Below are 60,948 nucleotides of genomic sequence, written 5' to 3'. Positions count from 1 at the left end.
CTGGGGGCACCGCCCAGAAGCAGCGAGGAGTAAGAGGCGGCAGGTGAGGAGCGCGGGGCCTCCGAGCGGAGGGCGAACGTCCCTTGGGAGCCATCTGGGTGCGGGATCCAGGGAGGCAGCACGGAGGCGCCTGCAGGCCCTGCCGCCCGCTGCACCCCGTCCTCACGCGCGTGTGACGGCCTGTGCGTCCGCCTCACGAGGCGACGGCGTCGAAGGCGCGGCTGGCTCTGTAACCGTCCGGGGGCTCGTCCGCTTGGGGGCCCGCGCCCCCGCCAGCGCGGCGCATCTCTGTGAGGCAGTTGTGCTGGCGGCGCAGGGTGGGGTGGGCCCCGGGGCCCAGGGTGTAGGGCTACTCCTGGAGGCAGTGCTCCGCGTGTTCCCGCTGAAGGGGCGGGGCGGGCGCTTCCTGCGCGGTCCGTCGGCGCGCGGAGCACTCGAGGCCGCGGGGAGGTGCGGAGGCTGCGCGGACCTGCGGCCGGCACAGCACGCGGGGCCCAGGCCCGGGCGGGCGCTGGGGCGACGGCGGGAAGCAGGGCAGGCCCTGACCGCCGCGCGGTGACCGCTCCTGAACGCGGGACGCACCGGCCCGAGTGCCTCGTTAGCGGGAAGGAGTTGTAGCGCGCGCCTGGGCGGCTTTGCGACAGGCCTTTGCAAGGCCGGCCGCAATTTCGCGGTGCCTCCGCCGGAAGGTGTTGGAAGGAAAAGGACAGGAGTCCCGTTCGTGGGAACTCGGTTAGAGGCGAAACCGAGGAGCCTCAGGCTTGCGCCTGCGCTCTGACCGCTGTTCCTCCAAGTACTCGCAGTCGTTCCTCTGCGCCCGCGCCGTCCTGAGTTCTCCGCTCTACGTTCTGGCCCATTCACTTCTGGTACCCTTTATTGTAATGCTTCAGAGAAGGTGGATTTTAGGCAAAATTACGAAGTAGGCTGTCGTTGCCCTGGAACTTGCATTTTTCAAAAAACCTTTTCGTAACAGTGAGGGTTAAAAGAGAGCGGAAAAGCAGAAGGAGTATTTTTAATGTCAGGAATCCCGTTGATGAGGTCATGAACACCGTGGGGGAATTTGTGTTAACCTTTCTAAGAGTAGTTCCCACTTTAAAAGAACCAGGTGGTCCTGGAGAGATGAAAACTTCAGACCGTCGAATGTGGCCGCTGCGTGGGCCCGGCCAGAAGGGCCCCGTCCGCCATCGTCTTAGACCACAACACACTCGGGTCCTGAGATCACGCTTAAGGCTGGTCGCACTCCGGGTTACTGGGCTGATAGTGTGATTACTTTTCTTCTTAAGGGGAGAAAATACGTTGATGCTTAAAAGTTTGAAGTACTAGGACCTGTTACCCTGCTGTGTGTGGGCACGTGAGAGAAGTTGATTACCTCAGCTCCTTGAGCATTCCAGTTTTGTCTGATAGGATAGACTTCAGGGGTCTGCTCTGTGAATTGTCAACTATGAAGTATGTCCCCAAAGCGAAGTAATTTTGGAAAAAAACTAGATAACGAAAATTAGAGACCTTAGTAAATACTTCTTTTCATGTAAAAAGATGAAAAATATATTCAACCTTGAAGGGCTTTACAGAGATAACCTGAAACAACAGAAGACTTTGTTATACATTTAGATTTTCAAAAAATTATTATTGTCATAGGAAATACTTTTTTTTCCTGAAAACAAAATGAAACTTAAGAATAGCCAGGAACTGAAACAAATAATGCAATATATGTTAAGAAAAAGAAAAAAAAAGAAGAAGAAGAAGGTAGCGGGAGGGGAAGAATGAAGTGGGGGAAATCGGAGGGGTAGACGAACCATGAGAGACGATGGACTCTGAAAAACAAACTGAGGGTTCTAGAGGGGAGGGGGGTGGGAGGATGGGTTAGCCTGGTGGTGGGTATTGAGGAGGGCACATTCTGCATGGAGCACTGGGTGTTGTGCACAAACAACGAATCATGGAACACTTCATCTAAAATTAATGATGCAATGTATGGGATTAACATAAGAATAAAAAATAATAATAATTTAAAAAGAATAGCCAGGAACTTTAAAACAGTTTATTAAATAAAGACAATGGAATAGAAATATATCTAGTATCTAGATCAGAGTAGGCATTTAATATATAGTAGCTCATTTTTGTATTATTGTACTCAAATTATTTTAATTATGATCTAGAACTTCAGGCTTGTAATTCTACATTATCTTTTTGGAATGATGAAAATTTTCTAATATGTATTGTGATGATTGCATAACTGTGATACTAAAAACCATTGAATTTGATAATATAAAAAAAAGTGAATTGGGGCGCCCGGGTGGCTCAGTCATTAAGCGGCTGCCTTCGGCTCAGGTCATGGTCCCAGGGTCTTGGGATCGAGCCCCACATTGGGCTCCCTGCTCAGCGGGAAGCCTGCTTCTCCCTCTCCCGCTCCCCCACTTGTGTTCCCTCTCTCACTATGTCTCTCTCAAACAAATAAATAAAATCTTAAAAAAAAAAAAAGTGAATTGGAGGTTATTTGTATTACATCTTAATAAAATTTGTAACAAAAAGTTCTAGCAGGTTAAACAATTCTTTTTTAATTTAAGATTTTATTTATTTAGACAGAGTACGTGTAGGGGAGAAAGGGGGTCAGAGGGAGAGAGCGTCTCAAGCAGACTCCCCACTGAGTGCAGAGCCCGGCTTGGGCTAGATCTCACAACCCTAAGATCATGACCTGAGCCAAAATCACGAGTCAGTCGCTCAACCAACTGAGCCACCCAGGCTAAACAAGTCTTAAGGGCAAAATGTTAGTGATATTTAAATGCTAAAGTCTGCTAATTTGTTTTTATTGTCTTATTCTAACACAGTATCAAATATTCTGTGGTGGGTTGGTATTAAAACCCTTTTGATAAGATAGTTTACTACCATTTTATTGCTGTTTGTTTATTTTTAAAGGCCTGATAGCTGAGACATTCAGTCAACAGGAAAATATGAATGATTCTAGGCAGCAATCACTGTTCTTCATCACACCTCCAGATTTACACAAACTCTGTGCTGTCAGGATAATACTGAGTAATGAGGTGGCAGATACTGAGATGAGGAGTATACAAATGAAGATGTGCAGGTAAAAAATCCATTCTATAAATAAGGCTTTCTAAGTTTTTGAGATCTTTAAGAGCTGTTTCAGAAGTAGCTCCTTTAAAACAAAATACTCTTTCATTTAATGTGTGTATATAATTTTAAATACAGGAATTCAGTTTTGTTCTGACCAGGTATATTGGATTATATTTAGGGAAGGACTTAAAATATTTGAGCTTGAATGTCGCGTTATTCAGTTTTTATATTTGTGACTTCTTGTGTGATCTTTTGAATTTAAATTTTTTACGGACATTGATAAATCAGGTTCGCAAAAACTTAGAGGTAGAAATTAATAAATACATATTTACTGAGTATCTACTGTTTATGGACACTTTAGGAGATACTGTAAACATTTTAGATTAACACAGTTTCTTATTTTGTGGGTCAACATAAGATGATTTCTGAAGAGTATTTCTCCAAGAGCTGTTTTGAAATGTCTGACCCAAGATACTCTTTGAAAAACAGCTTGATTGAAGCCTAAAGTATAACTCCATGATTGCTAAGAACCCACCATGTATTAGTCCCTTAAATTGTTTGAGTCACTCAAAGAAGGACTCTTAGAATACAGGTTATATCTGTAACTGAATTTCTTGGAGAGGAACAAACACAAGATTGCTAGGAGCCAGAAATAAGGAAAACACTCTCAGGGTGTCTTCCCATTTTGCTCTTATTTACAAAAGTTTTCTTCTCCCCAATGTATATTTTCCCAATAAAGTACATCCGGGAGCCTGTACCCTTTGTGTTAAGGTATCATTTGATACCTATTGGACATTTACCTGTGACTCCTTTTGGAAACAAGTGGGTGGAAAACCTGAGATTTTCTGCTGTTTACCCTCGATTTGAGGGTGGCCATAGCCACAGAGTGAGGTGTCTTGATTCACTGTCCCAGTAACTGACAGAGGCTGGAATAGATTGAGGAGAGGCTTAGCTATGTTAGACAAAAGCAGGCCTTGCAAAACCAAGTACCTGCTGCACCTGGTTCTGGACCAGTGTTCTGACCAGAAACAGACTGGCCCATCTTACTTTTTGAGGTAACCCCTCCCCGCCACACACACTCTTATTTTTTAAAGTTTGTTTTCTTGATATTAATTTTGAAATTTTTCATGTGTTTTATCCACCTTTTCCTTGATCTTTGAAACAAAATTCTTGATGATAATTTGAATTGTAAATTTTGTTGTGAGTTCATTTGGCTGTTGAATGCTAAAATGAAACCACTACTCACTTCATTTAGGTTTGGAAAAAATTTCCTTTTTGAAGGAAAAGCATCTAGTCAGTAGTTCTAACGTTGAAGTAGTTGATAACTTCACTGATAGATGAATCCTTAGAGTCTTGCCTCCAGTACCTCCGGACTACCACTTAAAAAAAGGAAAACAGAAGTTAGAAGAGCTGGATTCTTAACAATATTTAGACATCTTCAAATCTCTATTTGGACAGAAATGCAGTTTTAAATGAAGAATTTAGGTTCACGGCTGAAAGAGATTGGGAAACTAAGATGCAGGGACAATATTCATATCAATATCTGAAAGCTTGAAACAGTCTTAAATCTTGGCTGAGTGGCTAAATGTTCAAGTTACCGTGTTAAGCGTGGGGAGGGATACAGAAGTCTATATAACACAATCCTTCCCTAGAAAAAATGTAAACTTTTGAATAGAACTAAGTAATTTTCACATTGTTCTGATAAAGTAAAATCAGACAGAGGGCAAGTCCACTTTAAAATTATACATTTCATCTCCACAGGCAATTGCTGTATTTACACCAAGATATTCTTACATCACCTGTGCCTGGAATATTAAGCCAAATTTGGGTAGTGATGGCGGTTAGTATTTTAAAATTTTATGAAGTATTATTACTTATTATTGGGAGCAATATTGATAAACAATAATTCAAGTATTAATTTTAGCTCAAATTGAAGGTGGTTTCTGAAGCCAAATTACCTTGTGTTGTAGTTTGAACCATTTATAGACTTTAACTTTGATATACCTGAGGTTTAAAATTCGTTTTTGTGGTTCTTATTTAATATTTAGCTTTTTGTCACAAAGGCTAAGATAAAGACTATTAATGAATAGTAAAACTATAGCATAATTTTAAGATAGCATGGGCTTAATCTTTTTTTAATATTTTATTCTTTAAAATTCCACTTAATATAAAGGAAGAAGTTTCCTATCCCAATGTATCTCCAATTGTTTTTAAAGAATTTAGATCAATGGTTTATTTATTTTAAACTTGATATTTCTCTTCTTCTTTTTTTCCCCCAAATATTTATTTATCTATTTGAGAGAGGAAGCGTGCATGTACTTGCACACACACACACACACACACACAGAGGGAGAAGGAGAAGCAGACTCCCCACTGAAGAGGGAGCCCAACATGGGGCTTGATCTCAGGACCCTGGGATCATGACCTGAGCCAAAGGCAGATCCTTAACTGACTGAGCCACCCAGGCCCCCTGACAGTTCTTTTTTTTTAATTTGGAAATTATATTTAAAAAAAATTTTAAGGGCATCTGCATGGCTCAGTCAGTTAAGCGTCTACCTCCGGCCCAGGTCATGATCCTGGAGTTGAGTCCCACATCGGGCTCCTTGCTCAGCAGGGAGCCGGCTTCTCCCTCTGCCTGCTGCTCCCACTGCTTGTGCATGTGTTCTCTCTCTCTCTCTCTCTAACAAAAAAAAAAGTCTTTAAAAAAAATTAAAAATTAAAAAATAAAAATAAAAAACTTTACACATAATAAAATTACAACGAGAAACAAATTTCCCAGTGCTGTATGTCACTGGGAATAATAATGAAATGCCAAAAATCTTTATAAAAATTATATTATCCTGAGATTTTTGTCAAAAATCTTTCTGAAAATCCTCATATTCTGAGAATTTAGATCTTCAGAATTCAGTGAAATGAACATTTATTAATACTAACAAGCCATCAAAAAATCTTTAGTTCCTTTATTTTTTTTCTATGTTATATGGTGATATATTCATCTTTTATTTTCTCATTCTTGATATCATTTTTAAGAAAGATAAGCTGTTGACGGACAAGTAAATACTACTACCTCTTATTTGTATTCTTCTCTACCTGCAAATCTTTATGGAACAAGGAGGACATTGTTTCAGAGTTCTAGTAAATTCAAGCATCCTAATCTTAGCAAGAATATTAAAAGAAAAGTAGCCATCTAAAAATGTGTTTTGCTTTCTTACAAAGATATTACATACTATAAATTTTTTGAAAATATTTAAAGTAGAAAATTGGATTTTTATACATAGTATTTTGAAACTTGCCTTTCATTTCTCCTTGAACAGCCTCTCCTGGATGTTCTGTTTCAATACGTATATCTTATTCATTGTTAAGGCTGTCAAATATTTCATTGTATGGGTGTATAATAATTAATATTTTCTAATGCACATCTGAGTTTCTAGTTGTACTACTACAAGACTTCAGAAAGCATCATTGAAATTATATCATTTTTATTTGGTCGTTTCTATGATTTAAATTCCTAGAAGTGCGATTGCAGTACATTTTGAACTAAAATCTAGGTAATGCTAAATTATTCTCTGAAAAGCTTGTACTAGATAGCATTTTAATAGTGTACTGAGAGAATCTGTATTTCCACATTCTCATAAACACTGGGTATTAACAACCTTTACATATCTGCCAATCTGTTAGGTTAAAAAATAATATCTTCTTTGATTTCTGTTTCTTTAATTGATTAGTTGAAGCACCTTGGTCTTTTGAACTTTCTCTTGAGGTTACATTTGTGTCCGTTTTCCTTATTCGTGCCTAGAAACTTATTATTAAGAAAGGTGTTAAATATTATATGAAATTTATTAGCCTTTTCCTTTTCTACATTCATGTCACTCTCAGAAAGGCTTTTCCTCATTTTGAGAATGTACCCACAGATTCTATTTTAGGGAGAGAATGATTATCACTTGCTTCTCCAAGGAATAGAAGCTGTTAGGATGATAGCCTGATGATGCGTTGGCTGCTGTATGTTTAAATGTTTAAATTCTTTATGTATTGCATTATTTAATAATATATTTGTGTTAAGTAATTTTTATAAATGTGGATTTTTGTTGATTTGTTGTTATAGATACCATTTTATAAAGCTGGAAAACTTAATGCCTATATTGAAAAATATGGAGCTAAGGTAAGTTTTTAAAAGGATAATAATTGCAAATACTATTTATAATGATTTTGTATTCAACTTCTTTTGTCAGCAAACAAAAATTAAAATATCTTTCTCATATGATATTGCTTTGCATGTAAAAGAACCACCTTTTTAGTTTTTAGAGTTTGTATAGAATTTTTATTTCTTCCATAAATACTTAGTAAAATTCACCAATCAAATTATCTGGGCCTGGCATTTTCCTTGTGGGAAGGTTTTTGACTACAATTTCAATGTCTTTAATAGATGATAGAACTATTCAAATTATCTATTTCAAGGAATTTGTCCATTTCACCTAACTTGTTATATTTATTGACATAAAGTTGCTTGTAATACTCCCTTAATTTCCTTTGCTGTAGAATCTGTAGTTATGTCACCTGTCTCATTCCTGATATTGGTAATGTGTCTTGTCTTTTTTTTCCCTCCCTAATCAGTCTTGCTAGAGGCTTAGCAAGCTTATTGATTGCAAAAAAACAAGCTTTTGGTTTGGTAGATTTTCTCTGTTGTTTTACTATTTTGTATCTCATTGCTTTTCATTTTCGTCTTTATTATTTACTTTCTTATGCTTACTTTGGGTTTACTTTGCTCTTCTTTTTTTAGTTTCTTAAGGTAGAAATTGAGGTCATTGATTCAAGAACATTCCTTTCTAATATAGATACATTTAGTGCTATAAATTTCCTCCTGTGTATGTGTTTTGTTCTCATTTTCCTCAGTTCAAAATGCTTTCTAATTCCCCTTTGATTTCCTTTCTAACTGTGGGTTAGTTAGAAGTGTGTTATGTAGTTTCCACATATCCAGGGATTTTCCAAGGATCCTTCTATTGTTTTCTAATTTAATTGTGGTTAGAGAACATGTTTTATATAACTTGAACGTTTTTTAATTTATTGAGACTTGTTTTATGGCCCAGAATATTGTCTTCCTTAGTCAATATTCCTTGTCTAATTAAAAACAATGTGTATTCTGCTGTTGTGTCAAGTAGTCTATATATGTTAATTGGGTCACAGCAGTTGATAGTGTTGTTAAGCTACTATATTCTTATTTTCTATCTACCTTTTGTATCAATTATTGAGAAAACATGGTACAAAAGTTGCCCCTGTCTTTAGCTGCAGTGGTCAATGACCCCATCTTTGCCCTGAAAGACATCCAGGTCGTGAATCAGGATGGTTATGGATTACAGAATTGCCCTACATTTCCTCCTTGTATGCCAAGGCTGAATGTATGCTGATACATTCTACTGTATCTGGGTTAATGCCTCAGTCCAAGCCGAAAGTCAATACAGAATCAAGGAGAAAACAATTTGGCTTTCTAAGGAAGATCCTGATAGTTTATGGGATTTGTTCAGCTGTTTAGGCCTGGGGAGACCCTGGGTTCATGTTTGAGGTTAGTGTTACAGGTTGGCTTCATCCTGCTGCTTGAAGTCCTAGTGATAGCATCCTTAATTAAAATAGCTATGAAACAAATTGAACAGATTTGATCTTCTTCACTGCCAACAAATTAGTTACTTGTATCCTGGGAAAATTCACCAGAAACCAAAATAGTACAAAAATGAAGGGTGAATAATATTGGAAAACAATTCTCCTTGGCTCTCTCATTTCTCTGCATATCTTGCTAAAAGCAGCAATGGCAGCATTTTCTTTTGGACTATATTTGTAAGGATATTTGTATAGAAGAAAACCTTGTTCTTTCCCTAGCCCTGGGTATTTTCCGTACATGCATGTGGCTAATCCATACTCAGCTGATGACTCAAGACGGACTCTGCTGATCTCAGAGTTCACTCTCTGTGCAGCTCTACCCCGTCTAATATTTTGCCCCCAAAACTAGCTCCCTTGGCCTCCTGGACTCTCAGCTATCCCCTCAACTAAGGCAGCCCACTGACTCTTCCAGGGTTCTGCCTCCCTGCACCACAGCCTAGAAACCCTCTTTAATCGAGATGCTAGGGTGGGAGGTAATTGTAGGATTTCCATCTCTTAAGGATTGCTCTTCTTTCTTGCTAGATGGCCAGAGTCTTGTGAAATACCGTTTCATGTAACTTGCTCAGTTTTTTAGTTACCTCAAGTGGGAGGATAAATCTGGATCCTATTGCTTTTTATTAGTCAGAAGTAAAAGTCTTGATTTAAAAAAATTCTCTACCGGTAGAGATAGTGTGCTGGTTTCATGTGTGCACATGTAAGTAATTGTTTTCTGATGTTGAACTAGAGTGAACAACAATGAAAATTATAATACAGTTCTGGGCTGGTTTCCTCTGTGCAGAGCAGAATACAAAGTATAGTGTAGGGTCCTAGCACAGGAGCTCTAAAACTTTAGGCTTATTGGGACGGGATAAGGAGGAAGAATTTGGCCATTGTAGCATGATAGTCTTCATGGTTTCAAAGCGAGTATGTTTTAACAATAATTTAACTTTAGAACCAGATAGGATTAGCTGTAGTGATGACTATAACTGATATCCAAAATAACCCAGGTTTTTGGGTGGTGATCTAAACACACATTTTCTTTGAGTTTATAGGACATGCCAATTGCTGTAAATTTGTCTGTGTTTTGTTCTTTAATATGTTTAGGTAGAGGCTCCACAAAGAGTAATTCCTGTAATTCTTCAAGACTGCCTTTCATATTCACTCACAGCTAGACTTGCTCCAGCCTGGAATAAAACTGGCCATCTCTTGGTGCAAGGTGACTTTATATCTTTCAGTCATTGGGGGTTTCTGAACTAGATTACTTCTATTCTGTGCATCTGTTTTAAATTTCAAGATACATTATTTTTAGGGAATAGTTTTTAAAGCATAGCCCCAGCTAAGCCTTCTCAGGCAAGTCCACAACAACATAAATGTCATCTTCTTACTTAGGATGATATCCAGAGGCCTGCTGATGTTTTTCAAAGAATTTTTTAAAATTATGTAATACTTGATGTTTACAAAGGAATAAATATAAGTAATAGAGCATTATAATAAAAATGAATACAAATTACCAAAAATGGTTGGAACCAAAAGGCTATTCTGGATTTTGTGTTGAGGTCTGACGATTTTCTAAGTACTTGATGCCAGGAAATAAATGTTAGAAGGAAGAATTGGATATTTCTGTCCTTTTAATTGAAAAGATACTTTTTGAGTGGTTATATTTTTTTCCCTGAACTGTCTTTAGATATTCCTTTGTGTAAAACTGCATTTTAAGGTATTTTCCTTAGCTTTGATAATTAAACATAAAAAGGTTGTATTTATTAAGCATGATTTATAAGTTATAATAATGTGGCATACCCTATGAATTTTTTAAGGGAGAGAATTTCTTTCTCAGATGGGAAAGCAAAGTGCTGTTGGTAAGTAAAAATGCATAAGTCAATAGATAAAACATTAATATGGTTAACAGTCATTAAAGAAAACAATGTTACAAATTGTTGGGTTGTTACAATCTTGATGATTATCAGAATATAATCAGGTATTATTATAATCACAATTTTACCCAGGACATCATCTCTGGGTCACAATATATGTTCTTATTTATGAGAAAAAAAATTTACTTCTCGTAATTGGAATAAAATCTATATTTTTCATTTCTCTACTTAATTGAAATTATTACTCTGAAGAAGTTAAATTCTGCAGGCATTTGTAATGTATAGCTTCCAGAGTCATTGAAAATTCTTTAGTACTGTTGTAAGTAAAAGATGTATTTCTTATGAGAACATAATTCTTCTTTTCCTTAAAAGAGAAAAAAAAAGATTGTCTAAAGAGACAAAGATGACCTAAAATACACAGTTTATAATATGGTCTAATTCTTTCATTGATAAGCATGGCTATTCAAGTAGACCTGTTCCTAAACAGTAGTCCACAGATAGCAGACAAGTGGAAATCCTAAGACCAAGTAGACATTAATCAGTCATGGTAGCTTTCACCACAATTTGGGCATAGCCTTAAATCCTGAGCTAGCACTTATAATCCACAACTGTTTAATTTGAGTTGACTTTCAGGCTGAAGCCTATTTGCCCTCCTTGCACTAGTTTTAAGTTGGACACGGCAGTCACTGTGTTCTAGCTCTGAACAAATGGGTTGATTACAGAAATTCAGTTTCATCCCCAGACACTGTCAAGAGACTATAGCTGTCAGAGGTTAAAGATAAAAGTTTAGAAGAGAAAAATTCCTCACTCTTGTGTTAGAATTTTTCTTTTAGTTTTACCAAATGTAATATTCTATAGCAGAACTGATAAATTTTAAGTGTATAGCTCATTGGATTTTCACAGACTAAACATATCCTCATAACCAGTTCTCAAATCAAGAAACAGAACATTACCAGGACCCCAGGAATCCCCTCATGCTTTCTTTCAGGTACTACCCATTCCCAAGATAACCACTCTCTGACTTGTATAAGTAATTCTAATTATGAGAAAGCAAGGTAGAAGCCTTGGGGCTCTATGAGATCTGTATTGTATCTGCTGGTATACTGATGAGCATTTGTTAGGAAAAGACTATGAAGTTAGGAGCTTGGCATGGCACCTCTCCTGATTTAAGAAGACAGTGTCCATTTTTCACATGTAAATAGAAATCAGGCTTGTAAAAGGTACTTGTTGAATTGTTCTAACTGTGGGATGTCTCATTGTTCTTATTGTAACCTTGCCCTGTGGCCCCCCAATACATACATGCCCATATATCCATGTTGTTTCAGGCCTCTGTCTCATCTGCAGACTCTCAAACATTATATGGTGATTTTTTTTTTAATTTTACCTTGTGAGAAAAAAATACATATTCTTAATTGAGTTTCTAATGTGAATAAATAAAGTTAAGGTTATTTTTTGTTACTTAAAATATTAACTTAATAAAATGGAGTAATAATTCCAGAAAATTCACAGATAAATATTTTATTTTCAGTATTAGACATCAATGTAACTGAAAGTCAAGTTTGTCTAAGTATAGAAGCTTACACAATCAGACTGCCATTACCTGAGGTACCACATATTTTGATTTCTATAATTAACTTTGCTATATTTACTATATACTTTATTACCAACATGCTAGTAGGCTTTAATTTTTAACAAGAGTGGTAAGAAGGGTTTTTATTATCAAAATCCATATTATTAAATGCTTGATATGTTGATACTGTTCCAAATCTGTTTACTCAAAGAAAACGTCAGTTTAACACAGTTTTTTAAAAATTTTTTAAAAGATTTTATTTATTTGAGAGAGAGCATGAGCAGAGGGGAGGGGCAGAAGGAGAGGGAGAAGCAGACTCCCCACTGAGCAGGGAACCTGACTCAGGGCTCCACCCTAGGACCCCAAGATCATGACCTGACCTGAAGGCAGATGCTTAGCCAACTGAGCCACCCAGGTGCCCCTGACACAGATTTAATCATATTATTCTCTTGCTCAAAAATCTTTTTAAATGGCAGTGGAGAGTCTCCACAACCCTGCCCTGCCTCAGCACTTACTTCTGGCCTCTTTTCTTACCTCCAAATATTAAAAACACTATTTCAGCTCATACTAAATGTAATATCCCCTTGTTAACATTCTGGTAGCATTTCTTATATTTGTAAAAAAAATACGTAACACCGTTTGCCTTCTTAGAAGGGTATGTCTTTTATTTTACTAATTCCCATAGCACCCAGCGTAGAAACTTACACATTAATAGTAACTCAATAAATATTGTTTTCCTTCTTCTGTGACAGTGGTTCTCAGTAGAGGGGGGTGGAGAAGGAAATGAATGACTTTGTTCCCCATGAGTCATTTGGTAAAGTCTGAGGAAAAATTTGGTTATGACAAAGGGGGAGGGGTATTTAGTGGTTTGAGGCTAGGTATGCTGCCTAAAAAAATCCTATAGCGCTCAGGACAGCAACCCCACCTCCACCCCAACAAAGAGTTATCCAGCCTGAAGTGTCAGTGGTGTCCGTGTTGAGACAGATGACTCCTCCTTTGCTTAGAGTGACCCTCTCATTAGCTATACATCCTGCCCATCCTTTAAGGGCCAGCTCCAATGCTATTCCATTCATATTTCTCTTTAATTTTTTTGATTACCTGCTATGTTGAGGCAATAGACAAGTCAAAAATAAATAGGCTCTACTATCTGGCCCTCAGGAATTGTATAAGCCAGTAGGGAAAATGACCTGCATAAAAATAAGTGGAATGGACAGCATGACATGAATATCTTGTACTGCTGAGGAACCTTTCTAAGGCTTGGACCCACTGTGACCTCCCAGCCTCTTTTAAACCTTCATTCTATTCTGCACCATGCTCATATACTTAGGTGTATGTTTAGAATTATACTCATTTTTATATCCCCAGTTTACTTTAGAATAAGCTTCTTAAGGACTAATACCATGTCTTACTGTCCTTTGAATTTTCTGCAGTTGAGACTTGTGCTTTATATATCTGAGTTTTGAATCAATTAGAGATTGACAAAGAAGAATAAGACATATAGAGATCAGAATACCGTCTTTATTACTAGGATGAGAATATAATTTATGGTCCCAAATGGATACTTTTGAGAGTGAAAGGGACAGTAACCTAAGGGGATACTGGCCCAACATATATGAACTGGGGTATGATAAAAATAAAATCAATCAATTAAAATTGTATTTATTGAATTTATTGTACATAAAAGAATAGTTTGTGAACCAAGAGTCTTCAAACTAACAGTGTAATGAAAGTTGGAAGGGTGTTGTTGCAGGGCAGTTTATATAATGAATATGTAGAAGCTATTTTATCTTTATAATGATTCATTATAGTAATGGGGTTTTCCAGATGACAGTGGATTAGTTAAAACTGATTGTCTTACTCTGTTTTGGAAAACAATTTAAGCTTTATTTATGATTTTAAGAGGCATTTACAAGAAATAATCGAAGTTAAGTTTCAGTTGTGTTATAGAATGAGCTGGATTAGGTTTTACTTATGTGCTTAACTGGTTTTGTCTGCTTACGGGATTTTCAAGTTTGGTCTTCATTTTATTTATTTTAATAGATATATGGTCACACTGTTTATTATGGAAAAAAAAAAAACAAACAGTTGTTAGAGAATGTGTCCTATCTGAACCATAGAATTAGGTAGATTCCCCGCTACTTGTGGGAGTAATGGAAACCCACAGGCTCCCTTGAGAGATCAGGCACCGTTCCCCATATGACAGGATGCAGTACACTACTTTGTGCCAGCAGGCCAGTTCCCAAGAGGAAGAAGGAATTGTCCCAGTTTTATCAGCCAGATAAGTCACCTGATCTACCCTAGGGAGGAATGAGTGGAAGGGCAGAGAGACATCAGGAGTATGTGTTAGAGCTTTCTCAACATGGAAGCAAACACCAGAAATGGAGAAGATGTACTCCTCTCTTCTACTCAACATTATATACTCAGTACACACTTATTCTATTCATTTAAATTGATTTCCTAAATTATAATCGATAATCAGCTCCTCCAAATCTCACTTTACCTAAATTTTTGATATGGCATTTTTCATGTTCTGACTGTTATAAAAATTAATTTCATACATGTCTATGTTCCTATTAAGTTGTGATCTCTTTGAGAGTCTAGTTTTTGCCTTATTCATCTTTGTTCCCCAAATAGACTAAAAGATAATTGCATTGAATTTTCCTTTTACCAAAATCTAGTATTGGTTATAGGTCTGCTGGGGGGAATAAAAGTGAGGAGGAGGATGTTTACCCTTTCTCTCCTTTCCAGTTTATCTTCTACACTTTCATTCCCCTTAAGTAAGCTGGGACAGAGGTTAAGTAACTTGCTCTAGGTCATAAAGGTAGTAAGAAAGTGATTTAGGATTTAAAAGTTTTTCTTTTGACTCCGTTCTTTCTGCTACACTGCATTATACTTCCTTCACCTAGCCTTAGGTTTCTTGACTCAAATTTGTACATCCCATAGAGCCTGACAGGAGTAGAGATTTATTATGTACTGAAAAAAGTAACAACAGTGTTCGATAATATAGTACCAAACTAAGTATCATAAGAACCACATGACTTTAGGAGTTCAGAAAAAAAGGAGATGTTTGAGAGAATTCATATCTGAAACCTTGGAACTGTGACATTATTTTCTGCCCTTTCCTTCTTGAAATCATATCCTTTTTTGATTTCTCTGAAACTGCTTTATCCAGAATTTCCTACCACTCATTCATGGTTTTTCCTCTCTTACTGCACCTTAAATGTTGCTGTTCCCTAGGGTTCCAACTCTTCCAGTGGTAAGCCTATACACTTACTTCCCAAATATTCTTGTATAATAGCAATTTGTCCTTTCTCAGGTATTTTCACATGAATGTACTGATGATGCTCTGTCTCGGTTATGCCTGAAACTGAATTATTTGTCACCCTCGCTAGCCCCAACTCTGTTCTTCCTTGTATTTGCTCTTGGTTACTGGCATCAATAGCCAATAATTAACCAGCTACCAATTGCAGAGTTATCCTTGGATCTCACTCCCTACATCTAATCAGCCATTAATAGCCTACCTTGGTCTCTGAAATCTCTTCCTCTCTCTCCATTTCTGCTGCTCTAATTAAACTCTCTTCTTTTGCCTGAACTATTAAAATGGATTCCATATTGGCCTTCTTTTTATTTTTTTTATTTTTTTTTTAAAGATTTTTTATTTATTTATCTGAGAGAGAGAATGGGAGACAGAGAGCATGAGACAGGGAGGATCAGAGGGAGAAGAAGACTCCCTGCTGAGCAGGGAGTCCGATGCAGGACTCGATCCCGGGACTCCAGGATCATGACCTGAGCCGAAGGCAGTTGCTTAACCAACTGAGCCACCCAGGCGCCCCTTGGCCTTCTTTTTTCCAGCCTTTCCCCTTACTTATTCTCTAATTCTTCTTCACAGTATCAACAGAGTTCTCGTTCTAAAACAGATGGCCCCAACCTAAATATCTCTAGTATCTCAACATTGCCTAGAGCAAATAAAATCCAAATTCTTTAGCTTGGCATTATAAAGAAGAAGGTATATTTACTGAGTACCTTGTTAGTGCAGGTCTGTTCAGGAAAGGACACATTATAAATATTTGTTAAGTAAATACATGTAGGAGGTTAACTTTCTCTTGGGGCATATGGTGAACACTTGGGTAGTTAGCCAGTCTTCAAAAAAATCTATGTTGAGAAAAACCAATATAGACATTAAGTGCTGGTACCATGGAGATCTCTGCAGCAATTTGCTTGAATCTCTGAATAGTGTTGAAAATAGCCAGAACGATATAAACTCAAGCTATGTAAGTGACTGTATATGAGAACCCATAAACTGAATATTTGGACATACCTACCCTCTCTGAATTCAATTTTAGGTTCTGTTTTCCCTCAAATATTCTATTTATTCACCTGCAGTCAGTCTTTCCTGACATTCACAGCCATCCCAGCACTGACCATCCTTTTCTTTTTTTTAGATTTTATTTATTTATTTGACAGAGAGAGAGAGAGCACGCACACACAAGCAGAAGGAGCAGCAGAGGGAGAGGGAGAAGCATGCTCCCCACTGAGCAAACAGCCCAACATGGGGCTGGATCCCAAGACCCTGGGATCATGACCAGAGTCAAAGGCAGACACTTAACTGGCTGAACCACCCAGGCGCCCCATGACCATCCTTTTTCTTAGGTCACAAATTAGACAACATAGCTCTTAAGTACAGTATACCACCAGGCAAATTTTCTCCAGTGCACAGGACAATATGAATCCTTATTCATTCTGTCTTTGCTTTCTTACCTCACAACATAACCAGCAGTTCTTATCTTCCTATTCCTGCATTCATGTTTTTCTGCTCTGCCCTGCTCCCTCATTTCCATTAGTCTTAATAAATGCTATTAGAATTCAGGGAAGGATCAGTCACTGAAAGTAGAGGAGATGGGTCTAGCTCTAGGCCTGCAAGGCTCTTATTGGTAGAACTCATAAATCAGGGTAAGGGCAGTGCTTTAAGCAAGTGTTTTGTTATTTATGACTTGTCTAGGCAATAAAAAAAATGGCCAGTTTAGTTGGAGTTTGTTGAAAAACAGTAGTAGAGAATGAAGTTAGAACATTATTTCCCAAAAGCTGTATGATGATAGGTTAAAAAGGGGATGAGGGATTATGAACCATTCTCTCTGATCCTAACACAGTATCCTCTTAGGAGGACATTAATACTTCAAGTCTCTCCTTTTCTTTGATTCACTGTATTAAAATGCCCCACAGGGTAAGAAAATCATAAGTGGAAAAGGATTGGTAAACCATCAGCTTAAATACCCTGCAGATAGGGCACCTGAGGACCAGAGGAAAAGCATTCCAGGAGATGGAAAAGGGATACAGAAGGAGAGTATTGGTTCTGTGCTCTCCTTTCCAAAGACCAAGTAGAGGAACAACTCCCTAACTCATCCTCCATTAAAAAAAAAAAAAATTAAGATACTGTTCTTACAAAATGTAAATACCTTCCTTTAGAAGGAATTCAACTTCCTATAAGCATAATCAAAAAGTTGAAAACCAGTTGAAATAAGTATGAGAGAGGTTCAGGGTTGGAAAATGAGAGAAAGCATGAAATACTAGATATATTGTACAGAGAGAAATAAGGAGAGCTGAAACATTGATTACATTATGTAAAGTGTTATGTATCTCCAACTTAAACTAAGCCTTTAAAACTACTTTGTGATCGACTATGTGTTTCTTTTTGTTTGAAATATTCTTTTGAGGACTTACACATTAAATCTTATTTCTATTAAAAGCTAAGAGAATTTGGTATTTCTCAGAGTATTATAAAGGATTTTGATACTGACAAGAATGCTGTCATTGAAGGACATTCAATTTTAAGTAACTGGTGCTACGTTTTGCCAAGGTGAGATTTCAACTTGTATCATCTGGGATGGGTCCAAGTTATAGTTAGTCTCTCTCATTTTGCTTCAGCAACGATGTATACAGAAGTATAAAGGAATTTTTGAAACTGAATTTTTTGAAAGTGATTTGTAACTTAAAAAATGTCATACAGAAGCCATCAATTTCCTGTATCAAATTACTAAAACAATTTTATTATACACTTACACTTTTGTTAAATATAGTCTTTACAAAAGTAAAATTTCCAGATACCTCATTATGAACCATTATATAATAATAATATATAATATAATAATGTAATAATATCATTAAAACCTTTTAAATTGTGCATATAATTAATGTTTCATTATCATTTGATAGGAACAGTTTTAAGTTTGAACTGTCTTTAGGGAAAAAAATGGCTTGTTATTAATATAAATAGGACTATTGGAATGAAATTTTGAAAGAACTTTAAGTAACAGAATGTGCATAATAATTCAGAGCAGAGAAGAGGTAGGTAGGGAACATAGATTTGACTCTGATTCATTTAACTCTTAACAGAATTTTCCTTAAAGTTTAACAATTACTAGGCATACTTCTTTATGGTAACATTTACTAAACGTTATTTTGTGTTTATAACTGGCACATTGCATTAATTCAATTTAGTTTTTCCTAACAATTCTGGTTGCTAAGATTTAATAAAATGGTGTACTTGGAACTAGGAGCAAATGATTAGTTTATTACTTATGTATTGATAGTGGCTAAATCTTTTTGAGTATTCTCTAAATTAAATTATATAGTTAAATTATATCCAAGTACTGGCTCATAATATTTTATCAACTCATTTTTCATAGTATGAAAAGGGGACAAATAATAAGAATTCTTCACACCATACCCCCTGACTGTCCTTTTCACTCATATGAAGATTTCCAGATGCACTGGAATGACCTGGTAAGGAATAGAAATGTATATTATGTTAGAAGCTATTTGATTTTTGCTTCTTATAATTTAACCTAAGTTTAGCTTTCTCTTAAGAGAATTTCAGCTTTGTTCTTAATTTTTAGTATGGCTATAAACTTCCAGAAGATTGTGGAAATACTAAAATATACTGCAGCATCTACTTCAAAATGATAGGAGGAAAGATCTTCACATATCCTTTTACACACAACTTATAACAGAAGCCCCTTCCAACCTCATGATCCAGTCTTACTCCTGGCTCTGATGTTGTCCTCATTTTCAAACTTCTCTATGTCTAAATGAAACTGCGTTCCCCTCTACTTTTTTCCCCAGCTTGAATGTTTTTTGTTTTCCTTAGAACTTTTTTATTTTTATTTGAGAATGAGCTTAATAATGATTATTTTTTTCTCTTAAGCACTATTGCAACAATTTAGGCAACAAAAGGAAATTTAGAGTAGATAGAAAAATGTTCACATGATTGCTACTAGACAGTAAGAAAATCTTAGGATTCTCCTTAGCCAAGTGCTCCCTCCAGTGGTATTTTGGATATTATTGAAAGGGTAAAATTAAAAGAATTAGTCTTTTTACAAAGATTTTTGTCTTTGGAAGATTATTTAATTTTACAGGCAAAATTTAGAGGATCTGACTTGCACTTAATGCACCCCAATGATTTAAGAAAATATCTGTCTTACCATTATTTTAAATAAGTTAATAATATGAGTGTTCAGGTGAAACTTTTCAATTACAATTGGTACTGATTTCACATTCCTGTGTCTGTGTTCTGACCTGCTGGAGTTTCAGATTGCAAGAAGGAAGAGTCATAGTGTTCTCTTTCTCCATGCTACACTTCCTAACCCAAATCTTAATATAAAATTGAGGTTGACAGGGATCAGCTACTCCCTTTCATTAGATGCAAAGACGTTATTCCAAGTCCTCAGAATATTTTTCTTCAGAAAAAGTAACTGCTTTTCTAAAAGAATTGCTTTTGGAGCTTGAATGCATTCTATATGTGTTGTTTCTTTGTATTGAATTTTTACAGCTTTTGGAGATGCAACCTCTCTATTGTTTACTATCAACACTTATTTTTGTGATCTCTAAAGGTCATAGTGTCTTTCTTATAAATTAGTTTTGAAATATCTTAGTCTGCCAGTCTATATAGAAAGCTCTGTAAGAAGGACACAATGAGCAGTCTTGATTTTGAGTGTTAAAAGAGAATGAAGCAAGATCCCTGTGATAAAACACATTTTGCTTTGGAAAATATGAGATAAGCAATATATGAAATAGGATTTATTTATGTGTGCCTTTTTAACAGTTAATATTGTAATACTTTTTTAATTCCATAGAAATTGCTATCTTGGGGCACCTGGATGGTGCAGTCAGTTAAGCATCCAACTCTTGGCTTCAGCTCAGCTCATGATCTGTGTTGTGAAATCAAGCCCAGAGTCAGGCTCTGCACTCAGCATGGAGTCTGCTTGAGATTCTCTCTCCCTCTGCTCCTCCCCCGTGTGTGTGTGTGTGTGTGTGTATGCATATGCATGCATTCTCTCTCTCTCAAATAAATCTTAAAAAGAAATTGCTATCTCGTAAGTACAAAAACTGTTCTACTATTCTTTAACATTGTTCAGATACCCTCTCAGCTGCATCAGAAATCAGCCCATACAGTTCTTTCCAAGGGTAGATTTGGAAGGTGTGTTGAGAAGTTTCATTTCAGACTTAAAATCTAAACTGCCTCACATCTGTGGCTTTCCCATTAAGATGACAACTAAACCATGCTACTACACACAAGAACTAATGAAACCTCATGTACAGGTAAGAGATTTCATGCCCTACTGAGCTCTCTAAGACATAGCATGCACCTATCTTGGATCTCTTGCTTTCTGTGAGGGACTGTCTAACCCATTGTACTAGAATTCTTTTTCTCTCAGTTCAGTGTTTCCTTTAATGTTACTTGTTATTGTACTTGACCATTTATCACTGCCGTTTGTTGTCTTTTTTGTATTTATTGCGGCATTGTAGTAATAGTTGCTTACTGGTCTCTTCTAATTTGGCATGAGCTCCTGGAGGGCAGAGATCATATTCATTTTCTTATGCCAACTGCCTGGTACAAAATAGGTGTTCATTAAAAGTTTTTTTCAATGAATATATGATCTTATAGGGCAGTTTGGGAACATTTGTTCATACAAATCCAAGTTTACTTTGAACTGCCACTTCATTTGAGTCTGCTTGATCCAAAAAGCCTTTGTATAGTTCCATTTACATAAATTGAATTAATTCAATAACATTTTCCTTGTAAGATGATATGCTAAGTAAAATCTTACCAAAAAAAAGCAGCAATTAAGCAATACTGATGAAGAAAATATGCTGGCCTATCTTCACACTCACTAGAATAAGATTTCTTTGTCAACAGATAATAAAATTGGAAGGGAGGTTTTGGAGAAACAAATATAAGGAATTTAATTTAAAATTTTCAACAATGACCTTTCTTGTAAATGACAATTGTGTGTTTTCATAAAAGGGAAAGATAAAAGTTTGAACAATTTGAGCAGTTTGAATTGTAATATGAATTATATGAATATTTCTGTGTCTGCTTAATCTTTTTTCTTGACTAGGTCCTCTGTTTATTTTAGTTTCCACTGCTCCAATGATTTCAGCTTTCACATGGTGTTGACTTGCTATGGATTATGGCATTTTTTTTCAGCTTTTGCTTCTGTGCTAATTGTTTCATTCTCTTTTTGATCCTCAACTAAAATTAACCAGAGCCAGGATCTGATAGGCCCCATTCATCTTTTCAGGCCAGGCTATATCATCTGTCACCCAGCTAGTATTTGGATTTGCTATCCTTGCGTCAAGAACACCTCATGTAAATGATATAAAAACATGGCAGCCTAGACAGACATCAGGGCCAATAGGCAAGGCCATTTCCTAAGAACAGAATGCGAGGGGTGCCTGGGTGACTCAGTCTGGTAAGCATCCAACTCTTGATTTCGGCTTAGGTCATGATCTCAGAGTTGTGAGATCGAGCCCCACATCAGGCTCGGCGTTCATCAAGGAGTCTGCTTGAGATTCTCTCTCCCTCTGCCCCTGCCCCTTGCTCTCTCTCTCTCTCTTTCTCTCTTTGGAATAAATGAATCTTTAAAAAAAAAAAAAGAAAAAGAATGTGAGTGGACAAATTCCAACTGGCATCCTTGTGATAATGAATCTTAAAGTTTTGCCCAGACATAACATTTTTAGTAGTTACTGGCCAAGTCCAAATCTGAGAATTTAGAAGTAAATACATCATTATAGAATGCACTTTTATTGGATATATTTATCGAATAGTTAGTATTTCCAGCCCATGTCTGTTTTAGAAATAGTGAATCTGGACAATATACTTGTGCAAATTTGCTTCTTAAAGGTAAAATAACACTTAATTGGAAATTCTGGTCTTTGTATTGCTCCTGACAATAAGAACTTATCCTACTCAGTTTTATTGAGTGCCTCTGTGTGCCAGCTTCTTTTACGTGTATTATTTCATCTTAATCATCTTGGAATAAAGAATTGTTTTCCCACTTTTTGCAGAAGAAACTGAAGTTCAGAGCATCCAAGTAATTTAACCAAAGCCACACAGTTAAATACATTGCACAATTAGAACTGAAACCCAGAGGAAGATTCTTAGTCATGAAATTGGGAAAAGTTTAGATTTTTGTTTAAGAGCTCTGGTTATAGGAACCTTTACTGTGTACATAATCTTAGGCAAGTTATTTGATCTCCTTGTGCTTGTTTTCTTGTAAAACAGGGCATGTAGTGGTGGTAATAATAACATTTGTCACAAATTGGGCTCTCTAGGAAGCTGACTCTGGAGTCTAGTGCACATGATGTTTATTGGGGACTGAATTTGGAACACCTGTGGAAGGTGAAGATGGAAGAAGATGGGGTAAAGGGAGAAGTCATTAGCAAAGCAGGTACCAGGTAGCTTTGGCCAATCTTCCCAGGAGCTCTAAGGCTAAAACAGCCCATCATGGTGGTTTTGCATTGTCCAAATAGCCAGGCCTTTATAATCCCTCCTTCATCTGTCATTGGATTTGGGCCACCCAGGGATAGGCATGTCCATAGGTGAGGTAGGTTTCTGGAACTAGGGCATCCCTGCAAGGGCCAGCACCCAGCAGTGGGGGCAGCAGCCCTTTTGTGAAGGGGATCTGAGCAGCATGTCACTGCGTCCTTCACAGTACTTCACAGGGTGTTTTGTTTTTTGTTTTAGGATTAGATAATACCCAGAACAGTTCCTAGTACTTAGCTCATAGTAAATGTTAGTTCCTATTATTGCTACACCACATGTTAGCTTTAAGATTCATGCAGCCTAAAAAGCGTAAGTTTAAAAAGCGAAAAGCAAATTGATCAGACTATTTAATAAAACTCAACCGACTTTTTAAAAAATTAAATTAGCAAGAGTGCTTAACCAAACTAGTTTTCTTTTTTAATTGATGGAAGTTCTCAAAGATAAATAAATTAGTATAATAAACTCTCATATGTCTGTCATCTAGCTCTTCTTTGATGTAGTTTTTGGGTGGGGAGTAAACTGGAGTATTTTAAAAGAAACCCAAGATACGATGTTGTTTCATCTGTAAAGACTTCAGTATGCATCTCTATCTGACAGGAACTTTTAAAAATTATTTACAATAATTCCTTAATATCATCTAATACCAGTCCATATTCCAATTCCCTGTTTATCTCAAAGATTTAGGGGGCTTTGTTTAAATCGTAATCCAAGCAAGGTCCACACATTTTCATTTGGTTGTTATATCTTTTAGGTCTCTTTTATCCTATAACATTCCAAACCCCCTTCCTTTTTTATTTATGTCAGTTATTTGCTGGAAAAACTGGACCATTTTCCCTGGAGAACATCCCATATTCTGGATCTGACTGTTGCTTTCTTGTGTCATGTCATTTGCAGTTAACATATTCTAAACCTCCTCTTTCCTACAAGCCTGTGGTTAGATCTGGTTCAACTTTAATCAAGAAACACTCAGGTGGTGCAATACACAGAACCAGATTTTAATAGATAAAACACATTTAATCAGTCATTTTGGTCAATCCTCAAGTTTCATTTAATCATTACCTTAATTCTAGGACTCCATTAAATGACATCCATTCATCTAAATACATGATAAGGCTTTTGGTTTTCTTCTACAGTTCATGTTAATGTGCCAAGTTATGTTAAGATGTTTGTAAAGTTCTAGAAATTAAAAGTCAACTTAGCCACATTTGCCAGTGACACCTGGAACAATAATGGTAATAATGTAGTAAAATATAAGATTTTTGTTGAGTTATGACTTCATAAAGCTTTGGTTTGTTGACCATTTAAGTATTTTAGTTCCATGAATTATTTATCATCTCATCTGCTGTTTACATTGTCCTTTTTGTAGTCTTTTTATAAATTTTGAATATAAACCTAGAGGTTTCACCCTTTGGCTATTTACTATATTTTAGAAGTTGAAAGAATGAGTAAATAATACATCGACAGGCTACAGGGCAAAACAAGCCCTTGGAAGTTATTCTCATCAGATGTATGTTTCTGAGATAGATGAAGATGAAACAGGGTGTGAATATAAACATATTTCAGACACATATTCTACATAAGTTTTGTGTCAGAATGCAAGTAATTCTATTCTCATCTAAATCTACCTAGAATGAGTTTTTCTTTTGGAATCTGAAGTAGTGGATATGTTGTTTAAAAGTTACTACAGTTTATAAAATGCAGGAGTCAAAAAAATGGCTTAGTTCTTGAATCCTTTTTTCATCAAATGGAAAAAAATCTATCTAAATATTTTAAGATGACCTAGTCACTTCTGATAAAACATCTCTTTGAGGTAGAATTTCATTTAAATTTAAGAATTGTTCTTCTCCCCATAATAAGCATCTATGTGCAGGAAAAGGCTGTGTGGGGTGAGGGCATTTGGTGTATTTACCTAAAATGATCCAGGAGAATGAATGCCTTAAGCTGTTTCTGGACACCTACAAAGATGGTGAGCTGGATACGTGGCTTCTGTTAACTCTGCAACCGAAAAACCAAAGACCTTAATAATTGAACTTTTCAGCGGAAACTGCAGAAGTGTGGCTTTACCTTATTTCTTCCTTCCAAATAATGTATGAGTATGTCCGATTAGTTGATCCTAAATTGCATCCTGAACCCTAACTGCAAAGGAAAAAATGTCCATTTTAGATTTCCAGGCACCAGTTTAGGAAGGAACACTAGATGGAGGGAAGAATGGATGTTGAACTTCAGTCCACCAATATCCATCACACAGTCACACCTGGGTAATGCAGGGGAGAGAGGGGCATTCGTTTCTTGACCTGGATTGGTCTGATGTTGGTGGTATCTTGACGAAGATGACGTATAAGGTTTTCTTCTAAGCTCCCTTGTTCAGAAAGTCTTCACAAGAACAGCTGCATCCCCTCTTCATTGTCTTCAGAAGTATATGTCAAACCCTGTTTTGGGTTGAATTGTGTCCTCCTTGTCCCATATTCATGTGTTGAAGCCCTAACTCCAAATGTCAGGATTTGACCTTGTTTGAAAAAGGATCATTGCATATGTAATTAGTTAAGATCAGGTCATACTGAAATACAGTGGGCCTCTAATCCAAGATGACTGGTATTGTTTATATAAAGGGGAAATTTGGGGAGAGACACACGTGCAGGGATACCATCATGTAAATTTGAAGATGACCATCTATCTACAAGCCAAGAGGAGAGGCTTAAAACAGATACTTTCTTCATGGCTGCAATCCTACCAACACCTTGATTTTGGACTTTCGGCCTCCAGAACTTTGAGGCAATACATTTCTGTTGCTTAAGCCCCTCAATTATGATACTTGTTACAATAGCCCTATCAAACTAATACAAACCCATTTTTGATGAATGCTTTTTCATTCAGGTTAGCAAATCTCCAGGGGTTATAAACCAGCTCTTATTCATTAGTCAACCTCTGTATCCCTTCATTCAGGGTCATGAAACCTGGCTGGGTCTTCTGTGCCCTCTGAAAATTATGGGGAAGTAAAGTAAGGTGACTTCTTGCTTTACTGTCATGGATAAGCCTCCAACGTGAGAAATCTACAGACGAGAAGTGAGCCCTCCTCATCTGTTTTCAGCATCAACTCAAACCTCACCCAAGATTTTTCTTGGAGTCTTCCCATTTCTCCCAAGAATAGCCAGGGTGGGAGAAAGAATATTGTTCTCTATGATGACTTTGTATTATGTCAACTTAAGTACGCCAGAAGTATATTTTTCTGAATTCCTTTCTCTACACAGTTCAGGCTTAGGGTGGCACGTGACTGGAGAGGTGGAAGTGAAGCAAGAACCATGTTTACACTTGGAAAGTGTATGTGAAGCCTGAAAGACAACTCAGACCCCTGGGGATGTGCTATGGCACCTTGTTAGTTGGTGTGGCGTAGGAATTAGGCCACAGTTCCTTCATCTCCCACTGTATCTCCTCTTTAAGTCTCTCTAAAGCCCACATCAGGTTTTTGTGCACCTTCATTGCGTAGTGCACCAGCCCTTCAGTAGGCCACCTGTATTGTGACATTGGAGGCTTGAGGGTGGTAAGAGATGACGTGGGTTCTGGCTAGAGGCAGCATGCTTTCTGACATGTACTCCCATTTTTCAAGATGGTCACAGGATTGTCCATCCACATGCCCTCATGACCAGTGACAACACTCATGCTATAGCGAGGTGTAGGGGTCTTTGTTCTCTCCTCCTGTGTTTGGGCAGGACTGTGACAGGGGTGATGCTGCATGACTTCCAAGACTAGGTTAGGTGGAAGTTGTCTCTCTCGGGACTCTTGCTCTGGGATCCAAGACCACATGAGGGGGCTGCCTGAAGTTAGTCCAGTTTACAGCCAGCATCCAGCATCACACGTGAGTGAGGAAGTGACACCAGCCCCAGGGTCATCTCACTGCAGTCCCATGAGAGACTCTGAACTAAACCAGATCAGCTCCCAGAATTGTGAGAGAAAAGACCTAATTATTGTTTTGAACCACTAAGTTTTAGTGTGACTTATTCTGCTTAATAACTGGATCACTCACTTTTTCTTTGCCTATTTATAACTCTTATCTCTGAAAACTCTCTCCAGCTCTCCTCTCAACTCCACTCAACAACTGAACCTCCAGCAGTGGAGAGAGGCAAACCAGTTCTGGTTTGCACATTATTCCTAGCAATTTTAAAATTTTATTTCAAGTTGTGACTCTGTTTTTGATGCCAGAGGATGAGAAAAGAACTCCCTATCCCATGTTTCAGATTATTGTCACATGTCACTTTTATGGACCCTTGGACTCAATAGATACGTATTTTAAAAGACTATAAACACCTCCCATCAACAGGTGAATTGATCAACAAAATGTGGGAATGTGAAATAGAGGGGCACCTGGGTGGCTCAGTAGGTTGAGCATCTGACTCTTGGTTTCAGCTCAGGTCATGGGATAGAGCCCTACCTTGGGCAGCAGAGAGTATGCTTGGAAGCCTCTCCTGTTCCCTCTGCCCCTGCCCCTTCTTGTGCACTCGTGAGCTCTCTCTAAAATAAATCTTTTTTAAAATGTTAAGTATATAAGAATAAATACATCATGGTTCCTACCCTCAAAGAATCTAGTATCTACATAAGGTGATGGAACATGCATGCTGAAAGATAAGAACACCACCTTTTACTACTATTTTTTTGGTGACAAATACTGATAGCATATTCTTAGGAAGTTGAGGGGGGAAGAATGTAAAGAAGAGGGAAAGACATTCTGAACGAGAGCAGCATGGACCTCTTTGGAGGACAATGGGTAGCTAATTGTAGTTTTCACAGTTGATTTATATAGAATGTAGAACATATCTTCATCTAAAATATCTTGAAAGGCTGGTATCTTAAAAAGGATGCAAACCATAGAAGCGTACATGTTTCCTCAAGAAAGCTCATTGGTTTTTTTGTTGTTGTTTTTTTCTGTTTTATAGTAGTGTTACTTTATATTTTTATTTTGATATTTTATATGTTATTTCTTTTCCATTAAGAACATTTTTACATTTTAAAAATTTCCTAATCTCTATCCTTTCAGGAAAACAAAGTCAAGGCACCTAATCTGACAACTAAACAAATGTTCAAGTTCTCTCTGACTCAGGGCCCTTCCACACGACCTGCTCTGGCTGAGCGTCTTTTACCATGTTCAGTAGTCATGGACCACAAGGTGGAGCATTCCGGCAGCCATCTGAAGAAGCCCTGGGTGTCCTCAACTCTGCACCTCCAGCAAGAAGCTCTCCAGAACAGAAAGAAATCCCTGTCTGACAAGGCACCCGAAGTACATTTGGAAGTACCAAAGCCCAGCAGAGAAAAGATTCGAGTTCAAAGCACAAATTTTAGTTCCCAGAATAATATTGCCCCTCAATTCATACCAGTTTTCAAAAATCAGTCATTACAAAGGAACAAAAATATCTTAGAACCTGGCAGCCTGAAAAGAAAACAGCATGTTATTACAGAATCTAAATTGTTTTCACTTAAAACTAGCATGATGCAAAATGACAAACTGAATTTAGATCCAGCTATTAGAAAAAGACTTAATCATAACATTCAGATGAATGCTAGAAATTTAAATCAGAAGACTTCTAGACTACAAGAAAAAAACACTGGGTCCTGTGAAAATATGATAAAATATCCCCCTTTTAATGGAGAATCATCAACTGTGAGTTTAAATGAAAGTAAACACCTGTCTAATAGTTTAGCATTTCAGATGTCAAATAACAGTTTAGGTGTAATAAACAGTGCTGTTGACTTCCAAGTGAATGGAAAAGAACATTTAACAAACAAATATATAACACAAATTTTAGGAAAAGGCCACAAGTCACTAAAAATAAAAAAACAACCGCACATTTTTGAATCAGACACAGAAACGGAAGATCCCCACCTACTACAGCAACAATCAATAAATCAAACTATGAAAGTTGATGTAAATGACCACAAATTGATAAGCAAAACAGGCCACAGGTCTAAAAGAAAATTGTGTCAGGAATCTTCAAAAACTTCAAAGAGACCTCATTCCAATACTATCCATTATGGACAGTCCAGTTTCTCTAGGAACAAGGTAAAAAAATCTGGGGTATATATCATATGGTAGGCCTTTCAAACCCCTAAAGATTTAAATGATTTTCCCCAGATCATCTAGAAACAATGAGAAACAGAGTATCTACCCTAACACAAGTGCAAGTATATACAGTTAATTTTAACCAAGTGTGATTCTTTAATCTGATTACAGATACATGATGTGGACAAATCAAAAGCTCAGAAACCTCTCATCCCTAAAGCTTAGAACATGGATGTGAAGGAAGGAAATGTCCACCAGGTAACTTAGGTGATACATTTTGATTTATTTTTTGTTACATTATCTGAATTGGTATTGCCATGTTTAGAGATCCCCAACCTCTTGGTAAGAAGGAGCTACTTTTAAATTACCTGAAGCCTTATAATCAGCAAAGAAATAGGAAATACTGGGAACAGTGCAGCCCTTGAATAAGGACTGTACACAGAATCTGTTGCGTATAGTAAAGGCCCCCACAGAGGGATGAAGTGGAGAAAGGTCCCGCAGCTGGCTGTCTCCCACACTGCTCTGTGGTCTTTGCAGACTAAAAAGAAGGCATAGCAGTAACAGACCGCCTAAAGATACAAGATTCCGCATCCACTAGAACATGTACCTTTGGGACTTTTACCCAAGATAATTAACCTTATATGATGTTTCAAAGGTTAATCATGAAGTTAAAATTTACTCCACAAAATTGCAGTGCTGGCTAAAGTGAAACTTGAGATTTAGCTGATAATGCTGAGTCCAAGGCACTGAATTCACAAACCATGCGTTTGGAAATTGCATTGTATTCCATTCTGCCATCTGTTTTATTCTAAGAACAAACATATTACTAAAATATCCACAAATACTTTTTTTGCATAGAATTACTGGAATATTTTCAAATTCCTGTGAACAGACTAGAAAACATTTTCTTCTTTTCTCCTATAAATGCTGTTTCTTTCTGTAATAGAATTTCAGCCTGATTTCAATTAACCAAAAGGTACTTAATTCTGTTCCTATTTTTTTTTTAACTATCTTGTATTTCATTTTGACTACATTTTAATGCACTCAGTAGGTGGTTAAGGAAAAAGTGTGTGTGCTAGAATGCCTTAAAATTTTTCATTTTCATTTTAAAAAATCTATTCCAGATTTCATAATTTTTTAGAAGTATAACACTTTCCCACTTTGAACTACTTAAGATCTAAGATAATTTTTAAATTAAAAAAAATTATTCCATCACCTAGAAAGAATAGCATAATGAGAAAAATTATGGATATCTTTATTGGAAATAATTTCTGCCAAATGTAAAGTTAGTATATACCCCTGTAAAAAAAATTTGAGTAATTACAAAACAGTTTCAAGAAAAAGTAAAAAACAAAAACAAAAACAAAATGCCTGTAATTCCTCTTTGCAGAGATAACCACTCTGAATATGGATGGACATTCACACACTCCTGTGAGCATGGAATCAGGCTCCATACACTGCTGGGGAACCTCCTTTATCACTTGACAGTTGTTATTTTCATGGGTGCATAGTATTTATTCCATGGCTTGTGGGTATATTAACTGTCACTACTGATTGACACTTAAGTTGTTCCCAACTTTTCACTGTGGCAACAGTATTGTACAAATGGTTTTGAACAGATATTTTTAAAATATCCAAGTGTATAGTAGTTTTGTTAGTTGAAAATACCTTTATTTTGCCCTTACTATTTTTATGGAGATTTCTTTGAATATATTATTTTTATTATTGAAGATTTCAAGCTTTACAACATATAGACAATAGTGTAAAGATCTTCTAAGTAGCCATCACCTAGCTTTAACAATTATTAATATTTTACCACTCTGTCTCACCTATTTCTCACAGATCCATTTTTTTACTATACTATTTAAGACAACTTCAGTACATCAGACAGTTCACCCATAAACATTTTAATATAGCTCTCTACCAGGCAAGGGATAACATATTTTTAAAGAAAAAAAGAATATGTGTATGAATATATTACAATTTTTGGCCTATCTACAGTATCTTTACTAACTCATTAAATTTTACTTTAACATGTAAACTGACAGAAAGCTCTGTTTCATAGAACAGCTAGAGCCTTCGGTCATACAACCAAAATAATGGCGTGAAGATTTATTTGTTCAGCATACGTATGTGCTCTGTGCCAGGCAGTGGACCAAGCACTGTGCCAGTGAAATAACAAAACTGCCATTGGCTGTGTAGTCTAGCCTCCAGCCAACCCATTCTGGGTTCCCAGCAAAAATGTAGAAGTGTATGTGCAGTGAAGCAAATGCAACAATGACGTTTTGGTCTATATTACAAATAAATTATTGAGCTTATAAAAAGGGAGAAACAGAAATAGAGTTTCTCACCTAATTAGTATTATTCTGGCTTTCAAACATTTTAGATGTTTAATTTGCAAAATGTGATATAATTGTTGTGTAAGATATTTAAAAGAAATACAAAATCCTCATTAATATTCTACTGAAATAATTCTTCATTAAATTTTTAAAAACCCAGCAGAGAGCTGAGTGTAAGTTGAACCTTGATTTTTTTTAATGTGATTCACTGTTTTTCCTACTTCACTAAATCATTGCAATTAAAGGCAAAAGTGAATACAAACTCTACTTCAAAACTGTAAATACAGTTCTTGCTCTTAAAGTTGCACCTGGTTGATTAATATACTGTAAGCGTTTCTTTTTCCCAGAGTATTTCTATTTTGAAATATTTTGTCATTTTCAGAGGGAAACACAGCTGGTTTAAAGCCCATTTTGAGTGGGCCTTGTTCATTCTAAAACTGGTATGATAGATAACTAGTAGACTGCAATAAAAAAAAAAATGGTATGTCATGTTTGTGAGGCTGTGGTGACAATATTTGTTAATGAAAATACTGTGAATATCTTCATTAACATATTCTGTGAATATAGTATATATATATTTGGTCACTCAGTCGTCACAACATGTACTTCCTTGAAACCAGTCTTTCCCTCCGCTCCATGCATTCCTAGCTGCCTTCCTGCTACTATCCTCATACTTCAGGTAATAAAAGACTTTATTATAAGACTAAGCAAAATAATTAAAAAGATAAATCCACTGCTTAGTGTGTAATATCTTCCAACTCTTTATATAAATAACCTTGCTAGCTCCTCCTCCACTCCATTAGTGTCTAAAACTAATTTATAGGATAGTATTTCATTTAGATAAATGTTCATCTACATGGCAAGCCTGCTTATGTTAGGATCAGTCTATTTTCTGGTGTAAAGTAGGTTTCTTTTTCATCTTACAGTATTTACCTTAATGAAAACTTAACACACAAAATATATGTAATGTGTATATTTGATATATATGTATATATGATATGTATGTACATATAATATGCACATATTATATATATGTTTATATATATGATTTACTATAGAGATACATGAACAGATTGATTGATTGATGATTTACTATTCCATGTTCAGAGAAGAGGTTCCAGGCCAAATTGCTGTGCTCAGACTCACTGAAAAAATTAGTGAAAATTTTGGTTCATTTTAAAGATTATAATTTTGAAAGCCAGGATAATTCCAAATCTAATTAGGGAAAACTAAATTGCACTTCCTTGTTTAAGTTTTTGTTGATTTATATGCATTGTGGACACCACCCCACCCTGCCCTCAAATCATTCTTCATATTCCAATTGTATCTTAGTTTTAGAACCATTACAGTTTTAAACCATAAATAATTTTATGTTTGCCTATATGCAGAACCTTAAAAGATTAGCCATTTCATTTAAAAACCTATGGCAATATGCCAGAATTTATGCTAAGAATCATCTTCATAGAAATGTAAAAATGTTTTTCATGTACTATTTGTATTTTCAATTTCACAGTATTTTTTGCTTACTATATTTGAACTTTTTCTATTTATATTTTTATATGTTACTAAAATTATACATTATTACATATTTTCTTTGTATTTTTTGCTTACCATATAAAATACGTAAAATATATGGGTTTGTCAATGATTACTAACCAGTTCACTAACCAGTTTTTGCTCTCTTTTTCAAATTGCACTCATCTGGTGTTAATGCTGGAATTGACAATATATTGTATTTACTGATACTTAAGAATGGTCAGTATTTATAGCTGTTTAAAGATGTCATGATCATTATTTATTGATGCTCAAAATGTTCATGTTGTATCCTACATAGTGTCTTATTTTAAATAAGAAAATAAAGGTATTCAGATAGATGTATTTTCATGTTTTGTAGAGACTACATATAGGAATAGAAAGGCTTGGATAAATTCCAAACTGTTTTACATTTATGGTTCCATTTCTTCACATGCATTTGCTACTGGAGCCATGTAAACTAGTTAGGTCATCACCACTTCCCAGAACTTCTATTCTCAAAAGTTTCTTTTTCGTTTCATTCAACAGATACTTATTTAGTATCTACTACATGCCAAGCACTATTGTAGGTACTTGAGATACATCAGTGAACACTAACCTTGAGATATATCAGTGAACACTGAGAAGGACAGATGATGAACATGACAAATAAATAATATGTATTAGAAAGTGACAAGTAAAGAAAAATAGGGAAAAGTAAGGGAGATGGTTAAGGTAGGCTTCCTTGAGCAAAGACCTGAAGGAGGTGAGCTCTCCAGGCATAAAGAGCAGGCTATGTATGTTCAAGAGACATCAGGGAGCCCAGAGTGGCTAGAGTAAAAAGAGCCAGAGGGGGGAGACCAGAAGGTCAGATCTGATGATATTGGGCCTGTCAGCCATGGCGAAGACAGTCACTTTTACACTGAGTGAGATGGGTTTGGGATCAGAGGGGTGACATGGTCTGACTTGGGTTTCAACAGGCTCATTCTGACTGCTGCATTGAGAACAGACTGAGGCTAGAGGAGAGCATGAGAGAAGAAATAGGGGGATCAGCCCAGAGGCTGTGCAGTCATCCAGGGAAAGATGGAAGTGGTGTGCCACCATGGCAGCTGCGGAAGAGATGAGTGGTCGATTCTGCGCATCTTGTGAAGGATACCATACACTGGAGGATTAGGGATTGAGAGAGAGAGGTGCTGAGGATGACTCCAAGGTGTTTGGCTTGATCACATCTCACTTGAGATGAAAAGGAGCGGGACTGGCATTTCACAATGTGGAGGCCATTGATGACGAGCAACTCTATGGAGTGATGGAAGCAAAAGCCTGACTGGGTGAAGGGAGAAGGGAGAATTAGAAATCATGAGTGTAGACAGCTCTTTCGAGAAGTGTCATCAGTGGACTTCTCTGAATCCTTGTTAATTACCCTTAACAATATTATCCTTTGATTATCCCCTTCTTGAAACCATATTTTCCCACAGCCTCCATAATCTTACATCTCTGGACACAAAGTTTCTATTTCTCTTACTGACTGGCATTGAGTACCCAAGGACTTTGAAGGATGAACAATAGTTATGCCAGACACATTGGGACACAGGAGGAATGGGAGGAAGGGCATTCCAAAGAGAAATCAAATGAGAAAAGGCATGAAGAGGTACACATGTTTAGGAGCAGTGCATGCTGGTTCTTGTGTGGTTAGCTTGTGTTTCATATGGGGACCAGAATGACTGCAGACCAGGCCACAGTAGTAAAGAAGAGTTTTAGGCTGGGTAATTAAATCATGTGGAAGCTGTTCCAGAAACCTAGTCCAGGCAGCAGAGAAAAGAAAAGACAGTACTGACCTACAAGTGGCCATCAGGGAAACTGGCTCTAGAGGTAGGGTCAGAGGTGAAGCTGGATTTTCAGTCTTGAACCACTGTAAGAAGAATGCCACTTTTTAAAAATACAGAAAACAGAGGCGTGGTGGGGAAAATATATCAGAAGATGGCTGATTCAGTCCATCGTGAACCGAGTTAGTGGCATTAGCGGAAGATAAAGATAGACCATAGAGACAGACAATAGACCAACAATATTAAAGCTCAGGGAAATGGAGTTTGGGGTATCATTCACATAGAACTACTGAAGATGCGTGTGAGCGTAGGGAGTGAAGAGAAGAACATGAATGACAATTCTGAGGACACAGTGTCGGTGTGTAAGGAATGGGGAAAGGGAGAATGTGCAGAGAAGAGCAGTCAGGATAAGGTCAGAAAGAGAGGTGAGGAGTCCCAGAGCCAAGGAAAGGAGAGTGTGGAGATGGCAAGGGCAGCATCAGTGCACTGGCCAGGAGGAGACCTGAGAGACAGCTTTGGTCTACAGTTCAAAGGGGAGATGGTCAGGTGCACAGGAAGCAAGTGCTGGGGTCCCTGCAGGAAGTCTGGCTGTGGAGGGAGGACCCACACACCCTGGTTTGAAGGGATGGCAAGATCAAAGGGACATTTGTGAACTGAAACAAAAGGATAAAACACTTCAACCAAGAACAAATACCTGGTGAGAATGAATCAAATGGATAAGATTTTTCCATCTTAAGCTTTTCCTCTATAATTTTTTAAAATTCTGGAACCTACTTGCCAATATTAACAGAAAAATTCATAAACAGTTCATCATCTTAGCTTATTAGCTTTGTGTTTAAAAGGAATGTTCATGATTGATTTTCTTAATATTGCATGTATCTTTCATTCTGTTTTCTGCCAGAGAAAATTTTCCTAGTTGACACACACACACAAAAGGCATCAGTATTTTATTGTCTTCTACAAAGATCATCCTGGCTGTTACTATATGTTCATTATATTATTAAATTTCTGAATTTATTCAAAGAATGTTTTGCTATTGATATTTATCCATGAAAGAAATTACATATATGCATAATATTTTTAAATTTTGTTCCACTAGCTTTTTTCCAGAGCATCGATGGGAATTATTTCTAGTTGGTAGCCTGTATTACTATATAAAAGTAGTAGAAATCCGCAGTTATAATTAAGGAGAAACTTGGCAAAACGTAATTGGTTCTGTGGTTTATTATATATCTACTTATCTTACCACTAAAATAATTTAGGAATAAAATATTTAAATCTCTGAAAAGCATGAGTTAAGCTGCCTTAAAATCCTGGGTGTACACTTAGAGGGAACATACATTAACATAATCATTTAGCTAAAATGAGTAATACAATGGAATTTTATAAACATACTGTTTTAAACCATTAAAAGTTTTATTTAAAAACATTTTTTCCCAAATCCATTCCTAGTTTTGCTCCATACCAATGTTGCCGTACTGAAATAAATAGACATGGGACTACTTGTGTGAAGCAGAGAGCCTCCCCTACCCTCTTCTTTCAGCTCTGCACTTGGTGAACTTGTTTTGGTCTGAGTCAGAATTTGAAAACTAACTTCCTCGATGAGTTCCTGTTTTCAATAATGGCAGGCTAGGTTATTTAAACTAAACCTGTCACAGAAAACCAATAATGATGGATGCATTTTTTAAAGTTCATAGCAACATTCAAGAACCAAAATGACAGAAGGAATACCAGTATAAATGCTAAGAGAAAACCAGAAAAGTAAACAGAGAATTCAAAATTACTTTTGCTCTTAAGATATTTGATAACCCAGACTGGAAATGGAGCTGTGTTTTGATGATGTTGAAGAGTGAGGGGAACAGAAAGGTAAACCCTCATTGCCTGTCAAAGGCGGGGAGCCTACTGGAGATGCCCACCTCACTCTGCAGTAGACATGTTTTGCTGGGAACCTGAAGACTGTGCCCAAGGTGAAGGTACCATCAGCCACCACCCCCAAGTGCCTGGGGGGGGGTGGGGGGGGTACACCGCCTTAGTGTGAGAAAAATAGGGGGAAAACATGAGCCCCAGTGAATCTCTGCCCATATTCACCAAGGTGATCCAAGAAAATTCAAACCAAGAATATAAAATAATATCAGAACTATAAAGGTGCCAGAAATATCAGAAACTTTAGGGAGGAAACAATGTTTTTGAATGGTATTAAAGAATATCAAAGTAAATGGAGGGCTGTACCATATTCATAGACTGGAAACTGGATAATGGAAAGATTCAGTTATGATTTTGAGCCACATTTCAACATGTTTGTTTTTAGAACTTGGTAAGTTTATTCTAAAATTGATACGGGTTTGCAGAAGTCACAAAGACTCTTAACAGAAAAGAAGAGAGATAACTTGCTCTCCAGATAACAAGATTTATACAAAGCTATGATAATTAAAACAATGTAGTACTGGTGTTCAGATTGACAAACTGCTGAAACAGAAGAGCCCAGTAGACTGTATATAAATAAGATTTCACACTATTACTGTTCATAATGGCTCAAAGGCAATCTAAATGGCCATTATGAATCTTACTACCATGATAGAAATGAGATGTGAATGAGCTTCCATCCATGTGAAGTTTAAAAACAGGAAAAATTCAACCATGTTGTTTAAGGATTTTTCGCTATAATTTTTTACTCTTCCTTTCAATGTTGTTTAAAGGCTGCAATATATTAGACAAAGAAATCTTTGTTAATATAAGTGTTAATTCTCTGCAGACAACCATATACTCCTTAAAAATCACATAAGCAATATAAAGGTTTCTGCAACCTACATATGCCTCTTTTGGGAAAGAAGAGAAAGCAATGTATTGACAATTATTTGGAGATTTTAAAAATGGTTTTCTTACCAAACTTTATAGTAAATGAACCTATCAGAGCAGTGAACTCAAGTCAGATCAAGCAAAAGAACCATGTAAAAATTATAAAGAAAATCAAGGGAATTATTATTTAAAAATTCAGCATATTGGTGTGTCATGAGGGAGAGAAGGGAATATGGCTGGGGCAGGTAAATGGTAGGGCAGTCCTTCTGGGATACTAGCAATATCTGTTCTGTTTCTTGTCCCTGGGTGGTAGTTATACAGGCATTGACTTATTACTCATTAAACTGTACCTATATGTTTATATACTTTTCAGTATGTGTGTTATATTACACAGGGTTTTGTTTTTTAAAGAGAAAAATAAAATGGGAAAAAATAACCTTCACATAGTGTAGAATACTGAAGGGGTTTTCCTTTAGGGCCATAAGAAAGTAAACTGGGGCTGTAGGTCATAAGGATTGCGTTCTGACTATTCTCTGAAGGATGGCAGGTGCCCAGGACTCTCAGAATGAGCTGCTTTACAGAAATATATGTATGCGAGGTTGCAAGATAGCATAGTAGGAGGACTCAAAAAAAAAAAAATCCCAACAGAGGCATCTGGGTTGAGTGGTAAGGGCAGAGGGCAACATAAATCTGCAGCACTATAGCATGGAAATAAGTGGTCAAATCAGGTCAGATGCTTTGAAAAGTTTTAACTAGAAATGGTTAGTGTGAAAAGAGTGAATTGACCTTAGGTCTACAGTCATATTGCATGGTTTTTACTTTGTGGACCTCAGTTTTAAGATCAAGTCATGTGAATTCTGAAAACAAAACAAAACAAACGAAAAAAAAAAAAAAAAAACAGCCTATAATCTCTGCTTCCAACTTAGTTTTATTCTGGCAGAAAGAATGCTGCATGAGTGTTCCATTTGTCACTGGCCAGTTGATCAGTTGATATATATATAATATTGATATTGATATATATAATATAATATATATTTATTATATATATATGTAATGAGGATGCTGAGGGATCGTCCTGAGGAAAAAAGCAGGGAGGGAGGTCCCATGGCAGCTATGTGTGAGCAATATGAGTCAAAGGTATTATTTTTTTTATTTCATGGATTTGCTTCAGGGTTCAATATAAAGAACAACAGTGCATTAGAAAACCATTCCTTTATTAACTTGAAAAGCAAATATAAGTAACCATACTGTGGAATATAGGAAGTGTTACTAAGAAATAGCCAAGTCCCAGCGCATCTCGTAAACTTTAAAGAGAGGAGGGAAATGCCCCCCCCCGGCCAAGAAAACCCACAAAACCTAAATTGTTAGGGAATGGGGTTTGGGGGGACAGAATTCACAACTACTGTCACGATTGGAAGTTGGAGGGGGAGAGTCGATGGGAAATGGACTTCAAAATTTCAGGAGCCTTATTAGAAACTTGCCGGATGCCTCCCTGTGATGCTCCCTTTCTGCTACTTCTGGCGCCCGTGGTCTCTTCCCACTGCCGAGCCACTCTCGAATCCCAGACACACAGAAACCATGAGAGAGAGATTCACGGTGGTTTTAAACCACTGAGTTTCGGGGCTAATGTGCTACACAGCAGTAGACGAGCAGTACAACGGCACAGTGTAGAAACGAGGACGAACAGCAGGGCTCACAGGCAACAGTGCTAGGCAAGCCCCTGAGAACATGAGTATGGGAGACATGAGCGGATACCTGTGCTGTGATGTTGGGCTCACTGGCGTGCTCTCCATTTGTGTAGGAGGACAACCGTTCAAAGTGGAGCTGGGAGGCCTCGCCACCGGAGTCCGCCACCTGGGACGTCGGGACGTCTGTGTTTCCCAGTCTACTGCACGGTGGGAAATACTGATCTTTCTGTGCTGGGAGGTGACAGAGCACCAGGTCTTGGTCCCTGGTTAGCGAGTGTTTCCCATAGATGCTAGTTCCTCCGGGAAGCCTGCTAACCCCCTACACCAGGGTTGGTGCCCCTCCCTGGCACCCCGCGTTTCCCTCTCAGGGCACTTGTCAGCATCGTAATGGCCCTTCTCCTCTCCCTGCCTTCTGTGAGGGCCGCGTGGCATTTCTGCCTTGGTAGCACGTGGGGGACGGGCAACACAGAGGGACCTGATCAACTGGCCAGTGACAAATGGAACACGCATGCAGCATTCTTTCTGCCAAACTGCATTGCTTCACGATTTTCAAGATTTTTTAAATGTGTGATATAAGAGAAGGATTTAGAAGACATGTTCACATGATCATTTTCATGGGTATTGGTGACCTCTGAACACATACGACCCTTCAAAACCTTTCCTCAAGTGAGCAGTTCTTCATCTTCTCTCTGCTTCACTGCCCCCTTGTAAACTCGCTCCCTTTAGACACTTCTCACCCCACTCAGTGAATCTCTAGATGGAGGGAGGGTTTGGCAGTGGTGCATGGAGCTTAGACATTGGCAAAAGCCCTTCAAGAACTGAGGAGTGTAGGAGGGGAATCTTTCCCCTTTCTCCTCTGTTTCCCTTGAGACTCACTCTTGGGTTAGGCCAAAATGCCCAAAAGTCCTCCCAGCTTAGAGCACTGAGACCTATTTGAGAAACCAGTGTAAGCTTCTCTCAGTTATCAGCAGAAAGACCTGTTCCCTCAGAGATCATGCCTGAGGCTTCCAGAGTCCATTCGGTGTTACCTCACCCAGGCCACAAGATTGCTTTGTAGCTGCTGAGGGTGCCACAGGCCTGCCAGAGCCATCGATGGCAGTGCCGCCCACACAGTGCACAGCTCAGAAGTGCCCGTGAACTTCAGCGAGCATGCTCTGGCACTCGGTATAAATGGCAGTTAATGATTATGACCCAGACTTTCATGGCATAGCTATAAAACAAAGAGCTTCTATGTTATAAAATTGAGCAAGCTCTGTGTTTCCCACAGCAATAAATTCAGCTTGCCTTTTTCCTCCTAAGAACTAGTTTGGGGACTTTGTAAACTAAAGTAAGCCACACTATATATGGGGCTGCTAGGATGAAACAAAGTATTTTTAGTCCTATTTCTCTTTAACCATATTTACCACATTTCATTACTTCTCTGCCTACTATTGCTCTGTGGTCCCTAAGGAAATAACTAGATGAAATTGAGAATAAAAACAACATAAAGTAGGATATTCAATACACCAGGTTGCATATACCAGTCGGGTCACACAACGATTACATTTAGCTCTGCTTAACCTGATTTCCAGTGCAGTTCAATCTTGGGGGCTAGGAGAAACAGAACGCTGCTTCCGCAGTGTCAGAAAATAGTTATGTTGAAACATAATTTTGCGTGTCCCTGCATCAGGCAGGTTCTCCTTTGAGAGATTACTGAACATTGTATCTGTGCCATCAACTTGACAGAGATTTTATTTGGCCCAAGAGCACATTAGCCCCGCGTTCCTCTCCACACACGCGTACTACCTGTTGCATCTCCATGCTGTTGTGCTCGAGGAGCAGGTATAGAGCTCCATCTGGGTGTGGGGAGCCATGACATTTCTGACGGACAGCCCCGTTTAGTCTAAGTCTCCCCAAACTTTCCGACTTTGAATGTATTGTCCCATTGTTTGAAAGGAGGCCCCAAAGTGTAAACCAACTATGTAAGTCAGAAGGAAGAATTTTCAGACGTTTAAAGTTAATTATGTAACAAGACTGTGTAATTTCTTCCTGGGGAGATGGAGAATGGGATTTCCAAATCAAACTGGTTCACTTTTGTCTGGACTGGTTTTAATTAACTGGCCATTCTTCTGGAACGTGTGGAGATAGACCAGATGTCCTCGCAAGGTCCCTTCAAACCAGCCTGCTCTGTGCTGAATGACAGAATGTAAGAACAGAAAGAGATCTTGGCTGAGGAGTCCAGTTCCTTCAACTCAACAGTGAGGGAACCAAGATACACAGAGTGAGCATAGTTCACATTATTATTTTAATCTAAGGAAAAAAATAATTCTGTTGCTCTACAGTCCCATTTTTTTAAAAAAAACTTTTTATTGTAAAAAATACCATTAATTCAAAAGCACATATAAAGTATACATGTGCAACTTAAAGATTAAAAATGAAACAAATATCCTACTGTCCAAGTTAAGGGACAACCTTACCAAACTTCAGAGGCTCCCTATGCACCCCTTGCTGCACAGAAGGGAGGTCATCATCTCCCTGAATACTTTGTTAATCATTCTCTTGCTTTTCTTTATAGTTTTACCACGTATGTGGCTATATCCCCACACAATATATTTGAAGGTTGTGTAGGTTAACACAATGCTGTGTGCATTCTTATGCGACTTCTTTCTCTCATTCATCATCATGACCTGAGGTCCAGCCATGCTGATGCCCTTGCCCTTGTTCATTTCTTTTCCTTTGCTGTACTATCCCATTGTATGAATATACCGTATTTTATCCATTCCACTGCTGACGGACTTTGGATTATTTCCAGTTGGCATTTTTCTTTGTTTTCCACTTGTTTTGTGTGTGATTTGCATATGTGCAAGTTCCTCAGACTCTGGAGTTAATATGTGAAGGGAGAGCCAACTTTAAATTGTAAAGTGACATTTGAGGTGAGTCCTGGATGGTAGGAAGGAGGCAGTCATGTGAAGATTGGGAGCAGAATGTTCCAAGGAGAAAGAATAACAAACACAAAGGCTCTAGGGTGGAAAATGGTGGCATGGGAGAGGAAGAGCAAGACGGCCCAGGTGGCTAGGGTGTTAGAGCCCATGGGAGAGTGGTAAGAGGTGAGATCAAAGAGACAGCAGAGGCCAGGTGGTGAAGCAGTGGGAGGCTGGTAAAGAGGCCACTCTGGGGGATGTGTGGAGAATAGGTCACACTCGGACAAGACCTAAAGCCTGGAGAGCACTGAAGGGGCTGCCAGGTCATCCAGGCAAGACATGGTGAAGGCTTTAGAAAAGAAGAGAACCAGTGGAGATGGAGAGACAGGCTGAACTCAAAAATATTATGGAGATAGACAAATGAACTTCATAGTGGGTTGGATGTGAAAGTGAGAAAAAGAAATCAACTTGAGTCCTATATTTTTGTCTTGAAATACCAGTGAATCATCATGGGAGTTACTGAGTTTCAGAAGAGAGGGGAAGGACGGAGCCATTTTGAAGAGATGGGGGAACTAAATGTTTTTGTTTTAGCAATGTTAGGCTTGAGTTACCTAACGGACACCCAAGGGGAAGTATATCAGGTAGGCAGTTAATCTGTGAATCTAGAGAAAGGTCTGACCTGGAGAGACATGTTTGCAGTCATTAGCATATCACTGGTAGTTAAAGTCCAGGGAGAAAATAAGATTACCCAGACAAAGTATAGAAGGGAAGAGGTCCGAGATCTGACCCTAAGGTACCCCCAACAGTTTTTGGACAAGCCGAAGAAGAGCCAGCAAAGAATGTGGAAGTCAGAGAACCATAAAGGATGGTGTCGTGGTAGCCAGGAGCTGGGACTGTCTCTGGAAGGAAGGTAGGCTCTACTGAATGGTGCCAACAAGTCAGGGACAGTGAGGACAGAGAAATGCATGAACAAGCAGAGATGGAAAAAGCAGTTTTCCTGGAGGGGCAGGGCCATACCCGACCAGAGCAGATGGAAGTGAATATGAGGTGAGGCAGTGGAGCTGAAGTCAGGATCGGATAAAGGGAAAGCAGTCAGCAACTGGAGCAGGGAGGGTCTGGCAGCTGGAAAGGGCATGGGGTGATGGGGGCTTTGCTTTGTGCAAGATGGAAGATATTAGAGAAAGTGTGCACACTGATGCAAGGATTCTCAAGCAGGGAACACTGAGGTAGGAGGAGTGTCCTTGAGAAAGGAAGAGAGGATCCAAACACAAGAGGAGAAGCTGACCTGTGATTTAAGCAGAGGTGTCCATGAAGATTAATATTCAATGTGCTCAACACCAAGTAATTTATAACAGCAAAAACTAAAAGCCCACATGTTCGACAATAGGAGAAGAGTTTCTTGTGAGTTATAGCGTATCTGCAAAATGGCAGGTTACACAGATTGCTTCTTAGAGTCACATACGTAGACACAAGTGATACCCAAAAACGTACATTTGAATTTTGAGAAGGAAAATGTACATCTGTATTACATGTATAAAAACTTATGAAAGGAAATGCATCAGAACATCACCAGTGGTTACTTTGCATCCTGATTTGAGTGATCTTTCTTTTTTCTGTACCTTTTAAAAAATGTCCCAAGTGTTTATAATGAGCATGAATTACTTATATTATCAGGAAGAAGACAATTCATTTATCTTGAAAAATAGATGGAACAAGACATAGCATTTTCTCTTTTGGCCAGACATCCATTTCCTTTTGCCTGATATATACAAAAATATTGAAGGAGTGATACTGTTTAAATTTAGATTAATTCCACATTGGTTTTCCTTTTTTATTCTTATCTGTTGCATCTCCTCATGGTGTTAGGCATGTTTCACTCCAACATGTGCCAAGTTGTTGCTTATACTCTTTCTAGAGTGCTGGGCAATCGCCCAGATACTTCTAAATAGTCCTGCCAGGAGAGATGACAGGAATACTGCCAGGGAAGTCACCCGGCACCTTCGTGAGGGGAAGATGACGAAGCGGGAGGGCCCTGGAGCCTTTTAGGGAATCCCAATGACTCATTAATTGAGAAATGTGACTTCACGCAGTTGAAGCCACAAGCAGACCAGCTGTCTGAACGCTGAATATTTAAGTAATTGCTGGAGCCAGAGTAAGTATATATGTCCCAGGAACCATGCAGATTCCCAAATCTGACTGCAAGCTGTGATTCAAAAGTCCTGACCTCATTGACCTGTAACCACAGATGTAGTGGTCATATTTCCACTTGAGTAGGCTTTCATTCATTTTCAAATATTTACATAGCACCTACAAGGCACAGAAGTTATACTAGAAGCCAGATACGCAATATCAAATATAAAAGGCCTGGTTGCTGTCCCCCCATCCAGTGGGGAAGAGACGCAATGCAACATGCTTTGAGGATGTGTTAAATGCTACCACAAAGGAAGCATTATGAGCTATCACGGAAGCGATAGCAGGAGCATGGCTTCCGGAAAGAAGGGAAGTTTAAGCTAGGATATTTCTGAGGGTGGGAATTAGTGGTGTGAACTGGAGGAAAGGGTGATGGGGGGGGCGGGGAATGTGTGTGTGAGAAGACCCAGAGGAAGGCACGAGAACTCCAAGGAGCCAGGGAAGATAAACAGGGCTATTATGCAAGGTAGGAAGAGCAGTGAGAGCAGCTGTAGAGGAGGGTCTGGAGATTTGGGTTGGAGGAAGGCAAGACTGGAGACGGGAGATCACTTAGGGGTCTGCAGTCGCATGATGTGGAGAAATAAACTGGTTAAGAAATATCCAGGAAGTAGAGCTGCCAGGACTTAGTGGTTAACTGATACAATGGAAGCTTAGATCACAGGTGTCAGATCTTTCTCTTTTCTAATATAAGCATTCAGTGCTATCCATGTCCCTCTAAGCACTGCTTTAGCTGCATCCCACAATTTTGACATGTTGTGTTTTCATCCTCATTCAGCTTAAAATACTTAAAAATTCTATTTAGAAGCTTGTTTAATTTCCAAATATTTGTGACTTTTGCAGATCTCTTTCTGTCATTGTTTTCTAGTTTAATGCTACTGTGGTCATTCGTTTTAAATTTATTTACTGAGACTTGTTTCTTTATAGCCCAGGATATAGTCTCTGTTACTGTGCCTCCCAAGACCAGTTGATTCCCTTCCCTTTTTAAGCTGACCTCACCTTGCCTTACTTGACTTCTTTGTCTTCTTCTTCTTCAACGATCTCTCTCCAGTACATAGGAGTGAAGAGAAGGTCAGGCCTGCATGCATTTCCTTTAGTCTGTGGATTTTTTCTCAACACTGCCTGTGAACTATGCACCAATTCCACAAAAATAAGCAATAAAATATTGGCACATCATAGTCTAAATCCATATTTGGAAAAGAAAATTACTCTAAAGAATCACAGTCTGCAGAAATGAGACACTGACCACAATAATTACAACCTTTACATTATAATGCAGAGTTTAGCCTCCATGGGGCAGAGCCACACGGTGCCAAACATCTCCTTCCCAGAAGGTCTCTCCCCATTAGGAGTGGCTTCCCAGAAGAAAAAGACATTCGGCTTCAAAAGCCAATTCAGCCTCCTATCTCTTAAGATATTGCAGGAACTTTAGAATTCTAATTACCATTCTCTCTTCAATGAGGATATATACATATAACGTGATACCTGGTCTCCCCCAGCGGCACTGCCTTTTATTACTATTGTTCAGTGAGGAAGAGAATCATGTGTTGGGCTGGGAACATGAGCTGGGAATTGTGGATTCTTCTTTACCCGCCGTGAGTAGCTAGAACGTAAGCTTCTGAATGCACGTGGGTGCCTACTGATGTCTAATACCAGCTCCCGACCCCTCTACCTTCTGCTCTCCTCTAACCGCAGTGGGCCCTGGAAAGTGCTTGTTCAACTTGGTTCTCACAGCACTGCAATTCTGCTAAGGTCCGAGACACTGGTCTCTGCAGAGAACTTGTTGCCGAGATGGGATCCTCTTTGATCGCATCAAAGTTGTCCTCAGGGAACACGGTACAGGTCCCTGCCTGCTGACCTATCAAAGGAGCAACTGATAGAACTAAGTGAGGAAATTCTGGAGTTGGTAGTTTAATTTCTCTAAGTTCTTAAAGTCACCAATTCCAGGGAATTTGGTAGTATTTAAAGGGAAGAAAACAAGGAGTTGTTTGGGTTTTGTTTTTTTTTCCCTGTCATTCAGAACGTTGTCCTTGGAAGGAGGAAGTGGGATAGAACCGGGGCTATAAATGGGGTTAAGAAGTCATGTGGTAGCCTGCAGTAACTTTAATCGAGACCAGCTTGAAGGCACTTTTTATTCTCTGTTGAAGGTTATTTCTTCTTGGGGGTCTTAAAAACCATGAAGTCTACCCACACTCCTCAACTGGAAATTTCTAGCCACATCTGAGGAGATCACATGTGTTTCTGTGGACATCTTGAGAAGCTCTGTTCGAACCCTCACATTTTATTTGATTTCTCCATCAGGCTCTAGTTTTGAATTCCACAAGTCTTGACTCAACCACAGCCCTAATGAGAGAAGATGTCCTGCATTCTCGAGCGTCCTTAGTATCGGGAACCTCCATGTCCCATGAGGCTGCCAAGCCAGGGCAGCAGCTCAGCTTCTCCGAGAGTGACTGTCTGTCCCTGTCCTTAGGCCACCGCCCTGCCCCTGTCACATCAGGACCCAGCAGTCGGCAGCTGTCCGAGGTCATCAGGGCCCCAGCTGTCACCACAGGGGACTTCTACAGTAGGGTCGTGCTCTGAATGTCACTGTCCACCACATCACAGTGCAGGCTTCTTCACTGTAGTCTGCGCTTGTACCCCAGAAGCTTCTACTGGCCTGTTGAGCAGCCCACATCTGTTCCCCAGGTGGATCTGGTAGTTTGCATTTGAGGTAAGATGTGGGAGCCTGCACGGTTTCTTCTAAGATGATTACGCAGAAGAAATCCAGAAAAGAATGTTTTTAAGAAAGCAGTGGTGGAAATTACTGGAGAGGCGTGCTGTGGAGGCTGTTCCCCTCAGCCTCTGAGAGCAGAGGCATCCACCCCAAATGGTGGCAGTGTTGAGGCTGAGCAACCCCGAGCCAGTGCGAGGCTCCCAGCGGTGACAGCACTGCCAGAGTTAGGTTTTCCGTAACCCAGTCACAAGAAAACGGGGTCTCTTCTGCAGAGTGTGTTTATGTGGGGAAAATAGGTTTGACTCACGGTACACGTAGTAGAGCCTTGTGAGTGGGTGTAGACAGCGGCGATCGAGGAGGGTTGGGGACAGACGTTCCTCCTGGGCTAGTTGGGGGAGACCTGAGGGACAGGCCAAGGAAGGATGCTGGTAGCTTACAGGTCTCTTTGGGCACAGACAGTTCCAGGCTGACCCGAGTGGATACGCTGTGGGAGAGAAGGTGTGAAGGTGGGTTGGGGTCCAATTAGGGGGCCCTAAAGGGCTCCAGACTTCACTCGAGGCCAGATGCTGATTGGTGGGCACTCGGTAACCTTGTGAAGTAAGTGGCAAGGGTAGAAGGAAGACACGCACCTCAGGTCCCCCTCCCCCACAGTCGTGAGGCCTCTCAGTCTGCGGCTTTCCCTCTGGCCACTGAGAAGTAGACTTGACCCCTTTGCCATAAGAGATGGCAGTGAGGAAAATAAAGATGTTTTCAACAGTGGGAGCCACCAGAACCATGGTCCCTGCTCTCCCATACTCGTTCATTCAGCAGATAACTGATCGAGGGCCTTCTGTGTACAAGGTGCTCTCAACACTGGTTCCTTAAGGAATCAGATCTCAGGTGAGAATGAACCTGAGGTGCAATCCAGGACCTCAAAAAAGGCCCTCAATAAACCCATGACTCGAGTGAGCTCCCAAAGCCACAAGAGGAACAGATGGAGTCTGGTGCCGCCTGCCCGTGGATGGAGAACACAGACAAGCCCGTGTCAGAGGCCAGTGAGGACACGCTTCGAAGCCGTGTCACGCTGGTGGTTCCTGGGACGGGAAGATGGTCGCTGTGCTACATGACTGCCTTCCTTTGTGTTTTCAAACCCCAGAAACAGCACTGAATGGAACTGTTGGTGTTTGTTCCGACACGGGATCCAAGTAATTCCAAAACCTAAATCTCAGCCCCAGCCTGTCTGCAATCCCGTCAGTCTGTCATGATGGCTGTTTGACTGCAGAGCATCAACCCCTGAAAAGTCACCACGGATCACCCTCCTGACGGAGAATCAGACCACACGGGCAGTGCATGGTGAGTGTGAGTTCCTGCCTCGGAACCGTGTTCACACAAGGGCTAGCTGTTCACACGAGGTCACAATGTAAGTCGAGGAGTGCCGCCTTCCTTATTTCGGGGAACTAACCCAGGGAAGAAGGAAGAAGGAAGAAACGCTGCCCAAAGGGTCCTGAAAGCTGCAGGTTCGGCTCCTGGGAATAAAGTACTAGGAGGTGCCAGCGCCCGATGGCCCGTGAGCCAGGGCTCTGGCTGGCTTGGGGAGGGAGCTTGCAGGTGGGCGGAGGCCAGCCTCCCGCAGGTGTGGTTAGGAGCCGCTGATGATCAAAAACACTAGCTTATCCTTTCACTTCTGGAACCAGGCTGGTGGCAGATTGCTTTAGACACAAATGTGCCTCAAAACTGCTACCCACTGTGCTGTCCAGCCCCCTCCCCACGGCTTAGCAGACTCCCTACTGACAGCTCTTAGGTCACCGCAAGGTTTTGGAAAGTTTCATTTGAGCTCTTTAAGATGCAGTCATATCCATTTGAAGATATAAATCTCCTGTTTGATTGGCAGCCCCATCCTCCCACAGTGCAGGCTAGCATCACAGCCCCAGGGGGGTGCAGGGGGTGTGCGTGCGTGTGCGTGTGCGCATGTGTATTGCGGAGGGGTAGTGAGGGAAGTCGGGGGCAGGTTCTGCTCTTCCCCCACCTTTCCCCCTCCTGGCTTACCCTCTGAGAGGGGGTCAGGGACAAAGAGAGAAAGAGACAAAGAGACAAAGCCTGTGCCCCATGCCTGTCCTGCAGAGTGGCACCCCCGCCCACCTTGGCTGGTCATAACAGCGCTGCAGCCCCTCCGGGGGTGGGGGGCTAATGAGCAGGCGACTGGCCAGTAACCCTGTGTGCCTAGCAGAGCCTGCTGAGACCCTGCCTCCATATAAAGGCACCCTTCTGATGCCTGGTACGGTGGGTCCAGGCAAATGTACAGCTTTCTCCAGCCCCACCGTCTCTGCCTTTAGGAACTGGGACCTCAGGCCAGGGTATGATATTGCATATGTTTTTATATACAATGTATATTGTATATAATCTAATACACAAGCATATAGCTTTGTCTAGTTCTGTAACTATATTATATATACCTGCCTCTTCACTCCTGTACCTTGGAGAATCTTTCCTCTTCACCAGAAATGTGTTTCTCCACATGGCACCACTAAAAGCCAGCCCCGACACCTCCCCCTTTTCCTCCTGCATGTCCTCTCACTTCCGTGGAACGTAATACACTGTCCCTCCCAGGCCGTCAGCTCCTCAAGGGCTGATGCTGCTCATACTTGATCGTTTTTGCCCCCAGCACCTGAGGAAATATTGAAAGAACTTCAGAAATCCTATAACGAATTGCCTTTAGATGTGTCGTTTCCTATTTGTGTTCATTCCACTGGCTGCACCAACTACCCCTTCCCTTCCATTGTTAGCTCTGCAGCCAGCACAGGCCCACTCACGGAGCGAAGGAACATGGGAAGGGACCATAAATGTGGCCTAGGTGACGGGAGCTGGAGGTGTGTCGGATGAAGGAGCTGCAGAGCCATCCCAGTCATCCAGTCACTTCTCTGTGTTGCCGGTGCTCTGTTTGTATCTTTCTTATTAATCGAGATTGCAAATAAGACCTTAGATAAATATGTCAGCCTGCACAAGGCAATGCCCATAAACTGTTTATCAATGGGCAGATACAAATTGCTTAGGGAGGCATTCAAATTCCTGGATACGAGAGCCTTAGATGTCATCCGCCCTTGGGCCTGCCTGGGACCAGTTTGGACGGAGGGGACGTGCTGCTTGAGGTGGCAGGCGTGCCCATGGGAACAGCTCAGGTTTTGATAAACGGGAGTCGGATGCAAAAGCAGATTCAGAGCCTGGGAAATCCAAGCATGGTTGAGGGAAATGGTGTTTACACGTAGCTTTGTGGGACACACCATGTCTACATGAGCCGAGGGGCATTTCCGCTGTACCGCTCTATTCCAGGTGGCCAAGAGGCTGGATGCACAAAACTCAGATGTGTAGACTTATTGTGTGTCCAGGCAGAAGAGGCCAGAAAACACCTTTCAGTTGCTGCTGATGAATGAACGGTATCTGCCTAGGGAATGCTCATCGGAGCATTGGTGCACCCAACACGAAGGCCGTTCCCCAAACCGGGGTGTTTGCTCTTCTTCAGTCAGATACAGTTTGAGAATCCCCAACAGAATATAACGACGGACTCTGACCTTCAGTCTGAAGATGCCGATGTGCAGGTGGAGCTCTGTGCACAGAGTTTGGGGAGCACAGACCCCTGTCTGCCAGAAAAGCAGTTGAGGGAACACAGCTGGGCTCTCTATTCAGGAACATCATTTATGATTTTCAAATGGATGGCAAATGGCTCCTAATAAAGTGTTTACAGAGTAGCTGATTTACTCAAGTAGCCGTGTGGTTTTAAAATCTGGAAGGCCTCTGGACAGGTGACAGATGACTTTGCCTGCCTGGATGGAGTGGGGTGACGTGAGGCAATAAAATAGAGACGTTTGTCTACAAGCAAACCCATATCTTTCCCTGTTCTGCCATCCAGATGTGCTGACCCCCGGCACCCCGGTGAGCCTGAGGTTCTCTGCAGGGTGTGAACAGGCTGTCCTGCGAGGCATGCACACCTGAGAGCCAGGTACACACCAGGGTGTGGATGAAAGGCCAAGACCATAGACTAGCTGCTCAATAAATATTTATTGAATTAATTATTATTGATTGATGAATTAATTATAACTTAGATAAGAAGACTGATGATTCCTCTTAGGTGTCAGCTTGGCTAGGCTGTAGTCTCCAGTTACTTAATGAAACACTAAGTGTTGCTGTGAAGGTATTTTGTAGATGTGGTTAACACTGACAATCAGTTGACTTTCAGCACAGCAGATTACCTTTGATAATGTCGATGGGCCTCACCCAATCAGTTGGAGGCCTTAAGAGCAAGACCAAGTTTCCCAGAAAAAAAGAAATCCTGCCTGAAGATGGTAACATCAACCCTGCTTGCATTTGCAGCCTTCCAGCCTGCCTGCTGGATTTCAGACCCACCAGCCCCACAATCACATAGGCCAGTTCCTTAGAATAAATCTCTGAATCCATACGTATGTTCTGCTTCTCTGGAGAACCCCACAGGTACAGAGATCCTCAGCCTTCCTCCTCCATGTCGCTCCTAGAACTAAGTCCCTCAGGCAAGAGATTGAAAAACACTTTTCCAGAGAAGCTGAGCAGCTCAAGGAAATTCCTAAACACAAATACTAGCATCACAGGTTCCCTGGTTCCAGAGCTCAGCAGGTCTCCCCACAATGAACCCTACATCCACAGAACCCACCCAGATCCTCAGAGCTTACTATTAGCTTCTCAGTCCCCAATCCTTAAATCTGAGGATCACCAGACATCTTCCCTCTGACATGAAAGAGAGACCAACACAGGAGACAACCAGGTGGAGTGAACAGAGACTCTGAGGAAGAAGAAAACTTCAGAAGTACTATCACTGGTATTCTCAATGAGATGATTGAACAAGATACTATTTTTCAAAAAAGGAAAACTCAGAGAATAACAACAAAAAAAGAACTTTTGGATATTAAGATATGACAGCAAGATGGAAAACTCAGTAGAAGTATTAGGAGGTAAAAGGAAATCTCCAGGATATAGAGCAAAAGGAAAAATATGGGGAAAAGGGGAGAAAAGGTAAGAAAAGAGAATTCTAAGTTCAGGAGACCTAACAACTGAAAAGAAAATGCAAAGAATATGTATAAGAGAGGAAATCATCAGAGAAATAATTCAAGAAAACTTCTGGAAGTACAATACATGAGTTACCTGACTAGAAGGACCCACCGAGCACCCGATATAATAATTGATTCTTTTGCAATATTGGAAGCAAAAAAAAAAAAAAGAAAACCTGAAAATGTCCAGAGAAAAAAAATAGGTGGCATACACACAAGCAAGAATCAGAAAAGTATCACAGCTCAGCAGTGGAAGTTAGAAGGCAATGAAATAAATTCTCCAATATTCTGAAGGAAAATTAAATTTCCAATTTAGATGTCTGTGTTCAGCCAAACTGTCAACCATGCATCAGAGAGATCAAGATATTTTAGATACCCAAGGTGTAAAATAAATTAATTCCCGTGCTCCATTTCTTGGAAAGCTACTAGAAAATGTGCTTCCCCAAAACAAGAAAGTGGAAGATGGGGGACACAGGAAGTAAGAGACCCAGGACGGAAAGGCGCTGAGGAGAGTCTGCAGCGTACCAGCGAAGGGCAGGGGTGTTCACCTGGCCCAGAGGCACAGGCTTCCATCAGTCCTGGGCAGAGTAGAGGGGTGTCAGACACGCTCCGAAAGTGAAATCAGTGCTTCCACATGTCTTGAGAGGAGATTTGGACAGATGCAGAACAGTTTGAGGCTGAATTCATGATAAAAACATGAAAACCAAATAAGTAAAAAAAAAAAAATGATTATAAAGTTCAAGGAAAACAGAACTTTGGACAGCAAATTGCTCATGGCTCATGGATTAATAAATATTCTTTAGTCATAGTAACGTAAATATTACACACTGACCTGAACAATATCACGATAGGCCAGTATTGGGGAGGGACATGCCTGCTCAGGTGCACTGTTAAATCCCAGGGCACCACGCACTCAGCTCTAGATCAACGTGGGGCTCCAGCCCCCGCGGGCAGAGGAGGAGGGACAGATCCCAACCCCAGGAGAACACAAAGGAAAGAAAAACACTTCAAGTCTCTAACACACATCATATTTTCTCGTTAGACTTGGAAAACATTAGCCCAGTTCCAGATCTCTGGACATATTCTCAAGAAATATTGCTACTTCCATCTATTATAAGAGTTCCGGGGAGAGCGTGATTGAGTACTTAGGATTCCAATTTATATATTATGGTCTCGTGTTTCCCAACTTGAAATACCACAGCTAATGTGTCAACATTAAAAATGCAGCACTCAAGGTATCTGGTAACGTTTAATTTAATCTTGTATTTCTCTGGCACCTGGAGAAATTAAGAGCCTGGGGAAAATAATGATTAGCATTTGTGACTTAGATCACCCTGCAATTGCAAAAAGCACTTCTAAGGTATTTATTTCTCAGCACTCCTCCGTGAGAAGATGGCTCTGCTCCAGACAAGTTAAGCAAGGTGATTCCCACAAATCACAAGGAGTATGTGAGGGAGAGTGGAATTCTCGTGACCTTCCATTCAGGTTCATCTGTGTGTGTAAAATTTAGGGGGCACTTCCTCAGCCCAAAACTGAGTATAACCCAGCATCAAGTGGTTACACTCTGCAGCCGTCCATGCCACTAGCAAGAGAAGAAGGAAAACCTTCACCCAGGTAGACTTTCCCAGGTAGAATGTGCAAAACTCTTGTATTATTTTCCTCTGACACGATAAATCCTGTCTTCCTCATACTTTTACATCTCATTCTATAATATTAAAACAGTATTGTTTAGAAGGCTGTATTCTTTTAAATGGTACAGAGTGCCCTGCGCCGGAGGTGTGACCCTTTCTCCTCAGTTGTGCAGTCAAAGTAGCTGCTGGTCCAAGGGATGCCCTGGCAGGTCCCCAAAAGAGCACAACATAAGCGACAGTGTTTCTCAATCTCTTCTATTTTAAAAAGGGGAGGTAATGCTTAATATAAAAGGAATGCATTGCTAATTGTGAGATTTAATGTATGCTGGCCTTGAATCTCGGAGCTCAACCCTGGGAGGTGGCCCTGAAGATGACATGGGCTCCAGCAGGCCAGACCCCCTGACTGTCCTGTGGGGACTTGTCTGCTGGGGCAGGGACCGCACCTCTCCCTGTGCCCCGTGATGCCGTTGGGCTGGTGCGGGGACCAGGGCGCTCACAACCTCTGGGCAGGCAGTGCCTTTCTCAGGTGACCTCAGGCAGTTGTAGAAGCAGCTAAGGCTGGCTTCTATCCTTACTCACTGCTATTGTCAGGCTTGGGGTTTGAACCATGGCATGTGTGGGATTTCCCACCCCCACCCCCATATTTCTGTTCACTGTATTTGAAGTGATTAAGCAGAATCATTTAAGAGGGGAAAAAAAGCTTTTAAGGTTAAAAAAAGAGAGACTGTGTACCACTTTGGATTTTGTTTTTAAAGAAAATTACTAAGCTTTAAAACTGTCACCTTTAAGACAGAACAGTGTCCACATACATTCCTGTTGAGAATCTCAGCTACCCAAGCAACGTGTTCTTTTTTTTGTTTGTTTGTTTCCTAATCTTAAATGTTTTTTTTTCTTTTTTTTCCAAGATTTTTATTTATTTATTTGACAGAGAGAGAATGAGAGAGAGAGCACATGAGAGCGGGGAGGGTCAGAGGGAGAAGCAGGCTCCCTGCTGAGCAGGGAGCCCGATGCGGGACTCGATCCAGGGACTCCAGGATCATGGCCTGAGCTGAAGGCAGTCGCTTAACCAACTGAGCCACCCAGGCGCCCCTGTTTCCTAATCTTAAAATTCACATTTCCTAAACAACCAGTGGGCTTATCTTGTGTTTCCAGCCACAGAGTTACATAAAGGCTATTATTTTTCCGGGGAGGGAAGAGAACTATTAAAGAAGCCAGCCTAAACGGGGAAAAAGCCAGCAGATTGCAGCAATGATTTGAAGTTCTAGCACATTTCTGTGCTTAAAATAATCCAGTTCCAGACTGCCCCACTTGCCGTGGAACCGCCTGCTCACTCCTGCCCACAGCTGCATCTGGGGACCAGAGCCAGAAGAAACGGGGCTCCTCTGTGAACAGCCCTCCTCATCCTTTTCCTCTGTAAGCTCTGGAGCTTTGTCAGGCAATCAAAAGACATAAAAATGAGGTGGAAGTTGATAATAGAGAAATCAAGATAAAAAACAAAGAAGGCAGAGGGAGGGATGTCGGGCTCTCTCGACAATGCTGCCATCAATCTGTAAGGGGAAAATCAGTGGCCAAGAGAAGCTTTTTATCAAACTTGGTCAATCAACAACACCTGACCACTAGATGAAGTGCCTGTGTTGGACTTGGGGGTGGGAGGGGCCAAAATTAGAAGCCGCAACACAGGACATGCCTCCAGGGTCTCATAGTGCACGGGGAGGGGTGAGAGACAGAATGATGGCCCCACAGTCCTAATTCCCAGAAGCTATGATATGTTACCTTACATGGCATACTTTGCAGATGTGATTGAGTTAATCTTAGGTGGGGACATTATCTAGGACTAAGAGGAAGAGGGAGGCAGGAGAGTGAGAGAAGACGTGAGGATGGGGCAGAGGGGAGAGAGAGATTTGAAGATGGCATGTTTCTGGCTTAAGAAAGAGGCAGGAACCATGAGCCAAGGAATTGAGTGGCCTCTAGAAGCTGGAGAAAGCAAGGAAACAGGTTCTCCCCTAGAGCCTCTAGCGGGAACACGATCCTGCCAGCACCTTGATTTTAGCCCATTGAATCCATATCAGACTTCTCAACAACTGTAAGACAATTAGTCTGGGTTGTCTTAAGTGTGTAAGTGTGTGGTAAGCCATTAAGTGTGTGGTTATTTGCTACAGCAGCAGTTGGAAATTATACAGAAAGAGATGAAATCAGAGAGAAAATGTGAAACAGCCTGAGTCTCCCCCACCCAGCCCTCGGCTGGGGCACCCCCCCGAATCCCCCAGACACAGCCCCTGACCAGAGCACCAGCATGAATCCCCCACACCCAGCCTGAGTCCTCCACACCCACATGCTGATCAGAGCCTGGGCACAATAATCTCTCCTTACCTGTAGCAGGGGGTCACTGACCTGGGTTCCCATTTGCAGTGTGAGCAGCCCTGCCCAAGGGTTTTCTTTGCCCCCAAGATGTGTAGTTGGCCCCTTCACTTCTGTTGTTGACCACTGGTCTTTAGGGACTCCAAAGGCCTTATGCTGGTCTGGATAGATTGGATAGTGTGGAAATCCTAGTACAGTTTTTCAGTCCCTCCCCCTCTGTGGAAATGGGATATAAGAAATAGCTCCTCCAGTGGAGAACCCGCTTGGAATTCTCTGACGGGGGGCAGGGTGGGGGGTGTGCCTGGAGGGCTCAGTCAGTTAAGTGTCCAACCCTTGTTTTTTTTTTTTTTTTTTTTTAAGATTTTATTTATTCATTTGAGACAGATGCATAGAGAGAGAGAGAGAGAGCATGAGCAGGGGGAGAGGGAGAAGCAGACTTCCCGCTGAGCCAGGAGCCCAACGTGGGGCTCGATCCCAGGACCCTGGGATCATGACCTGAGCCAAAGACAGATGCTTAACCATCTGAGCCACCGAGGTGCCCCCCAACTCTTGGTTTTGGCTCAGGTCATGATCTCATGGGTGGTGAAATCAGGCCCTGCATCAGGCTCTGCCCTCATCGGGGAGTCTGCTTGAGATTCTCTCTCTCCCTATGCTTCTCTCCCCGCTCTCTTTCTCTCTCTCTAAAATAAATATTTTTTAAAAAAAGAATTCTCTGTCGGGCTAAGCAAATAGGGTGTATACTGCACCCACATGGAGGTAACTGATTAGGTACAGAAAGATTTACGTACAAGAGACACTTTCCAATAATACTATGAACACTACATGTGGACAAGCCCTATATTAAGCATTTGGAACAGAAAAAGTTGATTTAAAGCCATTCCCTGAATAAGCCAAAAATAATTGCCCAAGAGGCTTGGGATGAAGCCAATGAAAGCACAGAGCAAAGCCCACAAAACACATGAAGCCTAGACACACATTAGCTTCAAAATTTGTAGCTTACAGACCAATTGAAGTTGGTCCTCCTGTCCTGCACCCTATTTAGAAATAAACCAAAGAGGAGGTGATATACAGCCCCCCAAGTACAGGTCAAGAGGAGCGAAGAACTCCCAGTGGCTCAGGGCATAACCTTGGTACAGCCGATTCTTTATGTGGCAAATACGTAGCAGACTTAGTTACTCTGCAGGCTGCAGTGGCAGGTGTGGCCACAAGGAAGGGGGCCAGGTGGATTGAGTAGAACTCTGCCCATCAGAGTGCTGTGCTGGGCAGTGGGGATACGCAGATGCATACAGCGTTCTGCATGAACACTGATGAACCCCACCATGTGAGCAGGAGGTAGGAAGTGAAGTGGCTACAAAGATAGAAGTAAGTAATTATAATCTCAAATATGGAAGAGTGACTCATGCCCCAGGGGACATACTTGGTGAGCAATGGGTGGTCTTGTCTTACTCAGCAGATGACTAAGCTAGAGTGTACAGGTTGACAAAACTTTGAGTGTGGGTTGGGTAAGAGAAAGGTTGGTTAAGCTTAAGAGGAGATTTGGAGGGATTGGGGAAGAATAGGGATGAAATCACTGCTATAGGGAAAAGAATCTTGGAGAAAGAATAGAAGTGTTTTAAAGGGATTTTACAAATTCATGTGATTTGCAATATAACATCCTTCTCCAGTGTTCAGTAAAATGAACATTATTCATCCATGCTTCTGGAATTTGTGGGAGAATTTTTGGGGCAAGGTTATGCAAGTGTACCACTTAACATTCAAATTGGGCTGCATATAATGGAAATATCCAAAATAATAGTGGCTTAACTGACATAATATGTATTCCTCTCTTATGTGAAGGAAGTCCATAAGCAGTCCAAGGCTGGTCCATGATGGTCCATGACAGGTCTATGACAATAAGTTCCAACCACCTTGAAGTTTTATGCTTCACTATCCAAGCAATGGCTTCCATACTCAAGAACACCTTATTATCCAGAATAGCTGCTGGACCTCCAGTCATCATGTAAGCTTTCCAGGCAGCTGGAACTAGGAAGGTGGGAAGGGCCAAAAAAGTGCACCAACTTTCTTAATAAAATTAGGATTCTATTATTAAGGAAGAAGAGAATGGCTGTTGCAGACCAGCTGAGCGGTCTCTGATGGAGTGGAGTGAAGCAAAAGCAAGCATGGCTGTGAGTTACTAACCTAACAAAGCTGCAGTGAGGAGATACAGAAAGGTCTATGAACCATAGAGGCAAGTGGGGCGGATTCTGGCTGGGCAAGTGCTGAGGGGTTCCCAAGGAGCTCCTGCTGGAATTGAGTCTTAAGGCATGAACAAAAGTCTGCAGGCGAAAGAAGGGGCATTGCAACAGAGAAAACAGGACAACCACACTGTTCAGACTCACGCCTCAGGCTGTGATTCCTCCTGGGCGCATTTCTGGAAGGGGAGACCCATCACTATAGCACACCAGCTCCACAGCAGGGCTCTCAGAAGTGACCAGCAGCCCTCTCCGCCCAGCTCTGCAGGGTCCGGAGCTCTCACTGCCTGCCCCTCATCCTCTCCTCACCTCCATCATTGCCGCCGCTCTTCTTCTGAAAAGGGGATAGCTCCCATTTTTCACTCCCAGCCACATCTGGAAATTCTGCCCCCAAGTGATCATGGATTGGAACCAGCCTTCTCAGTGGAGCCCACAGACCCTGGCTACCAAAGGACCTTCAATTCCAAAAATGAGGCTCTATGTGTATGAAATAAATCTTTGTTTTTTGTTTTTGAATTTTGGGGGTGTATTTTTCTGTTTTGTTTGGCATGAGGCACAGCAGCAGTATCTCTGCCCTCTGATTCAGATGTAGTCTTGTGTCCCAAGCCCAGCTAGAAGGCAACTGTCTCCGGGAGAAGCCTGTCCAGGAAACTGAGAAGTCCATCTTCCCTGAGTTGCGTGTTGGAAAAATACTGCATCTCTGCTTTCTGGTCTGCAATTCTTTTACTCTAGTAAAATACACATGACATAAAATTTACCCTTTGAACCACCTGGAGTGTATAATTCATTGGCATTCAGTATACTCACAATGTGCATCCCCGCTACTTAGTTCCAGAACTTTTTCATCACCCCCAAATAAAACCCCTACCCATTCGGCAGTCACTCCCCATCTCGCTCCCCCCCACACACCCACTGATGTGCTCTCTGTCCCCCTGGATTTGCCAGCTCTGGACATGTCCCGTAGAGGCATCTTTATGACACGCGGCCTTTGGTACCTGGCTTCTGTCACACGGCACATTCTCAAGGTTCCTCCGAATGGTAGCATGTGCAGTGCCTCATTCCCTCTGATGGCCAAGCGACACTGCACTGTGTGGAGAGCCAGCCGGTGTTCATCTGTCCACCTGCTGATGGACATTTTGGTTGTTTCTGCCTCACGGCAATCATGAGTCTCACTGCTATGAACATCCGTGTGCAAGTATTTGTTTGAACGTCTGTTTCCAATTCTGTTCAGTATGTACCCCGGAGTGGAATTGCCGGGGCATCTGGTCACTCTGTCTAACGTGTTGAGGAGCTGCCAAACTCTTTTCCACAGCAGCTGCGTGTCTGCATGCCCACCAGTGGCGTGTGAGCCGGGCCAGGGCTTCCGCATCCCTGCCAACACTTGTCAGTTTCCATCGTGTTTTATGACGGGCATCCTAGTGGCTGTAGAGTGGTGTCTCGCTGCGTGGCTTTTGTATTTTAAGGAGGCTTCACGCCCAACATGGGGTTCAGACTCACGACCCTGAGACTGAGTTGCGTGCCCCACCAGCTGAGCCAGCTGGGTGCCCCTCATTGCGGTTTTGACGTGCATTTCTTCATGGCCTAAGATGCTGAGCATCTCCTGAGCTTGTTGGCCCTTTGTATCAGCAATTTTTAAAAGCTGCTATATCATCACATTCAAAAGTCAACTGGAGAAGAATTAATTTGTGCCACCTTTTCTTTTCTCTATTTTTTTCTAAAAGATAGGAAGTTAAGTCCTCTCATGTTGAGGACTTTTTCATCACATCAAACATATATTTATTGTAACCGTGAAGGAAGGTCAGAGAATGACCTCCACTGAGAAATAGTCAATTTTGCAATAACCTCAGACACTTTATTACACAAACAATTGACTACACATTTTCTCAATTTCCAGAAAATGAGTGGAAAGGCTTGCTTCTATCTGCATGTTTTTCAGCCTTGTTCTGTGTAGTACCTTCCCCTCCAAGAGAGCAATCAGGAAACCCATACACCTATAATTAGCGTGCATGGAAGTTGTCACTCTCATTCTAGAAATGCCACCGTCATTTTCCCTGCGGTGGCTTATGATATCCATTCATATTGTCTGTTTTCCAAGGCAGGCAATAAATACACAGTTTTATCTTAAAAACTGAGCAAATCAAGAAGATAAATAGACTGCTTAGGTTTACAAAGCACAGACATCTACTCATGCTGAAGAGCGAGAGCGAAAAATGAAACCAGGCAATGGAGAGATTGCAGACAGCACCTGAGCCCCAGGGTACCAACCCCTCATCCCTGTGTACGTGAGTGTTATAAGCAGGACATTCTCTCTTGCTATCTAGGACCGCTTTGTTTTTCTTTGAACACTATGGAAGGGATATTAGTAACAAGAATGTTCTTGCACCGTGAAGACCACGAAGTTTCTACCTTGGGATCAGATAGTATCTGCACGCTCCTGCTCAGAACCTAGCGCAGCCATGAGAAGGCCAGGCCCCGACCAGACCACGTGCAGGGGCTCAGGGCCGTGCTCAGACCGGGCACCAGACCGCAAGGGAAGGAACCAGCTTGGAAGTGGGTCTTCCGCCTCACAGGAGGAGCGGTTCAGTGCCTGCTGTGGCCTTTCCAGACCTTAATGCACAGAGTGAGAGCATAGAAAAATGTCTGGTTTTCATGCCACTAAGTTCAAGGAATTTTTTACACAGCAGTAGCAACTATGAGGGAAAATTGACAT

The 60,948-nt window shown here is 40.4% G+C and overlaps 1 protein-coding gene across 1 annotated transcript; it reads left to right on the top strand.

The window, feature by feature from the left end:
• Window positions 1-2,945: 2,945 nt before the first annotated feature.
• On the top strand, window positions 2,946-29,249 carry CUNH18orf63 (chromosome unknown C18orf63 homolog). Its single transcript, XM_034995806.1, has 12 exons — window positions 2,946-3,079; window positions 4,831-4,909; window positions 7,172-7,228; window positions 9,802-9,913; window positions 10,512-10,553; window positions 12,097-12,173; window positions 17,883-17,992; window positions 18,822-18,918; window positions 19,032-19,117; window positions 20,550-20,733; window positions 27,990-29,009; window positions 29,181-29,249. The coding sequence occupies exons 1-12, from the start codon at window positions 2,946-2,948 to the stop codon at window positions 29,232-29,234; spliced, it is 2,052 nt and encodes a 683-aa protein (XP_034851697.1). The 3' UTR covers window positions 29,235-29,249.
• Window positions 29,250-60,948: the final 31,699 nt, after the last annotated feature.

This window comes from Mirounga leonina, unplaced genomic scaffold, assembly GCF_011800145.1.
Source record: "Mirounga leonina isolate KUSES-001 unplaced genomic scaffold, KU_Mleo_1.0 Mir_93, whole genome shotgun sequence".
Classification (NCBI taxonomy): domain Eukaryota; kingdom Metazoa; phylum Chordata; class Mammalia; order Carnivora; family Phocidae; genus Mirounga; species Mirounga leonina.
The sequence above is the reverse complement of the archived record's forward strand: the minus strand, read 5'-3'. Positions and strand labels throughout refer to the sequence as shown.

Coding starts and splice junctions, on each gene's coding strand:
- CUNH18orf63 (XM_034995806.1), top strand. CDS start 2,946: ATGAATGATTCTAGGCAGCAATCACTGTTCTTCATCACACCTCCAGAT. Junction 4,910..7,171: donor AAATTTGGGTAGTGATGGCG/GTTAGTATTTTA, acceptor TTGTTGTTATAG/ATACCATTTTATAAAGCTGG. Junction 10,554..12,096: donor GGGAAAGCAAAGTGCTGTTG/GTAAGTAAAAAT, acceptor TTTTATTTTCAG/TATTAGACATCAATGTAACT.